Source organism: Microcebus murinus, chromosome 4 (genome assembly GCF_040939455.1).
Source record: "Microcebus murinus isolate Inina chromosome 4, M.murinus_Inina_mat1.0, whole genome shotgun sequence".
Taxonomy (NCBI): domain Eukaryota; kingdom Metazoa; phylum Chordata; class Mammalia; order Primates; family Cheirogaleidae; genus Microcebus; species Microcebus murinus.
This window is the reverse complement of record NC_134107.1, coordinates 1518650-1579597: the sequence shown is the minus strand read 5'-3', so window position 1 is coordinate 1579597 and position 60948 is coordinate 1518650. Positions and strand designations below refer to the sequence as shown.

The window sequence follows — 60948 nt, the reverse complement described above, 5'->3', positions numbered from 1 at the left end:
AGATCGACTTAAAAAATTTTTAATATACAACCAACATGTCACATGATTATCATCATTTACCTAAAAGCTGAAAAATTAATGAATATTGATTAGGCCTACAAAAATAGGTCCAGTCATCCATTGAAAGTTCAAAATACGGCAATAAAGAAGAAGGAAGAATAGGATATCCAAAAGCAGCCAAAACTCTTAGAAAGGCGTTGGGTATTAAACAACCTGGCCGGAGGCTGAGAAGCCGGAAGTGAGCGCCCAAACAGGAAGTGTGGCAGGAGACATGATACAAAGCACGCAGCCTGCCGGACTCTTCGCCCCCGCCCTTGGCTTCGCAACCCGGAAGTGTGGCTCAGGCTTAGCGGGCCAACGGCGCATGCGCGCCACTCAGCTTGGCCAATCAAGAACGGAGGCGGGCGTTCGGACGGAAATAGTGTTCGCAAACAGGAAGTGTGGCAGTCTACGGCCTGTCTGTGGGCGAGTAGCATGGCGGCCTACGAGCAGGTCCAAAAGGGAGCCCTGAAGCTGAAAGGCGTCGCAGAGCTCGGCGTGACCAAGCGGTGAGACCCGAGGGCCCGCGGAACCCCGTCCTTCATTGCCCTTAGACCGTTTCCCCGGCCGCTCTGACCCTCCGCCCCTTGTCTGTGGCCGCTTTCCCAGGAAGAAGAAAAAGAAGGACAAAGATAAGGCGAAACTCCTGGAAGCGATGGGGACGAGCAAGAAGAACGAGGAGGAGAAGCGGCGCGGCCTGGACAAGCGGACCCCGGCCCAGGTGGCCTTCGAGAAGATGCAGGAGAAGCGGGTGAGGCGCGGGGTCGGGGGAGCTGGGGAAGTTCGGCGCTGGTTGACTGGAAGAAGTCGGCGTCAGCGCTGGGACGCTCGGAGGAGGGCGGGCGGCCCGAGGGGACCTTAATTTCGGGGAGAAAGTGTTGCGTGAGTGGGAAAGAGGGAGTTCGCGGTAAACCTTCAGCAGACGGTGGTAGCTGTTGACACTAGATGGCCATGCTCACTGCTCTGAGTCTCCGTAGAGTCTGTTTCCATGACGACTCTGGCAGATTCGACCGTGTTGTATTTTAAGGCTCCGGTATATTATTATTTTTTTTCCACAAAAAGCCCCAATCTGTAAGTTATTCTTGATATTAAGCACGTAATAAATGCGGGTGGTATGGGGCAGAAGAGGTCAGGCAGGGGCAGATAGATAAGCTTGGCCCATTATGTTGGGGAAAGGGATAATCCATTTAGGTCAGTGGTTCTCAACCGAGGGCAAGCCTCTCACCACCACTACTGCCACACACACACACACACACACGTGTGGCAATGTCTGGGACACGTTGAGGTCACAGCTGGGCAAGGGAGTGCTACTGGCATCCAGTGGGTGGAGGTCAGGGGTGCTGCTGCACATCCTGCAATGCACAAAACAGCCCCCAGCAAAGAGTTATTTGGCCCCAAATGTCAATAGTGCCAAGGCTGAGAAATCCTAACCACATTCTTGGTGTACAGTGACATTGTGGAAAGTTGCCTCTTTATTTCCGAATCTGGTTCAGGCATAGGGAAACACATGGACCCAGTAGCTCTGACAAGACAGACCTGGGTTAGACTCTACCACTTGTTAGTGGTGTGCCTCTGGATGAGTCAGTTACTTTCCCCTTAAAGTAGGGCTAAAGTCTGCCTCTTAAGAGCCAGGCGTGGTGGCTGGCACCTGTAATCCCAGCTACTGGGGAGGCTGAGGCAGGAGGGTTGCTTGACCCCAGGAGTTTAGGGTTACAGTGAGTTATGATCACACCACTGCACTCCAGCTGGGGTGACAGAGTGACACTTTAAAAAAAAGAAAAAGAAAAAAAAAAACAAATGTAGAGGAAGAAAGGCTGATGAGAATGGGTCTAAGAGAGTGTGGGTAAAGACAGGTAGAGAAAAGGAGTAGAAATAACTCTTTGGAGGAGATTATTATCCATCAAGTGGACAGAGAAATGGACCTGTAGCTGGAAAGGAGTGGAGAGTGAAGGGGAAATGTTTGTCGTTGTTATTTAAAATGGGAGGTATTGCAGTGTGTTTTGTTTGGCCTAGAAGAGAGAGAGTTATGAGAGATGCAGCAGGTGAGAGAGGAGAGAGGGATGTGGACAGGGCCAGGGACAGCCGGGAAATGCAGATTCTCCTGTGGGCACGAAGGCTGTTCAGCTCCCAGGCTCCCGGGAGAAGGGCCCATGGGGACAGGGTGGGCCTGGCGTCAACAGCGCCATCTCCAGCTGTGCAGGCTGCTCCTCATTCTGTCCATCTGTGAAGGGGGGTTGGTGACAGCACCGGGACACCCTGTGAACTTGGTGCCTGGAGAATCTGGAGTTGGGGAAGGGAGAGCAGAGCCCGGCCAGGTGCCTGGTATCACGTGACAGTCGGACAGGTCAGTGTGGTGTCTTGTGAGGAGACCCAGGCCTCACAGCAGCAAGAAGAGAGGCAAGGATGGAGAGAAGGTGAGGGGGGAGCGAAGGAGAAGAGGAGGGACAAGGAAGAGCAGCCAGGCGGCAACTACCAATATTTTCTCTCATGATTCTTTGGGTTGACTGTGTTCAGTGGGGTGGTTTTCTTGCTGACCTCATTTGGAGTCTGGAGCAGTCAGACGGGAGCTGGACCCAGCATCCTCTGGAGGCACAACTGAGCTGCAAGAGCAAAGATGGCTCTGCCATCACTTGCCTGGTGACTTCGATGCTGCTTTTGTGGCCTCTTCACCTGGGTCATCTCATCCTCTAGGTCCTATCTTTCCAGCAGGGCCAGCAAACTTCCTGCACGGGACCTGGCTTCCATGGGCACGAAGCCAGAGTGCCAGGCTGTCCTACGGCTTCGGCCCAGAACTGGCACTACGTTCTGTTGAGTTAACTGAGTCCAAAGCCAGCTCAGAGTGTGTGGCCTGGGGGCTGCATAAGGGATGAACAGGGGGCAGCACAGCTCCTGGGGGCCATGAAGGAGTCACCTGCAGTCACCCTACCAGTAAGTGGAGAGCCAGGTGCAGCCCCAGGTCTGTCTGGCTCTGCATCCCACTCTCGGCTCTCACCAGGCACCAGCCTCCCCAGGTGTCATCAGGTGTTTGGAGTGAGGGTTAGAGCAGGGCATGGTGCGGATGCACGCTGCACAGTCACACTGGGGAGGGGGTGTGCATCTCGGAGCCCTCCTGGGCACTGTGACTGGCCATCAAGATGGGTGCTGTCACTCGAACCTCCACTCTGTGTCCCCTTTACCTCCCTCATTCTTCATCCTTCCTCAAACCCCATCTCGGCTTTGTTTTCCTGCAAACTGGTTGTGCTGTCAGTTGAGTAAGGATGCAGGACACCCACACACAGCTGCCAGCGGAGTGTGCTCACGGACACGTGCTCAGTCCACGCTTGTGCTGTTTCCTGCTACTCATGAGGCTGGGACCAAAGGGCAACTTGACCCAGGTGCCCTGTTGGGCCACCCTGAGTGGAGTTGAGGGAGGGGGCAAGGTGTACAGCCTGAAGTCTCCAGCCATTCTGCATGTGAGCCAGGCTGGCTGGGGCTCCCACCTTCCATCCCATGCCAGCCCGGCTGCCTTGAGCTTGGGAACTCACCTCCATGTCTCTTCTCTCCCCAGCAAATGGAAAGAATCCTGAAGAAAGCATCCAAAACCCATAAGCAGAGAGTGGAGGTGAGTCACCGTGCCTGGTGTGAAAGACTGAGTCTCTTAGGGTCCCCTTTGGGCCCAGAGGCTGGGAGCCATTGGAGTGGGAGGGGAGTTGACCCAACAGAAGTGACACCTCCCTGAGGTCATTCAGAGGAGAGCCCAGGGTTCAGGCGTCTAAAAGACCTGGCAGAGTGGGTTTGAGAGGAGGGGGCTCGCTCAGGAGAGACAGGGTATGGAAGAGGTGGGGCTGGGCAGCATCCCATATCCATAGCGCCCTCCTTGGGTCCGAGCCGACACAGGCTGTCTCCTCCCCTTTCCCAGGACTTCAACAGACACCTGGACACTCTCACGGAGCATTACGACATCCCCAAAGTCAGCTGGACGAAGTAGCCTCCTGGCCCTGGGTACCCAGCAGCATCGAGGCTAAGCAGAAGGCCAGGTCAGGGTTATGTTTGGTCCCTCTGGTATTTTCTAGAAACTTTGCTTTACACACACCCTCGCATCTTCCTTGACCGTGCTTTTCGAAGCTGTGTAACCCCATCCTGGAACTTGATTAAAGACAGACTGTCCTTTTACTCAGGTGAGGTTTCTTGGTAGCGCACAGAAGATACACCTTTTTGGTTTGGATGGAAAGTTTTGAAGGTTCGTGTGGAGGCAAAGGCCATTTGTGCCCTGCAAAAGTGATTTTACTCCCCAGTCACAGCCAACCCTGTGAGACCAGCCTTCCGTCTTCACCAGGATGAGACAACCCCAGAGGATAAGGAGCTAATGCAAGCGTGGGCTGCAGTGCGCAGCCTCCCGCGGGGCCCTGCGTGGGCTGCCCTTCCAAGCTCCCTCTAGCCTGGGGCTTGTGCTGTTCTCCCCAGGCCCCAGGAGGCCACTGGAAGCTTCGTGGCCTTCACACTGCCTCCTCAGCCACCTGGCCAGTGAGGCAACACAGCCTGGGTGGCAGAACCACGACCTGAGACGAGGATGGGCTATTGCCGTGGCAGGCATTGCTAATCGATCACAGCACTCTTTGTAATGGAACCCAGACACAGTCTGCCTCACAAACCTCAGCCCAGGCTCCGAGCAGCCCCTCGTGTTTACTCAGAATGGGCACGTCACACGGGAGCCAGGTGTTGAGTTTGGGGCTGTCCTGTGTAAACCGGAATAAAGCAAAAACCAGTTATTAAATACAAGTCTGATTGTCTTACTATTGCTATAGGCTAATTGTTACTGAAGTGCTCCCTTTTGGATCTATGGCATGTGAAGAAAGTACATGCTACAAAACAACTCAGTCTGGAAAAACTTAGGTGGCACATCTGTTTCCACCTGTGGTTCACACCTAAGAGAGACGACGTGCGCTCATTAGTGGTGGCTCTTTTCGGCAGTGATTCTCCCATTGCCTGGTGGAAAGACAGTTTACCAGTATGGTGGAAAGATAGTTCTTTTTTTTTTGAGACAGAGTCTCGCTTTGTTGCCTAGGCTAGAATGAGTGCCATGGCATCAGCCTAGCTCACAGCAACCTCAAACTCCTGGGCTCAAGCAATCCTCCTGCCTCAGCCTCCCAAGTAGCTGGGACTACAGGCATTCGCCACCATGCCCGGCTAATTTTTTGTATATATATATTAGTTGGCCAATTAATTTCTTTCTATTTATAGTAGAGACGGGGTCTCGCTCTTGCTCAGGCTGGTTTCAAACTCCTGACCTCGAGCAATCCGCCCGCCTCGGTCTCCCAGAGAGCTAGGATTACAGGCGTGAGCCACCTCGCCCGGCCTGATACTGATTTTTAAACATCTAAAACAAAATGCCAAGCCGGGCGCTGTGGCTCACGCCTGTAATCCTAGCTCTTGGGAGGCCGAGGCGGGCGGATTGCTCAAGGTCAGGAGTTCAAAACCAGCCTGAGCAAGAGCAAGACCCCGTCTCTACTATAAACAGAAAGAAATTAATTGGCCAACTGATATATATATAAAAAAAATTAGCCGGGCATAGTGGCGCATGCCTGTAGTCCCAGCTACTGGGGAGGCTGAGGCAGAAGGATCACTCGAGCCCAGGAGTTTGAGGTTGCTGTGAGCTAGGCTGACGCCACGGCACTCACTCTAGCCTGGACAACAAAGTAAGACTCTGTCTCAAAAATAAAAAATAAAATAAATAAATAAATAAATAAAACAAAATGCCTAGAGCAAACCTGGAAGGAAATGCTCTATAATGATGGGCCACCTCTCTTAGGTGGTTTTTCTTTCTGCCTTATACTTTTTGGCATTTTCTCAGTCTTCCTTCAGTGAATGTGTACAGTTTTTTTGTTTTTTTTTGAGACAGAGTCTCACTTTGTTACCCAGCCTAGAGTGAGTGCCGTGGCGTCAGCCTCGCTCACAGCAACCTCAATCTCTGGGGCTCAGCAATCCTACTGCCTCAGCCTCCCGAGTAGCTGGGACTACAGGCATGCGCCACCATGCCCGGATAATTTTTTGTATATATATTTTTAGTTGGTCAATTAATTTATTTCTATTTTTGGTAGAGACGGGGTCTCGCTCAGGCTGGTTTCGAACTCCTGACCTTGAGCAATCCACCCACCTCGGCCTCCCAAAGTGCTAGGATTACAGGCGTGAGCCACCACGCCCGGCCTGTACAGTTTTGTGCTTAAAAGAAGATAAGTTTTTCTAAAACACTGCAATAAATTGGGCAAAGTATGAAACTAGATACAATAGGGTTCCTTACACATCGAATCTGTCACTGTTAACGCTTGCTGAAGGGTCCCTGATGTTCTTTCTTAGGCAGTAATCGGTCACAGCCGTGACATCTGATCAGATTCCTTGCAGAGCTTATTCACTGGACAGTCAGTATCAAAAAGCCCCTCCAGGGTTTTGTTTTTTTTTTTTTTTTTTTTTTTGTTTTTTTTTTTGCCACAGGGTCTTGCTCTATTGTCCAAGCTAGAGTGCAACCCCAAACTCCTGGGGTCAAGTGATCCTCCTGCCTCAGCCTCTGGAGTAGCTGGGACTACAGGTGTGCACCAGCACACCAGGCTAATTTTTCTATTTTTTTTAGAGATGGGGGGGGAGGGGGTCTCGCTCTTGCTCAGGCTGGTCTTGAACCCCTGGCCTCAAGCAATCCTCCTGCCTCAGCCACCCAAAGTGCTAGAATTACAGGCATGAGCCACCACCCCCAGCCCCACCTTTCTTCTCTGGATTTTCTCCCAATTACATTTCCATCCTAAGCAAAGGACATATAATTACAGAGTTGCAAAAAACGTTTTTCCAAACCCTGACAGAGGTAGGAGGGAAGATAAAAGATATGCAAGAGGCGGGCAGCCTGGGTAAATGGCTCTGATACTGCAGGATTAGGATCCCCAGGGTACCGTGGTGGTTTATTGGAACAGAAGGCAAGCATTGCTCCACAGCCCAAGGGTTCATAAAAGCAAACCAGATATAATTCAACTGACTAATCCGGGGCCACCGTTTGCGTTTCCCTCGTGGCCACTAACAGCAGAAATAAAACGCGGTGGTTTTGGTCTTGGATCAGGGGGCGTGGTTCTCACGAAAACATTCCGGGCCATAAACAGGATTTTATCACATTCACTGACAAGTGTTGACACTGACAGGCTTCCCTGACATTCCCAGAGTGTTTGATCTCTTTCCAAGTCACCACCGCCTAGCCCTTCCCCTTTTGACTGCATGCTTATTTGTTTCCCAGGTTCCCCACCAGACTGTGCGCTTCACAGGGCTGGGCCCCAGGTGGGTGCCCCCACCAGGCGCCCTCGCCCAGCCTGGCCCACAGGAGGTGCTTTCCCGCTGCCCCGGCTTCCTCGCCCGGCCCGGCAGCCACAGGGCGCCTGGTTCGTCGGCCCCGCCCCTCAGGGCCTCACTGCCGGGCGCTGGGCGAGAAATACGGCCCCGCGGGGCACACTGCGCCTGCGCACGCTGCGGCCCGCGCCTGCGCATTGCCGGCAGCTCCTCCCCGACCGGACATAACGGTCCGCGCGCGGCTCCTCGAACCGGAAGTGGAGGCGAAGTGTCGCGGGGCGCGCCCGGCCTTGCTCAACGCCCGGCAGTCTCTGCCGTCGCCGCCACCGCCCCCGGCAGCTGCCGAGGCCTCCCGCAGCCGCCATGTCCGCCAGCGCCGTCTACGTGCTGGACCTGAAGGGCAAGGTACCGACGGCTCCCCACCCTCCCCGTTGCCGGGCAACCGGCAGGGGCCTCCCCGCACACACGGGGGACCCACCCTGTTGCTAGGTAACCGGCCAGTGGGCCCCACCCTGGTGTTAGGCAAGAAGGCCGGCCGTCGGGCCCTGCGGGCCCCACCCTGTTGCTAGGTAACCGGGCGGGGGGGTCTTCAGTCCGGAAGCCCCGCCGCGTTGCTAGGTAACGCGGTGGGCCGCAGCGCGGGGTTGCCTCGTGCCGGGGACCGGGGCCCAGGCCAGGGCGGGGGACCCGGGGGACCGGCCGCCGGCGGCCCCGGAGCCAGGCTGGGCACCCGGAGGCCGCGCGACCCTTGGCCGGGCGCGGCGAGGCGTGGCGGGCGCGGCGCGCCCTCGAGGGCCCGCCCCGCCTCCTCCGCGTGCGGCAGCTTCCGTTTGCCGTTTTGCACTCTCTGTCCCCAGTAGGAATTTCTTGAGGCGCTTTGTGACTTTGAGTTAGTTTACGGGACTTCGGTGAGGTGGGTGGTGGAAGCGCCATTTTACGGAGGGAGAAACTGAGGCACGGAGCGGCGGAGCAGCCCGCCCAAGGTCACGCTGGTCACAGAGAAGCGGCCGCTCCGGGAGCCCGACCCAGCGTCGCCTGCCCGTTCCGTCGCTGCCCGCTAAGGGCCAGGCAGGGTGCCCAGCCCGGGGCCGCCCGTCTGAGCAAAGCACCGTCCTGCCCTTGGGGAGCTCCCGGGCTGGCCCAGGGGGCGACGGCCACTAGGCTCCAGGGGCGCAGATAAACGTAAATTTGCAGCGGCGGACCAGTGAGCGCGTCACGTCACCCAGGGGATGAGAGCCGGCTTCCCCAGAGGCGGGTGACAGGTGGCACCGAGACCTGAGAGAGTGGGACGTGAACTGGGACCCAGACATCCTCCCCCAGGGGTACCTGCGAACACTTAAAAGGAGGGATCCTTTCCAAAGCCTTTCGGGAATGGGCTGCTTCCTCCCCCCCGGGCCGTCCCAGGTGGAAGGCCAGGCACTGTCCGCCTCTCACGGGTGGGAGCCGCAAGCACCCGCCCAAGGCGTTAAGCCCCACCTTGCTCAGCGGGAGAAACAGATGGGTGCCGGGTCCCAGGCCAGGCGGGCGGGAGGTCGCTCGGAAGCAGCTGAGGGTGAGGGGGCCAAGTGGCTGCCCCGTCCTGCCCTGCCCTGAGCAGCACTGTCCCCAAGTCCCCTGGGTGGGTGCCTGCCCTGGATGCCACCCAGAGTCAGCCACGGGTGAGCGCCCGTGCTGGGCTGCCTTCCCTGGCCGCCTTGGCAGCAGGGAAGACGCCCGCCCTAGAGCGTGCCAGGAGCTGGCAGGGTGCAGCGTTCCCCACGTCCTCGTAGCGTGATTCTTCCACCCTGGCCACCGCCTCCCCAGAGGCGCCCGCAGGCTGCCTGTCCCAGCTCGCCTGCTCCTTCAGCGAACACCTGAACACCTCTCGGGTGCCCAGCACGAACCCAGTCCTGGGCCGGGCGCAGGGCTTCCACCGGCGCCAGCCGTGCCCATGGAGTCAGACGCTGCTGCCCAGCTGTGTGACCTTGGGCAAGTGCCTTCTCCTCTCTGAGCCTCGCTTTCCTCTCTGGTGAAAAGAGGCTTTTGTGGAGTTTTTGCTCGGACTCGCTGAGCGGGCGCGTGCAGCAGGCCCCATGTTGCCCACGGCTCCCGGTACACGTTAGCCTCCGTGGGACTCTGGGCCTGGCAGGGGAGTCACACGGAGGCAGAGACGTTACTCCGCGGCCGGATCCAGGCGGCCGCAGGGGCAGGGGCAAAGCCCACGGGACACAGTTGCCCACCCTCGTCTTGGGCCAGCGGAAGCGGGGGCGGTTACGAAAGGCCCCCTGGCAGACGGGACGCCGGGGCTGGGTTTGGAAGGGGACCGGGTGACGGTCCGTCCAGTGGAAAAGAGGCGTCCCAGTGGGCACGGGGGTGAGGGGCAGCCCCTGGGCCGGCGAGCTGGGGGTCCTGGGCGATGCTGGCGCCCAGACAGTAGGTGTTGAGAATGTCCATGTGGGAGAGGGGACCGGGGGACCACTTCAATTCCAGGAAGGAGGACAGCCTGGGAGAAGCGTGACCAGACCTGCCTCTCGGGAAGCTCCCCAGGGCAGCCGTGGGCTCCCCTCCCGGCAGCGACCACGATGCCCTTTGTCATTCATTCATTCCTCCCCGGCCTCCTGTTCCGGAAGTTTGCCTCCCCGAGCACACTGCATTTGATCGCAAATGGGCAACGGCGCATCAAGAGACTCGTGTCTGCCAGGCAGCGCCTCGATCACCGAGGAACCCGGCGTGGCCCCGTGGAGCTGGTAGAGAGCCCTCCGCGGGCGCGTCCCCGCCTCATCCCCCTCGAGTCTCGGCTGCTTCTGATGCCACGAGACCGCTGTCCCCTCGGCACCTCCCTCCTGGGAAGCAGCGGCTCCTCTCCCCCCCACTCCTCTGCTGCCCTCCCCGTGGCTGCCGAGCTGCTCGGGCCCAGGCATGCGTGCCCCTGCCGTCCCTGCCCTTGGCGGGCTTTGGTTCCCGGCAGTGGACCAGCCCCCTCACGTTTGCCCAGAGCACTTGCCTGGAGACTCGCCGGCCCTGGGACACCAGGGAGGTCCCTCAGCCTCCGCACATTCAGCATCCCCCAGACGAGCTCCTTTACCTGCCTTCTCCATCTCAGTGACGCCGCCGTCCATGCAGGGGGCTGCACTGGCCACCTGGGCGGTGCCCTCCCAGCCTCCTCCTCCTCCTCCTGGCCCCGCGTTGCCTGCGTAGACACTTACCGAGCACCTGCTGTGGGCCGGGCTCTGTCCTGGGCGTTGGGACGCTGCTGTGAACGAGACAGAAGCAGTCGCTGTTCTCGGGGAACGTCAGACTGCAAACGAGGGTCCGCATGTGTGGAGCAGCGGTGACAGGGACAGCGAAGCTAAAGCAGGGTCAGGGTCGACAGGTGGGGTGTGACCTCAGCCAGCGAGGCAGGAAGACTTCCTGGAGAACGTACTGCTGACAGGCTGACGCTTGAGAAATGAGAAGAGCCGGCCCGGCGGTCCCGGCGGTCCCTGGGCACAGCCGTGGGCGGCCCAGGCCCCGGCTAAGGGGCCCGGCGGCGGGAGTGGAGTGAGCCAGCGCGGTGTGGACAGGGGCGTCGGAGCGGCTCTGGGCAGCCAGGCTCCACGGGGCCTTGCGAGCCACCCGGACAGACCTATGCCAGGGGAGGCCGGGGTCGGCGGCGGCTTCAGCACGGCGGAGGGACCTGATCCGGCTCCTGTGCAGGAAGCTCCAGGCAGAGCCTCTGACTCACCACCTGCCCCTCAGACCTGTCCCACGGGCCACGAGGAAGGTGCTTCTCCCGTTTGTCCCCGGCTTGAAAGAATAAAGACAACGTGTGTAATGAGACAACGGGTCCTCAGGCAGACGGTTCCCAGGACAGTCAGCTCGGCGGTGACGCCTGCCGCTGGCTGTCCTCGTGGGCCCCGAGAGCGTCGGTCGCTGTAGCAGCGTCTCCAGCCATAGCCGTGCCCAGGCTGCCAGAGCTTCCAGCCGCCTTTCAGTGCCCTCGTTGTAATCTACGTGTAATAAACCGCGCTTACTTAAAACGTACAGCACAGTTGGCTGAGATGGGCCCGCGTGTGCCCGGGAGGCCGTGACCGCGTTTCCCAGAGCCTCTCCCGGCCCCTCTGCTGTCCAGCCCCGCGCCCCGGCAGCCCCTGGGCTGCTCCTCGTCGCCATTTCTAGGGTTTCCGTCAGTGCAGAAACGCAGGACGAGCTCTGTTTTGTGTGATTTCTTTCACTCGGCACGGTGACCGAGACGCGTCCGAGTGGCGCTAGCCGAGGAGTGGCGCTGATGGCGCGCGAGGGCCTTGTTAGCACGCTCGCCTGCTGAAGGGCGTTGGCAGTGTAAACTACACGTAAACTACACGTAGCCCGTGTAAACTAAAGCTCCTGCGCACATCTGCGCGCCAGTCTCCCTGCAGACGCGGGTTTCCCTTCTCTTGCGTCACCGCCTGAGAGAGGAGTGGCCGCGTCTCACAGCAACTCTGGATTAGCTTTCGGGGAGACTGCTGGACTTCACGAAGCCGTGCTCCCGTTTCACGTTCCCGTCGGCCGCGGACGGGGTCCGGGTGCTGTGCGTCCTCACGAACCCGCGGGCTCTGAGGGAGAGGCCAGGAGGAGGGCTCCCCCTCCTCAGACCGCAGGCGGGTTCCAGCAAACGAGACCCCTCAGCAGGGAGTAGGTGCCCCGACACAGGCAGGAGAGCAGGCTGCGTTAGCACAGGCAAGGCTCTGACAAGGTCTGCGCCGAGAGCCTGTGGGGCACTGCTCAACCTGGCCTCGCTGAGCGATTGGGTCCCGGACTCTTGCCCCAGGGCCCCCTCCCACCCGACCCCTGCAGCGGCCCCCGTGGAAGGTCACTTTGGGAGATGCCCTCCTCCAGGTGGCCCCTGGGAGACGGGTCACGATAGCGTCCGCAGAGGGAGGCGGGCTGGCGCGTCTCACTCCCGGGCGTAGAACTCGAAACGAAAGCGCCTTCCCTCTCCCTGCCCCACGCCAGGTGCTCATCTGCCGGAACTACCGCGGCGACGTGGACATGTCGGAGGTGGAGCACTTCATGCCCATCCTGGTGGAGAAGGAGGAGGAGGGGATGCTGTCGCCCATCCTGGCCCACGGGGGCGTCCGCTTCATGTGGATCAAGCACAACAACCTGTACCGTATCCCTTTGCGGGGCGGCTCCCGGGGACTCCGCGTGTGCACCCTCGCGCTGACGGGCACGGGCGCCTGGCGCGGCCCAGGGCTGGCTGGGGCACAGCGGAGCCACCGGACGCGGCCCTGTCCCCCGGGAGCTCCCTGCTGCCTGAGGAGACGGGCGGAGAACAGGGGGCGTGGGTGGCAGGTACGAGGAGAGGAGAGGTGTGGCGGTACCCCATCTGGCCCGGGGACCCAGGAAGGGGGGAGGAGGGTCCCCCATCCTGGAGGAGACCCTCAGGAAGGCCAGCTGGAGGAGCCGGCGGGCACTAGGCCCAGGGGAAGCATCTGCAGGGAGCGAGGCTTGTTCCAGCAGCTTCAGTGGGGGCAGCTGGAGCCCAGGAGGGGGCTGCGAGGCGGGGTCCTGGGCCTCGAAGGACATCATCCTCAGTGTGATGGGAAGGCTTTGGAGGGTTTTAGGCAAATTTGCATTTTCTGGAAGTTTCTGGCTGCTGAGTAGGGGCCAGACTGTTGGGGACAGGGGTGGACGTGGGGAGGTGGCGGGCGGGCTGGGGCCAGCGTCCAGGTGGGAGGGCACCGGCCTGCCCCCTCCCCCCCACTCGCCTACAAAGAAGGGGTGAGACCGCTCTCCACCCCGCCTGCCCGTGGGCCCGTGGGGAGCCCTGGCCACGCCAGTTCCCATCCACGAGTCTGACTGGCCGCCCACAGCTTTGCTCAGACCTCCAGGCACGCAGCTGCACCACACTACTGCGTACAGGGCCTGGCCTTGCAGCGGACAGCCCCATTCGAGCCCAGCTCCAGCAGCCACGGGACCGGGGGCGCGCCCCTCGCCTTGCCACGGCCCGGCGGGAGCACCGCTGCCCGCTGCAGGCCCGTCCGGCTCAGTCAAGCTCACGCGTGTGCATTGCATGCTGCAGACGTGGGGCCCGCGCCCCTCCCGGGCTCGTGGCGACACTCGGCCTTGCTAGCACAGCACGGCCCGGCCCACCCCACGGGCAGGAGCGGCCCCGCCCGGAGCCTTTTGGAGATGCAGGATCCCAGGTCCCCAGCCCTGCCCCGTCAGCGTCCGCACTGCAGGGGGGTCATTCCTGGTGACTTCTGTGTGCGTCCACTGTGGGCTGTCTGGCTCCCTGTGGTGCGCCCTGTTTAGACTTCGCTTTCCTCTGGAAGGCCCTGAGGACAGCTCCGAAGGGCGGCACAGGCAGCCTGTGACCCCCAGCCTGGCCCTTCGTCCTAATGCTGGGTGACAATTTCCAGCAAGGCCCTGGCCACGAGGTGGGAGGTGCCCACTACCCTCCTTGTAGAGCACGTGGGGAGGGCACCTGCCCGGTGGGGACGGGAGGCCAGCGCTCCTGGGACCGGGCTGTCGTCATTTCCTGGGCCCCAGTGCTGTGCCAGGGCGAGGCAGGCAGTGAGGCGGAGTGGCCCTGGAGCTTGCTGCTGGGCACACGAGCCAGGTGGCACAGGCGTGACCCTGCAGAGGAGGAGCCGGCCTGCCCCGGTGGCTCGGGGCCTGTTAGGGGGAGAGGGACAGGAGCGCCCGGCACACGCTGACCCGGGAGGCGGGGACTGGCTCCGCTGGCGAGGGGAGGGCCTGAGCCAGGCACCTTGTGTGCGTGACCTTGGTGCGTCCGCCCACAGCAGAGACAAGGGAGGGTTCCCTGAAATGTTTGTGTCAGGGGCCAAGACTCGTGGTACCAAAGCCGGGAGGGGCTAGAGCCGGAATCGGCCCCGACTGGGGAGTGCCGGACCTCAGCAGGGCCACAGGGCGGTTGGCGGTGGAGGGGCAGGGTGGACTGTGCCTGCCGTCCACACCTGGAAGGAGCCCCGCCCCTCCCCCGACTCGGAAGCCCCCCAACCCAGCAGCCAGGACAGGTGCCCGGTGTCACGTGGGATTCTGTGCGATAACACGCACTCCCTGGGGGTGAGTCCACCTCTGGCTGCTGACCGCCGTGTTCCAGGCCTGGCTCCGACTAGGAGCTTGGCGACCCACGGCAGGCCAAGCAAATGGCTGGGAGTGGTACCGGGGAGGCTCGGAGCCGGGCGTGGGGGTGGGGGTTCCTCCGGGGACCGGGGCCTGCCCAGCGGCAGCCCAGGCGTCTCAAGGCTCCTTAACTGCGGCCGCTGTGCAGTGGTCGCCACGTCCAAGAAGAACGCGTGCGTGTCGCTGGTGTTCTCCTTCCTCTATAAGGTGGTGCAGGTGAGTCCTGTGCGAGGGCCAAGGGGGTGGGCGGGCGGGCGGCAGCTGTCTCGGCTCCGCGTTGGCAGCGCCCTCCCGTGCGTGGCCACCCGAGCCGGAGCCGCGGCATCCTGGGGAGTGCTGGGCCCTCAGCCCCGGGAAGTGGGATGGGCCCCCAGCCCCACCCCCAGCGGTGGGATTCTGTGGCCTTCGTGCTCCCCCACCCTGGTGAGGAGGGAGGCGCACAGGAGAAGGCGGGGCTCAGAGCAGCGTGTGCCCTGAGCGCACGAGGGGCGGGCAGGCCCCCCGCCAGCCGTGGAGGGATTTTGGTGAAAGCCGGGCTTGGAGAGGTGGAATGCCGGCAGGGACGCAGAGCCCAGCTCGGCTCAGCGTCTCCCTGGGGGCTCTCAAGGCACACACACCCCGGCCTGCCGTGGAGAAGATTGGCACATGCCAGCCCAGGCTGACGGTGAGGTGGGGTGCCAGCAGCAGGCGCAAAGGCCCTGGGGCAGGAGTGTGCGTGGGGCAGTCAGGGAACACAGGGAGGCCAGTGTGGTGGCTCACGGGGCTGTGGGCGTTGGATTTCATCCCACGTCTGGGGAGGGTCGCAGAGGGCTGTGCGCAGGGCACTGAAAAGCCCAGGTTTGACTTAAAGTGACCTTCCTGGCTGCTGAGTAGAGGAAGAGCCTGCAGGCAGCGAGGAGGCTGCTGCAGGCTTCCAGCAGCGCCGGTGGGGGCCTGGCCAGGTGGGGCCAGGGCTGAAGAAAGCTGGGAGTGGGGTCCCGGGGGGCGGGGGGACGAGGAGAGCTTCCATCCCTCAGGTGGCGCTGTCCGCACAGAATGTCGGGCGCAGGGTCTGGAGAGCCGCGCATCTGCCGTGCGGCCCGCGGGCTGGCCATCACTCTGGGCAGTGGTGCCATCCCAGGCCGGCCGCGCCTGGCTCTGCTGCCCGTGATTTCCAAGCAGAGCCCCGGGCGACTGCAGCCCTGGCGTGCCCAGGGCGCCAGCAGAGCAGGGCGCACGTGGACGTGGGCAGGGGCAGGTTCTCCGCCCCCAGTGCTGGGCGTTTCTTTTCTGCTTTACGACCTTCCTCCCGTCGGCGTTAGTGCTGACCAAAGAGCTTCTGCTGGGCGGGCACGGTGGCCCACACTGTGATCCTAGCTACTCGGGACACCAAGACCAACCTGAGCAGCCAAGCATGATGCTCACACCTGTAATGCTAGCACTTTGGGAGGCTGAGGTGGGAGGATCGCTTGAGGTCAGGAGTTTGAGAGCAGCCTCAGCAAGAGCCAGACCAGCCTGAGCAAAAGCGAGACCTCGTCTCTACTAAAAATAGAAAGAAATCAGCTGGGCAATTGAAAAATATTAGCCAATCATGGTAGCTCCAGCTACTCAGGAGGCTGAGGCAGGAGGATCGCTTGAGCCCTGAGCTAGGCTAACACCATGGCACTTCTAGCCCAGGTGACAGAGCAAGACTGTCTCAAAAAAAAAAAAAAAAAAAAAAAAAGACCAACTGGAACAACATAGTAAGACCCCATCTCTAAAAAATTATTTAAACTAACCAGGTGTGGTGGTGCACACCTGCAGTCCCAGCTACTCAGGAGGCTGAGGCAGGAGGATCGCTTGAACCTAGGAGTTCAAGGCTGCAGTGAGCTATGATCATGCCATTGCACTCCAGCCTGGGTGACAGAGTGAGACCCATCTCTAAAAAGTAGAGGAAAAAAATTAACAACAACAAAAAAGAGAGCATCTAACAAGCCCCTCTCCTTTGGCGTCTCTGCTTTAACCCTCTGAGCTTCACGTTGAGACGGGGCAGGCGAGTCGCTGTGCAGCCCGGCGGCTCACCGAGGCCCAGGTGGCTCTCGGCGCTCACCCGCGTCCCTGCTGACCCAGAGGCAGGGCTGACTGTTACAGCCAGGATGGGAGGGAGGCTGGGGGGCCGCAGCCCTGGCAGGAGGAGAAGAGAGCTGGGCCGGGACTTCTGAGCAGGCTGTGGCCGCCACCACCGGCGCAGCCCGCCACCGCCCTCCTCCCGCCCGCACTCCCGGCCCTGTAGCACGCCGTCCGTTCTCTTCTCCATCCCAACGACCCCCGCCTCCAACTCCGCAGGTGTTTTCCGAGTACTTCAAGGAGCTGGAGGAAGAGAGCATCCGGGACAACTTTGTCATCATCTACGAGCTGCTGGACGAGCTCATGGACTTCGGCTACCCCCAGACCACCGACAGCAAGATCCTGCAGGAGTGAGTGGGCAGCGCGGGGCCCCGGGCCGGGCCTGGGCGGTGGCAGGTTGCTGACGCCATCGGGTTTGGGGAACGGGAGAGGCCGGTGTTGTCTCCCGTCCGCCCTCCCGTCTCCCGCCCTGCACGGGCTTTCACCGAGTTGCCCTCAGTGGTTCGGGGGCCCGTTCTCACCCGACGTCCCTTTACAGCAGGTGTGCTTCCCGGTTGCGGGTCCTTATTTCCCACCCACGGAGATGCGCCAAATCCCTTGCTGTTAGGGAGTCGCCTGCCCGGGTTTTTATTGTCGCACATGAGTCCGCAAGGAAAATCTTCCTCCATTGGAGTCACGGGACCGAGTGCGTCCTGGCGCCAGGCCCTGCACGGCGCACTTGGTGGCTCGCAGCCTCCCCACGCGGCCTGTTCCCACGCGGCCAGTCCCCACCGTGCACGGGGAGCCAGCGGGCGCGCGGAGAAGCCCGTGTTCCCAGCCACGGCGCCCCCAAGTGGGATCGGGGTCGCCAGGTTGCCCTCGCAGGGCTCAGTCCCACCTGCACGTCCAGCAGGCACGGGGACAGCTGGCCCCCGCCTGTTTTCCTCCCCAGCACTATCTCCTTGACCCCCCCAAAACGAATGCTCCAGGGCCATTGTAACCTGAGTCTGCTGGGTTTCGGAGATTGTTAGGGTTTTCTGGTATTAAGCAGCCCCGGGGGACCACGGGCTGCCCTTTCCGGGCGTGGTGAAACCGAGGGCCCGTTTGCGAGTCAGCCGGCCCTGGCCCCGCTGCAGCCCTGCCGCGCTGTCGGGGCCCGAAGCCGGGGTGTTGGTGCAGGGGCCCCTCCCTGACGCTGGCTGTGTGGCCCCAAAGGTACATCACGCAGGAAGGCCACAAGCTGGAAACGGGGGCCCCGCGGCCCCCGGCCACCGTCACCAACGCAGTGTCTTGGCGGTCCGAAGGCATCAAGTACCGGAAGAATGAGGTGTTCTTGGACGTCATCGAGTCTGTCAACCTCTTGGTAGGCTTCCTTCCTTTCCTTCTGTCTACACCGTGTCTCCTCCATGGCAGAAACAAACACAAGTTATATTTTAAAGCCAGCAAAGCCCCGAGAACCGTGCAGGGTCCGTGTGGCAGCAGATCAGGGTTCAGTCTAGGCCACACGGCGAACCCTGAACTTGTTTTATCTTCATTAGCTTTGGTTCCGATTTAGAATTGATACATGAAGTTTGTTTTGTGTTTTTTGTTGGTTTTTTTTGAGACAGAGTCTCGCTTCGTTGCCCAGGCTAGAGTGAGTGCCGTGGCGTCAGCCTAGCTCACAGCAACCTCAAACTCCTGGGCTCAAGCGATCCTCCTGCCTCAGCCTCCCGAGTAGCTGGGACTACAGGCATGCGTCGCCATGCCCGGCTCATTTTTTTGTATATATATTTTTAGTTGGCCAATTAATTTCTTTCTATTTTTAGTAGAGACGGGGTCTTGCTTAGGCTGATTTCAAACTCCTGACCTCGAGCAATCCGCCCACCTTAACCTCCCATAGTGCTAGGATTACAGGCGTGAACCACCATGCCCGGCCATGAACGTTGTTTTTTTTTTCTTTTAAGAAGCAGTATGTCAAGCTAGGAAGCGAAGCGCTCCTGTAACGAGGAAGCCCGCCCTGTTGGGCCGGGGCAGCCTCAGCCCCGGCCTCCCTCACATACGCGACAGCTCCTGAGATGGGGCTCCCCTGCAGCCTGGCTCCGTTTTGTTTTGTTTTGTTTTGTTTTTTGGGTTTGGTTTCTTTGTTTTGTTTTACTGCTTTGTGTTATGTTTAGGGTTTTTCCTTAATTTTAGTTAAGCCATGAGTGAAGTTGGCCTTTTTGGAACGAATGGTGCTGCTTGTACACATCTGTGTACCCATCACTGCGGCCGGGACGCAGGACCCCAGAGCCGCCTCGTGCCGCCCTTTGTCGTCCTGCCCCCGCCCCGCCCCACACCCTGGCCTCCACCGGGCCGTCCGCCATCGCCGCAGTTCCCGTCTCTTTGGGGCTGTCGTGTGAGTGGCGAGGCGCGGCCCCGTCGCTGTCGCTTTGAGACTGCCATGCGAGCGGCATCGTACAGCCCGCGGCCTCTGGAGTCTGCCTCCTCTCACGAAGGCCACGCCTTGAGGTCCCGCCAGCGCTGGTTACGTGTGTCGGAGGTTTGTCTCCGTTTGTACTTACTTAGGTTTATTTGTATGTTCTGAGCCACCGGCTGTTCATCCGCTCACCCGTCCAGGGACATCCGGGTTGTGTTCCGACTTGTGGCCGTTGTGACTAGGGTTGCTGGAAACGTTCCGTGCACAGGTTTCTGTGTGGGCTAGGCTTTTATTTCTCTAGGGCAAATACCCAGGAGTGGGGTGGCTGGGTCACGCGGTAAGCGTGTGTTTGACTTCACGGGCAACTGCCGGACGGTCGCCACTTTGCACCCGCCCACAGCGGAGGGGAGTTCCCGCTGCCCCGCGTGCTTGGCCCGCGCTCCTGTGTCTGCCAGCCCCCGCGGGTGTGCTGCAGCGTCTCGGCGCCGTCCTCGTCGGCATCGCCCTGACGGCTGATGGCGTCGAACATCTTCTTATTAACATGTGTTTCTTCGTCATCTGTATATCTTCTTTGAAGAAGTGTCTCTTTGTGTCTTTTGAGCATTTTTAAATCGGGTTGTTTGTTTTCACACAGTTGAACTTTGAAAGTGCTTTCAAAGTTATACCCAGAAAGTGTGTCCTGGGTATAAGTCCTTTGTCAGATTTGTGATTTGCAAATATTTTCTCTCAGTCTGTGGCTTGTCTTTTTATTCTATTTAGCAGTGCCTTTCAAAGAGCAGGGGTTTTTAATTTTGATGAATTCCAATCATCAACTATTTTTTATCGGTTGTGCTTTTAGTGCTCCGTCCGAGAAGTCATTGCCAAACCGAAGGTCATACAGACCTAAGTTTTCTTCTAAAAGCTTTATATTGATAGTTTCACATTTTGATCTATGGTCAATTCTGAGTTAAATTTTATATACAGTGTGAGGTTTGTATCCAAGTTAATTGTTTTTTGTGCACAAAATAATTTTTTGCAATTGTTCCAACACCATTTTTAGAGAAGACTGCCCTTTCTCCATTGAATTGCTTCTGTACTTTGGTCAAAAGCAAATTGGCCGTATCTGTGTGGGTCTGTTTCAGGACTCTGTTCTGTTCCATGTCTGTGCCTTTGCCAATACCACACTGTCTTCATTGCTGTGACTTTGTAGTCAGTCTGAAAATCAGATCGTATGATTCTTCCAACATTCTTTCTTAAAATTGTTTTAGCTATTCTAGTTCCTTAGAATTTTAGAATCAGCTTGTCTAGATCTACAAAAATCCCGCTAGGACTTTTTCCTGGTATTGTGTTAAAACTCTATAGCTCAGCTTGGGGAGAATTGGTATTTTTACCATATTAAGTGTCCCAATCCATGAACACCATGAACGTGTGTGTGTGTCTATATATATATATAGACACACAGAGAGACATACACACTATATAGATATATATATATATGAATACATATGATATATAAGTATTTCTCCTTTTTTTGAAGCTGTTATAAATTGTATATTTTTAAATTTCAGTTTCCAATTGGACATCACTAGGGGATAGAAATAAGATTGATATTTGTGTGTTGACCTGGTATCCTGCAATCTTGCTAAACTCACTTCCTCTGGAAGTATTTTTTAAATTCGGTGTGACTTTGTACCATAGATGTATTGTCTGCAAATACAGACAGTTTATTTCTTCCCTTTCGATCTTTATGCCTTTTATCTCTTTTCCTTGACTTGTTGCCGCACTAAGACTTCCAGTACAATGTTGGATACAAGTGGTGAGAGTGGACATTCTTGCATTGTTCCTGATCTTCAAGTAGGATGTCAGCTGTAGGTGTATTGTAGATGTCCTTTTTCGCATTGAGGAAGTTCCCTTTTATTGCTAGTCTGATGAAAGGTTTTTTTATTATGAATGCTGTTGTACTTTGCTAAATGCTTTTTCATTTGTTAAATGCATCAGTTGAGGTGATCGCATGGGATTTCTTCTTGAGACTGTTAATGTGGTGGATTCCACTGACTGCTTTCTGATTATTGAACCAGCCTTGCATTCCTGGAATAAACTCCAGTGGGCCCCAGTGTATTACAGGTTGAATATCCCTTATACGAATGCTTGTGACCAAAAGTGTTTTAGAGTTTGGATTTTTTTAGACTTTGGAATATTTACATATACATAATGAGATATCTTGGGAATGGGACCCAAGTCTAAACACAAAATTCATTTATGTTTTTGTGTATACCTTACACAAATAGCCTGAAGGTAAATTAGAAGGTAATTTTATTTTTACCTTAGGGATGCTGAATGAACTGCGTGTTGTGCGCTTGCATTTTGACTGCGACCTGTCACATGAGGTCAGGTGTGGAATTTCCTACTTGTGGGGACAGGTCAGTGCTCAGAAAGTTTTGGTCAGACTTTGGATTAGGGATGCTTAATCTACATTCTTTTTATGTATCGTTGGGTTTCATTTGCTAATATTTTGTTGGAGATTTTTGGATCTATGTTCATATTGGTCTGCTATTTCTCTCTTTTTCGTTATATTTTTGTCTGGTTTTGGCATCAAGGTAATGGAGTCCTCATAAAATGAATTAGGAAGTACTCACTTCCTCTTCTGTTTTCTGGAAGGCATTATATAGAATTGACGTTAATGCTTTAAACATTTGTTAGAATTCACCAATGAAACTATCTGAGCCTGGAGATTTATTTTTTCAGAATGTTTGTAACTCCGGATTTCAATTTTTTGAATTACTTAGGTTTTCTGTTTCATCTTGGGTGAGTTTTGGTAGTTTGTTGTTTTGAAGAAATTGGTCCATTTCATGTAAGTTGTTGAGTTTGTATGCATAGTGTTGCTTATAGTATTTCCTTACTATCTTTTTAATGTCTATAGTGATATATCTTCTCTTTCATTCCTCATATGAGTAACTGGTGTCTTGTCTCTTTTTCTTTGTCATTCTTTTTGGTTTATTTACTTTATTGATTTTTACAAAGAATTGATTTTTTTATTTCATTGATTTTTCTTTGTTATTTTTTGGTTTTCAATTTCATTCATTGATTTCTGCTCTTATCTCTAGTATTTCCTTCCCTTTGACTTGGATTTATTTTGCTCTTCTCTTTCCAGTTTTCTGAGATAAAGCTGAAGATAACTGATTTGAAACCTTTCTTCTTTTCTGATGTAAACCCTTCATGCTATAAAGGGTCTCGGTCTATGTACTGGAAGCTAACGCATCCCACAACTGGCCTGTTGGGTTTTCATTTTCATTCAGACTATCTTTGTCAGATAATCCCAGCATCTGTTAAATTGTTCTCCTTTGCAAGTCGACGTTTTCTTGGTCCTTCATATGCTGAGTGATTTTGGATTACATCCTAGCATACTGGAGTACCGTGTGATAAGATTCTAGGTCCTATTTAAGGTGCATGGAAAATACTGACATTTTTGCTTTAACCAGCAGTGCGTCTGGTGAGGTTCAGGCCGCAGGTTCCAGCGCTCAAGCTGCGGGCCGTGCGGGCGGTTCTCAAAGCGTGTGTGCCACCTGCGGCTCAAGTCTGTCCGGGCGCGCGCCGCCCGGGGGTCAGTCTGGGAGCCGAGCCGGGCGGAGAGTGCAGTTCTCGGAGTCCTGGGCAAGTCAGGGTGCGGCGTGAGGGCCAGATTCGCACCCGCACGATTCTGGAGCTCTGGAGACACAGCGACTTCGTGGGGCGGCGTTCCTGGGCTCCCCCCTCGTTGTTCACTGGCTAGACTGTCCTGTCCCCTGGGCCTCCCTGGGTCCTGTGGCCACAGACCTGGGGCTCTGGGTCCCCACTCTGCCGGGCCGCCTGCCCTGGGCGCGTTCCCACCAGTGCAGGGAGGACAGAGAGGAGAGAGCAACAGGTTGCCCCGCCCTGTCGGGACAGAGCCAGCACCACGGGGCGGGGGTGTGATGGAACAGAGAGGGGTGCTGTGGGGCACTCTGTTCCTTCTGAGTTCCCCTTCCTACCCTCCAGCCCAGCGAGGGTCTCCCTGAGCTCCGTCTGCTCCACGGCGCCCACTCCACTCCAGGCTCCCGCTGCGCTGTCCTGTCTGCGGGGCCAGTGGGGTCAGGGAGGGCCGTGTCCCGGGCGTGGGACCTCGAGAGAGTGGTCCCCACGGAGTCTCGCGTGCGCCAGTGCGAGCCTGCGCTGTCTTCCCTTGTGAGCCGCGGGCGAGGCGGTGCCCTTGCTACCACGTCCCTCCCGCCTGGGGCCTCCGGCCTGTGCGCCGGGCCCAGGGCACGCTCTGCCTGGCTCCAGGGTGCTGGGCAGGGGCAAACCGCAGGGAGCTCGCCAAGCCCCGGGAACGTGGGTGCCCACCACCGCCCGCGCGGCTCGCGGCCCTGCCCAGGGGGCCCCGCTCCTCCACAGGGCTCAGCGCGAGGCGGTGCTAGAACCCAGCCCTCCCTCCCTGAGATGGTGGCCGAGTCGGCATCTGCCCCCAGGGTCGGCAGTCTGGACGGACGACGTGCTCGCGCAGCCCATCCTCCCCAGACATCCCTTCGCACCCGCCCGGGGAGGGCGCGCCCTCGGGTGGCCCGGGCAGGCCTCAGCTGCGAAGGCCCCTTGTCCTGGTCGCTGCCTGCCAGGCTGAGACCAGCCTCGTGGGCTGGCGGCCTTCCGCTCCGCTGCCTGGCCCTCCTGCGCGGCGTCTGTGACCTCACGTGTCAGGCGCAGAGTGCCACCGGGCAGTCCCCCCCCAGAAAAGGGGAGCTGGGGGCGACACGGCCGGGGTGCGCTGAGGGCCCTGGAGCAAGACAGCGACATCCGGCACTCAGGAGCCCGGGCTGGCAAGGGCCCAACGCTGCGCGCAGACGCCGCTCGGCGCGGACGCGGCAGTGCCAGCCCCACGGCCCCGCCGGGGCAGGCGCAGGGACAGACGGACACACGGGGGTGGCTGCGAACGCTGTGCCCGTGCGGGGCCGCCTGCTGGTGGAGTGGGCGAGGGGCAGGGACAGGGCGGGAGGACGGGGGGACAGCATAGCCAGACCCCACAGCGCCTCGCCCGGTTCCGTGTCTGTCTCAGGGCTGTCACTCGCTTGGCACCTCAGTTTCCCCTCAGGCAGCAAACTGGCGAAGGGCTTCTGTCTGTCCACGTGGTGATTCCGGACACTGGCGTGAAAGACCGGACAGATCTGCCTAATTCTCGGCATGCAGGAAACGCGGGCCCTCCACCGCGGTGGCCCGGCTGGAGCCGGCGTCTGGCCCCCCGCCGGCGTCCGAGTTGGGGAGCCTTGGCTCGCTTGCCGGCGTGGACGTGGCCTCCCCTCTGTGCCTGTTTCCTCATCTCTAAAATGGGCACGAGGAGAGGGGCTGCAGCATCTTGGCTCACCCAGGGCGGGCTGGGAGGAGCGGGCCCATGGTCCTGGTGTGACTTGCTGAGTTGCACTTCCTGGTGCGCTCCGGTTTGCGCAGTGGGTCGTAGTCCCCGAGGTCATCCGCAGCCCCACAGGTTGTCAAAGCAGGGGTGTGGCAGCGCCTGGCACAGAGGAAATGCTCCCTGCGCTCAGCCCTGTGGCTGATTTGTTCTGGTTTATTGCTAGTTTGGGTGGAGGGTTCTCAGGCTTCAGGGCAGGGAGGAAGCAGGGAGGGCCGGGCCCAGGAAGCTCCACCTTTGACAGTCCCTGGGGGAGGGGAGACCAGTGGCCTCCCCTAGAGGCCAAGAGGAGAAACAGAGTTCAAGAAAAGTAAGTGTAGGCCGGGCGCTGTGGCTCACGCCTGTAATCCTAGCTCTTGGGAGGCCGAGGCGGGCGGATTGCTCAAGGTCAGGAGTTCAAAACCAGCCTGAGCAAGAGCGAGACCCCGTCTCTACTATAAATAGAAAGAAATTAATTGGCCAACTGATATATATATGAAAAATTAGCCGGGCATGGTGGCGCATGCCTGTAGTCCCAGCTACTCGGGAGGCTGAGGCAGAAGGATCACTCAAGCCCAGGAGTTTGAGGTTGCTGTGAGCTAGGCTGACGCCACGGCACTCACTCTAGCCTGGACAACAAAGTGAGACTCTGTCTCAAAAAAAAAAAAAAAAAAAAAAAAAAAAAAAGAAAAGTAAGTGTGGCCTGGTCCGAGAGAGCCGGGGTCAGCCCATCAGGTGAGCAGGGACTGGCCGAGGGCCACGAGCACAGGGACCGGCGCCAGGTGTCCCGGCGGGAGGGCGCCGTGCACGAGACGCTCTCAGAGGGACTCCGGGCACTGCTGCCTTGCCCGGCCCCAGTGTGGGCTGCGGCCCGGAGGGCGGACCTGCAGCGTCCACCGCGGTGTCCAGGGCCCCTGGTGCGCAGGCCGGATGGGGCAGGTGGGCCTGGGCCCCTCCGCCAGGTGTGTGCTGGGGGAGAGCGGGGCTCCCGCAGCTGGGGCTGCTCAGGACGGGCAGGTGCTTGGAGGCGAGAAGGGCAGTGAGATCGGGCGGCCGCGGGGCACGGCGGGCGGTGGCTGGGAGTCGGGGCCTCCCTCACGCCGCTGCTGCTGCTCCCAGGTCAGCGCCAACGGCAACGTCCTGCGCAGCGAGATCGTGGGCTCCATCAAGATGCGCGTCTTCCTCTCGGGCATGCCCGAGCTGCGCCTGGGCCTCAACGACAAGGTGCTCTTCGACAACACGGGCCGTGAGTACCCCCGGCCGCGGCCGGGCCCCGCGAGGACGGCTCCACCGGGCACACGGATCAGAGCCCAGGGGCTTGCTGGCCATGGGCACTCGGGTGGGAACATCTCGCGTGGCCTTGCAGACGGCTGCGACAGCTGACCCCGGGTGCAGGAGGCCCAGGAGCGAGAAACCCAGTCAGGCCCCGGGGTGCCCCCAGTCGAGAACCTCACAGAGCGGTCCTCCACCCGCCCTGTGCTGCCTTCCGGGTCTCAGGGCTGGACTCGTTCTCTGGCCCCTCCAGGGCCAAGTTCCCCCCTCCCCTCGGCCCTGCGTACTCGCAGTCTGATTCCCAACACGGCCGTCTGGGCTGGCGCCGCTCGGCTGGCAGCACTTCTCGCGGCAGGGTGGGGGCAGCGTGGGCTCGGGGCCCTGGCCCAGGGCTCAGTGGCCCGGGGGTGCCCACACGCCTGGCCCAGCGAGGGCTTCTCGGGACGAGCCCGTCGGGGCAGCTCCCCGCCCAGAGACCCAACCTCACAGCCCCTCGGTGGGGTGGGAAGCAAAGACAGGACCCAGGACCCGAGGGGTGCCAGGGCTGGGCCCTCGGGGAGCCCCAAGCCACCCCCCACTAAGTCCTGCTCTTGAGCAGCACCCAGCCGGGCCCGGGGCTCCCAGCTGGGACTCCGCGTGAGCCCTGCAGACCAGCTCTGCTTCCGGGGGGCGGGGGGGCGAGGGGTGACCAGCCATTGTCAGGAGCCCAGCCCCCTTGGCGTTTGCGGCCCAGGTCGCCCTCACAGTGGGGCCGGGGGCCGTGCCCTGCTGGGCAGGGGAGAGGGTGACCTGGAGGGCACAGGGTCTGTCCTGCCCTCACCAGGTGGTAAGAGCAAGTCCGTGGAGCTGGAGGATGTGAAATTCCACCAGTGTGTGCGGCTGTCGCGCTTCGAGAATGACCGCACCATCTCCTTCATCCCCCCCGACGGCGAGTTCGAGCTCATGTCCTACCGGCTCAACACCCACGTGCGTGCGCAGACCCCGGCGGGCACGGGGGGGGGCAGCCTGTCCCCAGCCCCAGACTCCACGGGGGACGGGACCCTCCAGCCACCGCCACCCTTTTCCCAGGCGGGATCTCCAGCTGGGCCCAGTGTGTTCCCGTCTGCACGGACACGGAGGCTCTCGGCAGCTCCCTGCGGCTCCCGTCTCTGCGCCCCGCCCGTCCTCGCGCCGGCTGCGAGCCCCTCTGGGCCAGGCAGCAGTGTGCCGGGCCGCACCTGGGCAGAGGGCACCTGGGCAGAGGGCCCTTGCCCTGGGCCTCGGGGTCCCCTCTGGGAAACGGCTCTGTGAAACGCAGCCGGCTGCAGGCGCCATCCTCAACCCCCTCCCCCGCAGGTCAAGCCCTTGATCTGGATCGAGTCGGTGATCGAGAAGCACTCGCACAGCCGCATCGAGTACATGATCAAGGTGCGTGGCCGGGGGCCGGGCAGCGTGGGGGTGTGGACGGCCCGCCCCCGCCAAGGGCATCCCGGTGTCTCGGGCCCTTTCTCGGCCTTTGGCAGGGGGTCCAGACCGGGGCTGGGGTGCCGTGGGCCGGGCACTGAGAGGAGACCCCCCCAGGGCCTGCCCTGCGATGGTGCTGCCTCCCCCGGCCAGGAGGGCTTCCCAGAAGTGCCGCCCACCAGTCTGGCCCAGGCTGGCCTTGGGGACACAGATGCCGTTCTGGGCTGCGGCTGGGCCTCAGGGAGGGATGGGGAGCCTGGGGCGGAGGGACGGGTGGGGGCGAGACTGAACTTCCGGGATCAGGAGCTGGGAGAGTCTTGGGGACTGAGGGGCCGTGTCTGGAGAAGCCGGGGGTCAGGCGGCGGGGCTGGGGGCGCGTGGGCCAGGCTGAGGGTCGCGTGGCCCAGGCGGGGAGTGTCTCACCCTCGCCCTCCAAACCCGCCTGCAGGCCAAGAGCCAGTTCAAGCGGCGGTCGACGGCCAACAACGTGGAGATCCACATCCCAGTGCCCAACGACGCCGACTCGCCCAAGTTCAAGACGACGGTGGGCAGCGTCAAGTGGGTCCCCGAGAACAGCGAGATCGTGTGGTCCATCAAGTCCTTCCCGGTGAGCACCGTGCTCGGCGGGGCACCCCTCCAGGCAGCCACCCGCCCCACGCGCCCCTGTCCCTGCCCATGTGGGCAAGGTGGTCCCCTGCGCCCCTAGATGGGGTGACGGTCCGCATCGTGTTCCACGCCTGGGCTTCTGGGCGGGTGGGCGGAGGGCCCAGGGCCAGGCTGGGCTGGAGGGGAAGGGGGGGGCAGAGTCTGGTGGCCCCTCTGCACCCTCCTCTTGTCGGGACCTGCCTCCCACGCTTCCCAGCACTGCCTGCTGTCCCCCCAACCCACAGTGAGGGACCCCACCCCGCCCCAACACCGGCAGGCGCACACCGTCCCCCGACTGAGGGCTCATCCGGTCCTGCCCACGGCGGGCTCGGGCTCGAGGGGCGCAGGCTGCCTTGAGGGGAGCGCAGCGCCGCTCCCGGGACCTGGCACCAGCCCCAGGAAAGCAGTCTCGCTTCCCCTGCCGGCACTGGGTGCAGGCGTGGCTGCGGCGTGGCCTCGGGCAGTGCGGGAAGGGTCTGAGGACTGGAGTCCGCGTGTGCGACCCAGGGTGCCCAGAGAGGCGGGGCCTGGCGCTGGCGTTCTGTCTCACAGAGCTGGAACCGAGGCGCAGCGCCACTCTGGTGTCCTCGTCACTCAGCGTCTCCGCACGAGAAGCGTCCCCTCTGGCCGCTGTCTCAGCTGCCAGCTCTGGCGGCACGGAGGGCGGCAGTGTCCCGGATCGTCAGACTGTCCTCTTCCCTCTAGAGGCCACTGGTTAAAATAGCGTTCGTATTTCGAAACACAGTGGAGAGCAAGCCGCAGAGTAAACGGCGTGGCCAGCGGTGTGCGGGGAGGGGGGACAGGGCCACGCCAGCCAGCGTGGCTGCAGCTTGCTGTAGGGTTGAGTCGGAACCCTGCTGGCGCGCCTTGTCTTTCCGGGCCTCACGGGCGCTGCGTGTCCGCAAACCGAAGGTCTGTGCGACCCTGCGACTGGCGGTTCCGTCAGAGCCGTGTCGCCGACCCTGCGACTGGCGGTTCCATCAGAGCCGTGTCGCCGACCCTGCGACTGGCGGTTCCATCAGAGCCGTGTCGCCGACCCTGCGACTGGCGGTTCCGTCAGAGCCGTGTCGCCGACCCTGCGACTAGCGGTTCCATCAGAGCCGTGTCGCCCACAGCACGGGCCGCGTCCTGCCTCCGCGTCAGCGCTGACTGTTGTAGCAGTGAAGTGTTTTTGATCAGGCACGCGCACTGGTTTTCCAGACGTGGCGCTCTTGCGCGCTTCGCGGACGGCAGTGCTGTGTGCCTGGGAGACCAGAACGTGCGTGTGACTCGCTTCAGTGCGCGCTGGCTCTGTCGCTGGCTCTGTCGGGGCCAGACCTGCAGCGTCTCCGAGGGATGCCCGCACGTGCTTTCCGCGAACAGAAAACAGAGTTAGGGGAAAAAGGCAATTCTTAAGAATCAAAGCGGGATGGACTGGCCGGGGCGGCCCGGTGGTGGCGACCGCGCAGGGCGGAGCCGCCGCCTCTGTCCTGTGTGTCTGCACCTCTGCCGCGCCGTCTCCAGCACTGCGGCTTCCTCGTGAAGCTTGAGATCAGGAAGCGTGGGTCCTCCAGCTTCGCCCTTCTTTTTCAAGATCGCTTGGCCGTTCGACTCCTCGCCCTCCTTGCGGCTGCATGCTGTTCCGCCGTGGGGCCGTTTATGCAGCCTGCGGTCAGCCACGCCCACGGCAGGGCGCCAGGCTGTTGGTGACCTCGAGCTCTGGAGAGGACAGCCAGTGACTGGCCCTGGGCCGGGCATGCTCGGTGGCCTTGGTCGTGTAGGTTCCGGGAGTGGGATTGTTGGGTCAGAGGTTGCACGGAGCTGAGATTGTCCTGGATCGTGCCAAATCCCTCTTTCCGCAGCCCCCTGGCGCCACCTCCGGAACTTCCCCGGCCGGGTCGCAGGGGAGCTTTCAGACGGCTCGGACCGGAGAGCAGAGGCCGGTACCTCCGTGCCGCTCTGCCCTGCTGTTCTCCTGTTAGAAACCAGACGGAGCCGCTTTTCTTGTCTCTCAGGGCTATGCACCTTTCTTTTCCTGGGAACCGTAGCTTGTCTCTTGCTCATCTTTTCTGTCGGGTTTGGTCACTTCCTTCTCAGTTTCCAAGAGCCCCTCGTATACGGGCAAGATCGAAGATGGGCACTTTGTCTTCCGTGTAGGTTCCGAGTCGTTTTCCCCAGTTTGGTGTTTGTCTTTTGACTTGACTTCCGGTGTTTGGGGCTGCGTAACCTCTCTGCGATTGCTGCTTTGTTTTGTTGTGGATGTCGTTTGCTGTAGTCAGATTTCCCAGCCTTTTCCTCACGTTGTGCCTGGATCTGAAGTGAGACTTTGAAAGGCTTCCCCACCCCCAGTGATAAAGGGGTTCACCATGGGCAAATTTGCTTCTAGAACCTGGGCAGTGGCATTTTGCTCCTTAGATTTCAGGTCCTTTTTGAGTGTGGTCTGGTAGCTGGGAGGAGGTACAGATCGTTTTTTCTTTCTCCAAATGACCATCCAGTCACCTAGTATTTACCAAAAGGTCCATCTCTTCCCCAGTGGTTTGAGAAGCTGCGTTTATCAAGCATCACATTTTCACTGGCATTAGGTCCATTTCCGAACTTCCTCTTGTCTGTCTGTCTGTCCACGCAGCAAGACCACGTTGTAACTAGAGGCTTTGTTCTGGTTTTGTATCTGCCGGGCCCCACGCCCCACCCTCACTGCCCCCACACCCATGGCTCTTCTCTCTCCTGGTTTTCCTGGTGATTCTGGTTTGTTTCATTTCCCTTACGAACTTTTCTGTTTGAGACAAGAGTCTCACGGTGTCGCCCTGCATAGAGTACAGTAGCGTCATTGTAGCTCACAGCAACCTCAGACTCCTGGGCTCAAGCGATCCTCCTGCCTCAGCCTCCCGAGTAGCTGGGACTACAGGTGCGCACCGCCATGGGTCAGAGGTTGCACAGAGCTGAGATTGTCCTGGATCGTGCCAAATCCTCTCTTTCCGCAGCCCCCTGGTGCCACCTCCCGAGCTTCCCCGGCCGGGTCGCAGGGGAGCTCTCAGCCGTCTCGGACCGGAGAGCAGAGGCCGGTAGCAGAGGCGCACCACCGGCTAATTTTCTATTTTTCGGCTTCCCAGAGTACTAGGATTACAGGAGTAAGCCACCATGCCCTGCCTCCTTTTGAACTTTAGACTTCATATGTCTGCACAGAATTTATAAGTTAATTGGGAAAAAGTAATACCTTTACGGGCCAAGCACAGAGGCTCACAGTGATAATCATAGCAATTTGGGAGGCAGAGGCAGGAGGATCACTTGAGGCCAGGAGTTGGAGACCAGCCTGGGCAACGTAGCAAGATGCTGTCTCTACGAAAATAGAAAAATTAGCAGCATGGTGGTGCGCACCTGTAGTCCCAGCTACTGAGGAGGCTGAGGCAGGAGGATCGCTTGAGCCCAGGAGTTTGAGGCTGCAGTGAGCTGTGATGATACCACTGCACTCCAGCCTGGGCGACAGAGCGAGACCTTGTCTCAAAAAAATAAAATTAAAAAAAAAAAAATACCTTTATGATGCTGAATTGTCCTATCCACTAGCCTGTCGTAGCTCACGCTTGTGCCTTTTGGGGATGTTTTAATGTTTGCCTTATTTATATACCGCGTATGGGGCTTCCCACAGTTGTGAAAAGCACTTTTCCGGAAGGGTGAGCTGCCTGCGTACACGCGGCGCGGCACGCAGATGAGATGCGCACAGCTCGGTGGGTCTCCTCAGAGAAAGCCACAGGACACTCCCCGCCCCAGGAGCTCCTGGGACTCACCCCCGGCTTGGGGCATTTGTCACCGAGATGACTTCCAGCTCCGTGTTTTTAGTGAATGGAGCCTCTCCTCCGTGCTGCCTTCCACTGGTGGCTGGTGTCTGTGCAGTGGTGGTAGGTCCCCGTGCCGTCCTGACTGTCCTCGCTGCTGGTGGCCTTCCTCTCCGTCCTCCTGGGTTTCAGACGCTCTCTTGTCGCGTGCGGCCAGCTGCGGTCCCCCTTCCTCTGCTATTCTCGGACACCCAATGACGGCTTGTGGCACCGCCTTGCTCTGGCAGCTGCCTCAGGGCCTGGCGGTGGGGGCGGGGAGGGCGGCCTCCTGGCCCCAGCCCTGACCGGAGCCCAGGCTTCCTTCTCCCGGCGCTGCGGCTCAACGCCGCCCGCTCCGCTGTGTGTCCCGCTCGCGCGGTGGTGCGCGTGGTCGCGTGCCGCCTCGGGGTGTCTGTCAGCAGTCGTGGTTCCTCTGCTCTGACCTGTCTATCAGTGAGATGGAGCTGGAGCCATCCGCGCATTCCGGCAGGCTCCCCCTGATCGCGGTATATTTTCTCTTTAATGCACATTGAATTCTGTTGGCCAGCATTGTATTTTGGATTTTTGTGTTGATATTTACAACTGGGACTGATTTTTCTCTTTTTTTTTTGAGACAGAGTCTTACTCTGTCATCCAAGGTAGAGTGCAGTGGTGTTATCACAGCCCATAGCAACCTCAAACTCCTGAGCTCAAGTGATCCTTCCGCCTCAGCCTCCCAGAGTGCTGGGACTACAGGCATGCACCACCATGCCCGGCTAATTTTTTCTATATATTTTAGTTGGCTAATTAATTTCTTTCTATTTTTAGTAGAGACGAGATGGGGTCTCCCTGTTGCTCAGGCTGGTCTCAAACTCCTGAGCTCCTGAGCTCCTGAGCCATCCTCCCGCCTCGGCCTCCCAGAGTGCTGGGATGACAGGCGTGAGCCACCGCACCCGGCCCTGGGATTTATTTATTTTTATTGTTGGTAGAGTCTCCATCAAGTTTTGGTATTGATGTTATATCTGATTTGTAATGTTTTTGTCTTTTCCCATGCTGCAGAACAATTTAAGTAGCCTTGAGATTGGTCTTGAGCAAGTTGATGATTTTGGCTGTGCAGCCATCTACGTCTTTGCTACTCTTTTTTCTGTGGAAATCAGGTCATTTAAAGTTTCTATTCTGTGGACTTAGTTGGGGTAAATTATATTTTCCTAGAAAATATGATTTTCTACAACTATGTGTTAAAAGAGTATTTTCTACAACTATGTGTTAAAAAATCTGGCCAGGCATTTATATAATATAAATTCTTTTTATCTAAATTATATTTTAATTTATATTATATAAATGCCTGGCCAGATTTTTTAACACATAGTTGTAGAAAATGCTCTTTTTTTCCCCCCTTCTCTTATGACAGTTATTTTTCGCTGGTTATTTCTTGTTTTGCCTATTTGTGTCTTTCCTTTTTTCTCGATCAGATTATCTAGTGGCTTGTCTATTCTTTTCCAGATTTGCTTTTTAATTAGTTGTACTATTTTCCTGTTTTCCAAGTCTTTAATGTTAATCTCTTCATCTTTTCTTTGTTCTGATTCTTACTTTTTGAGTTGGATGTTTAATTCCTTTATTTTTATTTTTAAATCTGTACTGATGTAAGTATTTGAGCCACAGATGCTTCCCCGAGCCCCGCCTTGGCCAGATAACCCGTAGATTCTGACATGTTTGATAGCATTATTTTCTAGAACTTCTGTAATTGATCAGAGGGGTTTTAACTTCCTGGTGGAAGGGCCTTTTTGCGTTCACGTTTTCTCCTCGCTCTGTGGATTTGGTGCCCCGAGGTCAGAGAACGTTCTTTGTACTGTTTCTACCTTTTAGAATTGGCCGAGGTGTCCTCGTGCACTCGTAAAAGGTCAGTGTTTGTAAACACCCCATATGTACTCGAGAACACGGCAAGGCCCGTGTCACCAGGGTGGAGAACGCGACATGCGTGTCCACGCGGTGGGCTGCGTGTCAGCCGGGGCAGAGCCCAGGCCGGGCCTCTCCTCCAGCCTCTTCCCAGCGCTCGAGGCACCTGCCGCGCCGCAGCTGCTGCCGTGTCTCTTGGTGCAGGGATAGCTGCAACTGTGTGTTCCCTGAGGCTCACAGGACCTCGGCCTGTCCTCCTCCGCGCCTGTGACCCTCCCGCGTGACAGCAGCCCCGTCCTGTTTTCTTTGCGGTTGCCGGGCACCGCTCTGCCCATCCTCCCCACTGTTTCGATTTTGTTTTTGTTTTTGTTTTGCTTGCATTTTCCCTTCGAAGGGTCTTGGGAAAGGCTCAGATTTTGGGTGTGCTTCGGTGTTCCTTGCCTGGGCTCACAGAGCGTGTCTATCCCTCTGCAGCCTGCTTTGCCGGTGGCCGATGCCGCGTCACTCTTCCCTCGCTTTCCCAGAGCCCGTCCTCCTCCTCGGTACCTGGGACCAGGTCGAGCAGGGTCCTCGCTCTCGCTGCAGCCCCGGGGAGGGAGCCGCGGCTTGGAGGCTGGCCTCCTTTGGGCAGATGTGGCCGTGGTCGGAGCAGCTGCCGCTGAGGCGTGGCTGGAGCCCAGATCATGCCTCCCCTGCGCAGGGCACCACCAGGGAGAGGGCAAAGGTCACAGCCAGGATGTGGGTTCCGGTCCCTGCGGGGCCTGGTCTGGCCCGTGTCTCTAGTCCCTGCTGAGTCCTGAGGGGCCAGAGCCACCCCCCCACCCCCCGCGCGCCTTCAGCAGCGGTTAACCTGGTCCGCCCCGAGGCGTGGCCCGGCCGTCCGTGGCATCTCACTCTTGCTCACGTTCCTCCTGTTGACACTTCTGCTTTCTTTCCCAGGCTCTCCTGAGACTGGGCGCGGGGGCTGTTTGCCAGGACGTCTGGCTAGGGTGCGGGCCCCTTGTCCCTCCTAGCCCTGTAGCCCTCGCCTGCCACTGTCATTACGCAGCCCCCTCCCCCACTTCCTCCCCAAGGCCAGTCTGTCTGGTCCACCAGGCTCGGGGACGGTGTGTTGAGGGGATGGGGTGCGGGGCGGCCAGAGGCCTCGCCTCACAGGGGCTTGGGGACCGGGGCTGGCAGGCAGCCTGGCGAGCTCAGCTCCGACCGCCCGGCGTCCTCCAGGGCCAGCTGCTGGCCGAGCTGGGGCAGGGCTGAATCTGACGGGCCCCTCACCTGCCCCCCAGGGCGGCAAAGAGTACCTGATGCGGGCCCACTTCGGCCTGCCCAGCGTGGAGGCCGAGGACAAGGAGGGCAAGCCCCCGATCAGCGTCAAGTTCGAGATCCCCTACTTCACCACCTCCGGCATCCAGGTATGTGTGGCGCTGGGCCCGGAGCAGAGGCAGGCCGGCCCGGGCTGGCAGGGGACAGACTGCGGCACGCCAGGCTCAGAGACGGTGCGAGTCTGCTCGTCCCGGGACCTTCCCCACCCCCCCCCCCAGTGCCACCAGGCTCTGCTTCTCCTCACGGGCCGCCTGACCCTAATTCGAGCCACGTCTGCTCAGACCTGCCCCGTGCTCGGCCCGAAGCCCAGAGACTCCTTCTGCCCTGAAACTGGCGTGCGAGGCTCTGCCGCCCGCACGCTGGGCCCACGTGGGGCCTGTTTTCCTGGCGCCTCCTGGAGAGCCCAGGCGGGAGAGACCCACAGAGAGCTGGAGCCCTCTGGGGCCAGGCCTGCCCCAGGCCTGCCTCGGGCGTGTCCGCGAGCAGGCCCGGCTCCTCGCCCTCTTCCCTCCCCACCTGCCCCGGGAGGAGTGCTGAGGGTGTCCGGGGGAGGCCCGAGCGTGCTCAGGGCGCTGGTGCCCGTGCCCAGGTGCGCTACCTGAAGATCATCGAGAAGAGCGGCTACCAGGCGCTGCCCTGGGTGCGTTACATCACGCAGAACGGAGGTGAGTGCGGCGCGCCTGTGGGAGGGGTGCCCTCGGGCGCAGGTGCCGCCCCAAGCCCCACAGCCTTGCGGGCCCCTCCCCCACGGCACGGCCGAGCACGGACGCCTCCCGTCTCCTAGATTACCAGCTCCGGACCCAGTGACGCCGCCGCAGCCAGCGCCCGGCCCGGCCCGGCCCGGCTCCCGGCGGACACACCTGCCAAGCCCCTACGCGGGCGCTCCTGGCCTCTGGCTACCTCTGGCCTCCGCCCGGGACCCCTCCAGGCCGCCCGCCCTGCGTTGACGCTCGCCTCACAAGCCCCTCGCCCACAAGAGGCCTGTCCTGAGAAGTCTCGTCCGCCGCCCCCGTCGGTTTCGGGGAAGGAGATGAAATCTTCCCTCCGGACTCAACCGCAGCCTCCGCGCTGCCGCGTGCACGGTACCAAAAAGCCCGGCCGGCGCGTGCCGGGCTCCCGCCAAGGTGGCCTCCTGCCGCCCGGGGACGCGCCCGCCCGCCCGCCTGCCAGCCGGCAGGGCCGTCTTCATTGCCATGTTGTCGCCCGTGACAGGCCGTGGGTGTCTCCAGAACTCTCTGTTCACCTGTTGTTGTTTGCGTTTCCCCTCGTCCCGCGGCACTTAGCGAGGACACGCCCTCGCCCCCACGCCTGCTCAGCCGTTTACACGCCCGGCCGGGGCCTGGCGCGGCCCTGGCCGGCTCTCGGGCTCACTGCGGCGCCCTCCCGGCCGGCCTGGGCGCGGCGCTGTCCGGTGCCACTGCCCCGCCGCCAGATCAGTGTTTGTCCCGGGAGGTGGAGCCCCGAGAGGGTGCCGCCAGGTCCAGAGGGCGGGGGACTCGCGTCCCTCCCTGCCCGCCCCGTGCGTGTTCGGGTTGCAGTTACATTAAATTCCATTCCTGAAACACGCCTCCTGCCTCCCCTCTGTCGCAGCGGGGCCGGCTCCTCCCGCCCACACGCAGGTGCGGGCTCCGCTCGCCTGGCTCTGCCCCGGCCCCGCGTGGCCCCGTCACGCGGCATCACCAGCTCTCCCCCACGCCGCCTCGCTGGCAAATAGGAACCAGCAGCCACGGGACGGTGGCCCCGCTGCAGGGGCCCGCCAGGGCCGCACGGAGGAGGGCGCACAGGCAGGGTGATTGTTGTCATCTGCTCGAGCCTCGTGCCATCAGCAGCTCGTCCCATCACTGGGCGCTCGCTAGGGACGCAGGTGCCCGGGCCCACCCTGACCCGCCAGAGCAGAGGCCCTGGGGCGAGTCTGGACCCACGTCACCGGCTCCCAGCCGCGCCCTCGCCCTTGTCGTCTGACGGCCCTGCCTGGTCCGCGGTGGGGATGGAAGTGCCATCTGCCTGCTCCATCCCTGCCCCTCCAGCACTGGCGTCCCGCCTGCCAGCCCCCCCTCGCCTTTGAGAGCTTCCTTCCCCCTCTGTCCCCTGGGTCACCGAGCCCCCCATGGCTGTCTGGCGGCTCCCTGTGTAACAGCCGGGCTGGAGTCCGGCCTTCACCGAGTGCAGTCTTCCCTGTCGTGGCAGCGACTGCAGCCCGGCTCCCGCCCAAGCCCTCGGGCCTGCGCGCCCACATCTACCGCCGGCCCTCGGCCCCTCCAGAAGACCCAGCCCAAGCCCACTTGCCATCCTCACCGTCACCCCTAGGGACCTCGGGGGCCTCCTGGCACGGCAGGGCAGCGGGGACAGTGGGCGGCAGGGCGGGGGCTCTGTTTGCGGCAGTGCGTAAGCGTGACCCGAGACCCTCCTGCCGCAGACGTGCCTAACAGTGTGCGTGGCCTCACCCGTGAGAAAGCGGGGCCCCAGCGCCCAGTGGGGGGGCGGGACGCCCGAGGAGCAGCAAGAGCCCTCGCCGGACGGGCCCACAGCAGCTGGCGGGCGAGACTGAAGGGCCGGGATGGCGGCGCGCAGTGGGGATCCTGCGTGAGGCTGGAGCCTGGGGGAGCGGGTCACAGTCGCACCTACAGTGTGACAGGTAGACTAGATGAGACATTTGCCCTCAGTCCTGGGGGAGTGGGTCACAGTCGCACCTACAGTGTGACAGGTAGACTAGACGAGACATTTGCCCTCCAGCCCCAGGGGAGCGGGTCACAGTCGCACCTACAGTGTGACAGGTAGACTAGACGAGACATTTGCCCTCCAGCCCCAGGGGAGCGCGTCACAGTCGCACCTACAGTGTGACAGGTAGACTAGACGAGACATTTGCCCTCCAGCCCCAGGGGAGCGGGTCACAGTCGCACTTACAGTGTGACAGGTAGACTAGACGAGACATTTGCCCTCAGTCCTGGGGGAGCGGATCACAGTCGCACCTACAGTGTGACAGGTAGACTAGACGAGACATTTGCCCTCCAGCCCCAGGGGAGCGGGTCACAGTCGCACCTACAGTGGGACAGGTAGACTAGATGAGACATTTGCCCTCCAGCCCTGGGGGAGCGGATCACAGTCGCACCTACAGTGTGACAGGTAGACTAGACGAGACATTTGCCCTCCAGCCCCAGGGGAGCGGGTCACAGTCGCACTTACAGTGTGACAGGTAGACTAGACGAGACATTTGCCCTCAGTCCTGGGGGAGCGGATCACAGTCGCACCTACAGTGTGACAGGTAGACTAGACGAGACATTTGCCCTCCAGCCCCAGGGGAGCGGGTCACAGTCGCACCTACAGTGGGACAGGTAGACTAGATGAGACATTTGCCCTCAGTCCTGGGGGAGCGGATCACAGTCGCACCTACAGTGTGACAGGTAGACTAGACGAGACATTTGCCCTCCAGCCCTGGGGGACCAGGTCACAGTCGCACCTACAGTGTGACAGGTAGACTAGACGAGACATTTGCCCTCCAGCCCTGGGGGAGCGGGTCACAGTCGTACCTACAGTGGGACAGGTAGACTAGACGAGACATTTGCCCTCCAGCCCTGGGGGACCAGGTCACAGTCGCACCTACAGTGTGACAGGTAGACTAGACGAGACATTTGCCCTCCAGCCCTGGGGGAGAGGGTCACAGTCGCACCTACAGTGTGACAGGTAGACTAGACGAGACATTTGCCCTCAGTCCTGGGGGAGTGGGTCACAGTCGCACCTACAGTGTGACAGGTAGACTAGACGAGACATTTGCCCTCAGTCCTGGGGGAGTGGGTCACAGTCGCACCTACAGTGTGACAGGTAGACTAGACGAGACATTTGCCCTCCAGCCCCAGGGGAGCGGGTCACAGTCGCACCTACAGTGTGACAGGTAGACTAGACGAGACATTTGCCCTCCAGCCCCAGGGGAGCGGGTCACAGTCGCACTTACAGTGTGACAGGTAGACTAGACGAGACATTTGCCCTCAGTCCTGGGGGAGCGGATCACAGTCGCACCTACAGTGTGACAGGTAGACTAGACGAGACATTTGCCCTCCAGCCCCAGGGGAGCGGGTCACAGTCGCACCTACAGTGTGACAGGTAGACTAGACGAGACATTTGCCCTCCAGCCCTGGGGGAGCGGGTCACAGTCGTACCTACAGTGGGACAGGTAGACTAGACGAGACATTTGCCCTCCAGCCCTGGGGGACCAGGTCACAGTCGCACCTACAGTGGGACAGGTAGACTAGACGAGACATTTGCCCTCAGTCCTGGGGGAGCGGATCACAGTCGCACCTACAGTGTGACAGGTAGACTAGACGAGACATTTGCCCTCCAGCCCTGGGGGAGAGGGTCACAGTCGCACCTACAGTGTGACAGGTAGACTAGACGAGACATTTGTCCTCCAGCCCTGGGGGAGCGGATCACAGTCGTACCTACAGTGTGACAGGTAGACTAGACGAGACGTTTGCCCTCCAGCCCCGGGGGAGCGGGTCACAGTCGCACCTACAGTGTGACAGGTAGACTAGACGAGACGTTTGCCCTCCAGCCCTGGGGTAGCAGGTCACAGTCGTACCTACAGTGTGACAGGTAGACTAGACGAGACATTTGCCCTCCAGCCCCAGGGGAGCGGGTCACAGTCGCACCTACAGTGTGACAGGTAGACTAGACGAGACATTTGCCCTCCAGCCCTGGGGGACCAGGTCACAGTGGCACCTACAGTGTGACAGGTAGACTAGACGAGACATTTGCCCTCAGTCCTGGGGGAGCGGATCACAGTCGCACCTACAGTGTGACAGGTAGACTAGACGAGACATTTGCCCTCCAGCCCCAGGGGAGCGGGTCACAGTCGCACCTACAGTGTGACAGGTAGACTAGACGAGACATTTGCCCTCAGTCCTGGGGGAGCGGATCACAGTCGCACCTACAGTGTGACAGGTAGACTAGACGAGACATTTGCCCTCAGTCCTGGGGGAGCGGGTCACAGTCGCACTTACAGTGTGACAGGTAGACTAGACGAGACATTTGCCCTCCAGCCCTGGGGGAGCAGGTCACAGTCGCACCTACAGTGTGACAGGTAGACTAGACGAGACATTTGCCCTCAGTCCTGGGGGAGCGGGTCACAGTCGCACCTACAGTGTGACAGGTAGACTAGACGAGACATTTGTCCTCCAGCCCTGGGGGACCAGGTCACAGTCGCACCTACAGTGTGACAGGTAGACTAGACGAGACATTTGCCCTCAGTCCTGGGGGAGCGGATCACAGTCGCACCTACAGTGTGACAGGTAGACTAGACGAGACATTTGCCCTCAGTCCTGGGGGAGCGGGTCACAGTCGCACCTACAGTGTGACAGGTAGACTAGACGAGACATTTGCCCTCCAGCCCCAGGGGAGCGGGTCACAGTCGCACCTACAGTGTGACAGGTAGACTAGACGAGACATTTGCCCTCAGTCCTGGGGGAGCGGATCACAGTCGCACCTACAGTGTGACAGGTAGACTAGACGAGACATTTGTCCTCCAGCCCTGGGGGAGCGGGTCACAGTCGCACCTACAGTGTGACAGGTAGACTAGACAAGACTTTTGCCCTCCAGCCCTGGGGGAGCGGGTCACAGTCGCAGTTACAGTGTGACAGGTAGACTAGATGAGACATTTGTCCTCCAGCCCCGGGGGAGCGGGTCACAGTCGCACCTACAGTGTGACAGGTAGACTAGACGAGACATTTGCCCTCAGTCCTGGGGGAGCGGATCACAGTCGCACCTACAGTGTGACAGGTAGACTAGACGAGACATTTGCCCTCAGTCCTGGGGGAGCGGATCACAGTCGCACCTACAGTGTGACAGGTAGACTAGACGAGACATTTGCCCTCCAGCCCCGGGGGAGCGGGTCACAGTCGCACCTACAGTGTGACAGGTAGACTAGACGAGACATTTGCCCTCAGTCCTGGGGGAGCGGATCACAGTCGCACCTACAGTGTGACAGGTAGACTAGACGAGACATTTGCCCTCCAGCCCCAGGGGAGCGGATCACAGTCGCACCTACAGTGTGACAGGTAGACTAGACGAGACGTTTGCCCTCAGTCCTGGGGGAGCGGGTCACAGTCGCACCTACAGTGTGACAGGTAGACTAGACGAGACATTTGCCCTCCAGCCCCGGGGGAGCGGGTCACAGTCGCACCTACAGTGTGACAGGTAGACTAGACGAGACATTTGCCCTCAGTCCTGGGGGAGCGGGTCACAGTCACACCTACAGTGTGACAGGTAGACTAGACGAGACATTTGCCCTCAGTCCTGGGGGAGCGGATCACAGTCGCACCTACAGTGTGACAGGTAGACTAGACGAGACGTTTGCCCTCCAGCCCTGGGGGAGCGGGTCACAGTCGCACCTACAGTGTGACAGGTAGACTAGACGAGACATTTGTCCTCCAGCCCTGGGGGAGCGGGTCACAGTCGCACTTACAGTGTGACAGGTAGACTAGACGAGACATTTGCCCTCAGTCCTGGGGGAGCGGGTCACAGTCACACCTACAGTGTGACAGGTAGACTAGACGAGACATTTGCCCTCCAGTCCTGGGGGAGCGGGTCACAGTCGCACCTACAGTGTGACAGGTAGACTAGACAAGACTTTTGCCCTCCAGTCCTGGGGGAGCGGGTCACAGTCGCACCTACAGTGTGACAGGTAGACTAGACGAGACATTTGCCCTCCAGCCCCAGGGGAGCGGGTCACAGTCGCACCTACAGTGTGACAGGTAGACTAGACGAGACATTTGCCCTCAGTCCTGGGGGAGCGGGTCACAGTCGCACCTACAGTGTGACAGGTAGACTGGACGAGACATTTGTCCTCCAGCCCCGGGGGAGCGGGTCACAGTCGCACCTACAGTGTGACAGGTAGACTAGACGAGACATTTGCCCTCAGTCCTGGGGGAGCGGGTCACAGTCGCACCTACAGTGTGACAGGTAGACTAGACGAGACATTTGCCCTTTAGCCCTGGGGGAGCGGGTCACAGTCGCAGTTACAGTGTGACAGGTAGACTAGACGAGACATTTGTCCTCCAGCCCTGGGGGAGCGGGTCACAGTCGCACCTACAGTGTGACAGGTAGACTAGACGAGACATTTGCCCTCCAGTCCTGGGGGACCAGGTCACAGTCGCACCTACAGTGTGACAGGTAGACTAGACGAGACATTTGCCCTCCAGCCCCGGGGGAGCAGGTCACAGTCGCACCTACAGTGTGACAGGTAGACTAGACGAGACATTTGCCCTCCAGCCCTGGGGGAGCGGGTCACAGTCGCACTTACAGTGTGACAGGTAGACTAGACGAGACATTTGCCCTCCAGTCCTGGGGGAGCGGATCACAGTCGCACCTACAGTGTGACAGGTAGACTAGACGAGACGTTTGCCCTCAGTCCTGGGGGAGCGGGTCACAGTCGCACCTACAGTGTGACAGGTAGACTAGACGAGACATTTGCCCTCCAGCCCCAGGGGAGCGGGTCACAGTCGCACTTACAGTGTGACAGGTAGACTAGACGAGACATTTGCCCTCAGTCCTGGGGGAGCGGATCACAGTCGCACCTACAGTGTGACAGGTAGACTAGACGAGACATTTGCCCTCCAGCCCCAGGGGAGCGGGTCACAGTCGCACCTACAGTGGGACAGGTAGACTAGATGAGACATTTGCCCTCAGTCCTGGGGGAGCGGGTCACAGTCGCACCTACAGTGTGACAGGTAGACTAGACGAGACATTTGCCCTCCAGTCCTGGGGGAGCGGGTCACAGTCGCACCTACAGTGTGACAGGTAGACTAGACGAGACGTTTGCCCTCCAGCCCTGGGGGAGCGGGTCACAGTCGCAGTTACAGTGTGACAGGTAGACTAGACGAGACATTTGTCCTCCAGCCCTGGGGGAGCGGGTCACAGTCGCACCTACAGTGTGACAGGTAGACTAGACGAGACATTTGCCCTCCAGTCCTGGGGGAGCGGGTCACAGTCGCACCTACAGTGTGACAGGTAGACTAGACAAGACTTTTGCCCTCCAGTCCTGGGGGAGCGGGTCACAGTCGCAGTTACAGTGTGACAGGTAGACTAGACGAGACATTTGCCCTCAGTCCTGGGGGATGGCCCGTTCTCTCTCTTGGCCTGAGACATGGCGAAGAAAAAGGCTCCCCTGAATCTCACCGCCACCAGCTTGGAGCAGAAACGCCTGCCCTCCCTCCGGCCTGGGACACCCGAGCTCCGCCGTCGCTGACGGGGAAGCGCCCTGGAGGGGCATGACCGCAGCCCGGGCCGCCCACGGTCCTGGGTGCAGTGTGCCCTGACCACGAGGGCAGGTCCCCAAAACTGAAAACCTGGTGCGTGAGAGCGGACTGTGAAGATCCGATCCTCGGGAACTTTGTGTGAGACCATTGGATAGCTGAGGAGACCAGGCGGCTCCAGGCCAAAGAATGACTCCAGTGACACAAGGACAAAAGCCATCAAGACTTGACTTGGGCCAGGTGCGGAGGCTCATGCCTGTCATCCTGGCACTCTAGGAGGCTGAGGCAGGAGGATCGCTCAAGGTCAGGAGTTTGAGACCAGCCTGAGCAAGAACGAGACCCCATCTCTACTATAAATAGAAGGAAATTAATTGACCAACTAACATATATAGAAAAAATTAGCCGGGCATGGTGGCCCATGCCTGTAGTCCCAGCTACTCGGGAGGCTGAGGCAGGAGGATCGCTTGAGCCCAGGAATCGGAGGTTGCTGTGAGCGAGGCTGACGCCACGGCACTCACTCTAGCCTGGGCAACAGAGTGAGACTCTGTCTCAAAAAAAAAAAAAAAAAAAATATTTTCCAATACAAGAGAGTTTGAAGCACACTTCTCAATCATCATGTGTCAAAGAAGAAAACATAATGAAATTTAGAAGATACTAGAGCATGTTGTCTTCTGATCTGGATGCAGGTCACATGGGTGTGCTCGCTTTGCAAATCCATCAAGTGCTGATGATTTGCTCACTCTTCTGTATATATGTTACTAAACTTCAGTGAAACGTTCACAACGGGAAAAAAAAAAAAAAACAGGCAAAAAAAAATCTTTAAAGCAGCCAGAGACAGACACACAAGACTTGCAGACATACGACAACTAGACAGACAGATGTGTTTTCAAAGGAAGCCAGAGAACAGTCGAGTGACATTTTCAACATGCTGAAAGAAAACCACCAACCCAAATTATATACCCAACGAAATTATTTCAAGAATGAGGTTGACATAAAAACATTTTTTTCAAAAACAAAAGAGTTTGCCAGCTGTACACTCAACACTAAAGAAAATTCTAAACAAAGTACTGAATTTGGGCAAATGGAAAGTGATCCCAGATGGGAGGTCAAGATGGAAGAAGAAATAAAAAGCAAAGGAAGAGTAAATATATGGGAAAATCTTGACAATTATAGGTTGCAGAAATAATGTTTTCTGGAGGTTTTTTTTTTTTTAGTGTTAAAATTAAAACATACGCCAGAAAAGACAAGTCTTACAAGTCTACAAGAGTAAATGAATGGAGTTAGAGTGTTCCGAGTCCATGATTGTGTGGGAGGGGAGTAAATAACATTGATTAAATCTGCATTTTGATAAGTATGCATTTTAATCTCTAAGGGAGCTACTAAAATAATAAAAGTAGAACTGTAACTTCCGAACGTTTGGAGGAAAATAATGACTTGTTTTAAAAACCCGCAAACGATCTAAAAGGAGACCAGAGAGGAGCCAAAAAGGGAACGTAGGGCAAAAATAGAAAACAAAGATTATAGACTTAAATCTAGATTTATTTATTTATTTTTTAGTGTATATTTGTTTATTTTTATTTTTTATTTCAGCATATTATGGGGGTACAAATGTTAAGGTTACATATATTGCCCTTGCCTCCCTCCCCCCTCGAGTCAGAGCTTCAAGCGTGTCCATCCCCCAGACGGTGCACATCGCACTCATTGTGTTTGTATACAGCCCTCCCCTCCTCCCCCTCCCACCTGCCCGACACCTCATAAATGTTACTCCTATATGTCCATTTAGGTGTTGATCCCTTAATACCAGTTTGCTGGTGAGTCCATGTGGTGCTGGTTTTTCCATTCTTGAGATGCTTCACTTAGTAGCATGGGTTCCAGCTCTAGCCAGGAAAATACAAGAGGTGCTAGATCACCATTGTTTCTTAAAGCTGAGTAGTACTGCATGGTATACATATACCACATTTTATTAATCCACTCATGGTTGATGGGCATTTGGGTTGTTTCCACACCTCTGCGATTGTGAATTGTGCTGCTATAAACATTCGAGTGCAGGTGTCTTTTTTGTAGAGTGTCATTTGATCTTCTGGGTAGGTGCCCAGTAGTGGAATTGCTGGATCAAATGGTAGATCTACTTGTATCGCTTTCAGGTATTTCCATATTGCTTTCCACAGAGGCTGAAAAAAATATGGAATGCTTCACGAATTTGCGTGTCATCCTTGCGCAGGGGCCATGCGAATCTTCTCTGTATCGTTCCAATTTTAGCATATGTGCTGCCGAAGCTAGCACTTAAATCTAGATTTAAATGTAATATCAGTTATTACATTAAATGTAAATGGGCTGAATACTCCAGCTAAAAGTCAGTCTGTCAAACGGGATTTTAAAAATTCCAACTCTATGCTATTTATAAGTGACACATCAGAAAATATAAAAGTGGGCTCGGTGCAGTCAGTGGCTCACGCCTGTGATCCTGGCGCTCTGGGAGGCCCAAGTGGGAGGATTGCTTGAGGCCAGGAGTTCCAGAGCAGCCTGAGCAAGAGCGAGAACCTCGTCTCTACAAAAAATAGAAAACTTAGCCGGGCATGGTGGCGCACGCCTGTGGTCCCAGCTACTCCAGAGGCCGAGGCAGGAGGATCCCTGGAGCCCAGGAGTCCGAGGCCACAGTGAGCTACGATCGAGCCTGTGAACAGCTGCTGCGCTCCAGCCCGGGCGACATAGGGAAGCCCTGTCTCTTAAAAAAGAAAAAAGAAAAAAATCAGATGACTGCAATGTCATTTAACAATTCCAGGCAATAAAGACGTGGAGCGCTCCCCCGGTTCATTCTCTGGGGCAGCCTGCGCTTTAGCACCAAAGCCAGCTAGGGATGCGGGAGGAAGGGAACCGTCGCTGAAGCTCACGTACAAAGAAGCAAAACGTCTTTTTTATTTATTTATTTATTTATTTAGAGACAGAGTCTCGCTTTGTTGCCTAGGCTAGAGTGAGTGCCGTGGCGTCAGCCTCGCTCACAGCAACCTCAGACTGCTGGGCTCAAATGATCCTCCTGCCTCAGCCTCCAGAGTAGCTGGGACTACAGGCATGCGCCACCATGCCCGGCTAATTTTTTCTATATATATTAGTTGGCCAATTAGTTTCTTTCTATTTATAGTAGAGACGGGGTCTCGCTCTTGCTCAGGCTGGTTTCGAACTCCCGACCTCGAGCAATCCGCCCGCCTCGGCCTCCCAGAGAGCTAGGATTACAGGCGTGAGCCACCGCGCCCGGCCTTTTTTATTTATTGATTGATTTTTTTGAGATAGTCTCACTTTGTTGCCCAGGCTAGAGTGAGTGCCGTGGCGACAGCCTCGCTCACAGCAACCTCAGACTCCTGGGCTCAAGCGATCCTCCTGCCTCAGCCTCCCGAGTAGCTGGGACTACAGGCATGCACCACCATGCCCGGCTCATTTTTTCTATATATATTAGTTATATATAGAAATTAATTTCTTTCTATTTATAGTAGAGACGGGTCTCGCTCTTGCTCAGGCTGGTCTCGAACTCCTGACCTCGAGCGATCCTCCCGCCCGGGCCTCCCCGAGTGCTGGGATGACAGGCATGAGCAGAACATCTTGAACAGACCACCAGCGACCAGGGCGGAGCCGCGGTGGAGGGCGGGGCCGCGGTGGAAGGCGGGGCCACGGCGGAGGCGGGGCCGCGGTGGAGGGCGGGGCCGCGGCGGAGGGCGGAGCCGCGGCAGAGGCGGGGCCGCGGTGGAGGCGGGGCGGAGGCGGGGCCGTGGTGGAGGCGGGGCGGCGGCGGAGGGTGGAGCCGCGGTGGAGGGTGGAGCCGCGGCGGAGGGCGGGGCCGCGGTGGAGGGCGGGGCCGCGGTGGAGGGCGGGGCGGCGGCGGAGGGCGGAGCCGCGGTGGAGGGCGGGGCGGCGGCGGAGGGCGGAGCCGCGGTGGAGGGCGGGGCCGCGGCGGAGGCGGGGCCGCGGTGGAGGCAGGGCAGAGGCGGGGCCGCGGTGGAGGCGGGGCGGAGGCGGGGCCGTGGTGGAGGCGGGGCGGAGGCGGGGCGGTGGCGGAGGGCGGGGCCGCGGCGGAGGCGGGGCCGCGGCGGAGGCGGGGCCGCGGCGGAGGGCGGGGCCGCGGCGGAGGCGGGGCCGGGCAGAGCTGCGCGCGCGGTGCCCGGGCCGGCTCACTCCGCGGGCGGCGTGCAGAGTCCACAGGGGCTCCGCGCGTGTCGCCGGCCCGTCGCCAGGCCGACTGTGCCAAGAAGTGCGACAGCAGGAACGGCGGGGAGGCGGCAGGCGGCCTCGGGGGCGTGGGCGGAGGGACGCGGGCCACTCGTGCGCCCCAGGCGGCCCCACTCCCCACGAGCGGCTCGGAGGGTCCCGCGGGCGAGCTCGGCACCGCCCGGCGACGCCTTCTCAGGAGTGGCCGCCAGGGGGCGCCCACGGGTCGGAAACCGCCAGGGGCACGGGCCAGGCCGGCACCCCACCCTGAGCACAGGAGCCCCCAGACCCCGCTGCCCCTCCTGGGGTCCTCGTTGCAGCCTGCAGGGGTCAGACGTGGAGACGGGGGCTCATGAAGGTCACAGGCTGCAAACACCCTCCCGTCACCCCTTGGGCAGGTAGGCGCTGGGGACGCTGACCCGGGGTGGTGCCATAAGCGACCCCCCCTGCCCCGGTGTCCCCCACCTCCGCCCCCCACCCCACCCCCACCCCGCCATCCAGGCCTGGCTGCCAGGACCGAGTCGGGGACAGCCGGGATCTGCCCGAGTTCAGCAGCCCCACTACACACGCAGGGAAACTGAGGCCAGGACACCGGCCGGAGCGGGCCTCAGTGCGCCAGGACCCCAGAGGCCCCCCCAGGCCCTGCTGCTTCCCCTCCAGCCGCCCTCGGGGTGGGGCCGCAGGCAGGTGTCCTCACCCGCCGCCTTCCAGCTCCCCGACCAGCCCGGGAACTGCACCTGCACCTGCCCGGCTCACCGGGAGCCCCAAACTGAGACCAGACCATCTTAACCATTTTTTTGTTTGTTTGGTTGGGTTTTTAGAAGCGGGGTCTCACTCTGCCACCCAGGCCGGGGCGCGATGGCACAATCGCAGCTCACTGAGCCTCCGACTCCTGGGCTCAAGTGATCCTCCTGCCTCAGCCTCCCCAGTAGCTGGGACTACAGGTGGGCCACCATGCCCGGCTCATTTTTTATCTTTTCGTAGATATGGGTCTCACCATGTTGCCCAGGCTGGTCTTGGACTCCTGGCCTCAAGCTGTCCTCCCTCCTCAGCCTCCCAGAGTGCAGGCTTATGGGCGTGAGCCACCTCGCCTGACCCATCTTAACCATATTTTTTTGAGACAGGGTCTCACTCTGTTGCCTGGGCTGGAGTGCGGTGACATCATCACAGCTCACAGCAACCTCAGCCTCCTGGGGGATCCTCCTGCCTCAGCCTCCCAAGTAGCTGGGACTACAGACATGCACCACCATGCCCGGCTAATTTTTTCTACATTTAGTAAATATAGAGTCTCACTATTGCTCAGGCTGCTCTTGGACTTCCGACCTCAAGCAATCCTCCCTCCTCGGCCTCCCAGAGTGCCAGGATGACAGGCGTGAGCCACCGCCCCGGCCCATCTTAACCATTTTTAAGTGCACAGCTCAGTGGCATGAAGCACATTCAGATTCTTGTGCAGCCCTCGCCACCCTCCCTCCAGCACGTTCTCACCTTCCCCACCGAAAACTCTGTCCCCGTGGAACACGAAGTCCCCACCCCCTCCCCAGCCCCGGCACCGCCCTCCTGCTTTCTGTCTCTGTGAACGTGGCGATCCACGTACTCCATAGAGAGGGATCACACCGTGTTCTGGCTTCCGTCACTCAGCATCACGGCTCTGGGGGCCACCCCGTTGCCGGGGGTGTCGGGGCGTCATTGCTTCCGAAGGCTGAGTGATGTCCCGCTGTGCAGCTGGACCACTTCTGCGGCCCCACTCACGCGGGGATGGCCGCAGCCGCTGCCTGCAGTGTTGGTGTGAACCCGTGGGTCCAAATGCCTCTTCTTCGAGGCCGGGCGCGGCAGCTCACGCCTGTCATCCCGGCACTCTGGGAGGCTGAGGCGGGAGGATTGCTCGAGGTCAGGAGTTTGAAACCAGCCTGAGCAAGAGCGAGACCCCATCTCTACCATAGATAGAAAGAAATTAATTGGCCAACTAATATATATATATGAAATTAGCCAGGCATGGTGGCGCATGCTTGTAGTCCCAGCTACTCGGGAGGCTGAGGCAGAAGGATCGCTTGAGCCCAGGAGTTGGAGGTTGCTGTGAGCGAGGCTGACGCCACGGCACTCACTCTAGCCTGGGCAACAAAGCGAGACTCTGTCTCAAAAAAATAAATAAATAAAAGAAAAAAATTTTTTATAAAAAGAGCACAGGCCGGGGCCTCCCCTGCAGCCTAGAAGGTTCCAGCCCCCTCTGCTCGCAGGGCCCGCCCCCGCCCCACCCACCCGGTGACGCCGAGGCCACTTCCTCTCCGCCCGCCCAGTCCCTTCCAAGAGAAACAGGGTGCGCCTGGCCCAGCCCCCCAGCAGGCCGCGGGGGGCAGGAGCCCGGCGGGCCACGTGAGCGGGTGTGCATGGAGGCTCGGGTCACGTGCAGCCCCTGCCGGGCCGGGAAGGGGGCAGGCGCGGGTTCCAGACCCACCCGGGGGCTGGGAGGCGCTGGAGCCAGCCGGACCTGAATGCAGCCCGGCCGCCCAGCGACCAAGGCCGTCCTCCGCAACGCGGGCTCACAGATAACCCCTCCCGCTCCGGAAAGTTCTGTGAGGGAGCTGGGCAGGGCTGTGCGCACCGGGACGCACAGCGCCCTGGGCACCCGCACCCCAAAGCCACCGAGGCAGCTCAGACCTGGGGGCTGCAGAGACCCCGACCCTGTGAGGCGCTGCTGCGCGCGCGGCCACCGCGGCGGGGCCACGGAGCACGGGAACCCCGGGCGCCCACTCGGGATGCGCGCCCGCCGCGGCCGCACAGGGCTCTCTCCCCGCGGGCGACATCCACGGGGGTGCACGGAGCCCCCTTGACGCCCGCAACTGCACGGCATTCCGTCCGTTCACGGTGCTGTGCGGCCTCCACCTCTGCCTAGTTCCAGAACGTTCTATCGTCCCCAAGAGGACACCCTGACCCCATCGGCAGTCACTCCCCACCCACCTCCCCCAGCGCCTGGCAGACGCTGATCCGCCTGTAGTCTCTGTGGCTTTGCTCACGTCGGCGGGGTCCCACGCCACCTGGGATCCGGGTGTGGCTTCTGTCACTCAGCACCACGCTCCCAGATGCATCACGTGGCAGCGGGGGTCGGAGCTCCACGCCTTCAGGTGTGTGAGTGACGTCATTCTGCATGCACGGCTGTGGACAGCCAAGCACCTGTTCCCATTGATTAGCAGACATGACCAGGGTTGTGGTGAGAACCTGCCTCTGAGGATTACTTCCTGTCTGTCAGCACATTTCAGTGATAACCCTAACCCTAACCAACCCAAACCCAAACCCTAACCCTAACACCAACCCTAACCCTAACCCTACCCTAACCCTAACCCTAACCCTAACACCAACCCTAACCCTAACCCTAACCCTAACCCTAACCCTAACCCTAACCCTAACACCAACCCTAACCCTAACCCTGACCCTGACCCTGACCCTGACCCTGACCCTGACCCTGACCCTGACCCTAACCCTAACCCTAACCCTAACCCTAACCCTGACCCTGACCCTAACCCTAACCCTAACCCTAACCCTAACCCAACCCAAACCCTAACCCTAACCCCAACCCAAACCCTAACCCTAACCCTAACCCTGACCCTAACCCTAACCCTAACCCAACCCAAACCTTAACCCTAACCCTAACCCTAACCCTAACCCTAACCCTAACCCTAACCCTAACCCACGCCACCTGGGATCCGGGTGTGGCTTCTGTCACTCAGCACCACGCTCCCAGATGCATCACGTGGCAGCGGGGGTCAGAACTCCACGCCTTCAGGTGTGTGAGTGACGTCATTCTGCATGCACGGCTGTGGACAGCCAAGCACCTGTTCCCATTGATTAGCAGACATGACCAGGGTTGTGGTGAGAACCTGCCTCTGAGGATTACTTCCTGTCTGTCAGCACATTTCAGTGATAACCCTAACCCTGACCCTAACCCTAACCCTAACCCTAACCCTGACCCTGACCCTGACCCTACCCTAACCCTGACCCTGACCCTAAGCCTAACCCTAACCCTAACCCTGACCCTGACCCTAACCCAAACCCTAACCCTAACCCTAACCCAACCCAAACCCTAACCCTAACCCCAACCCAAACCCTAACCCTAACCCTAACCCTGACCCTAACCCTAACCCAACCCAAACCTTAACCCTAACCCTAACCCTAACCCAACCCAAACCCTAACCGTAACCCTGACCCTGACCCTAACCCTAACCCTAACCCTGACCCTAACCCTAACCCTAACCCTAACCCAACCCAAACCCTAACCCTAACCCTAACCCTAACCCTAACCCTAACCCTAACCCTAACCCTAACCCAACCCAAACCCTAACCCTAACCCTAACCCTAACCCTAACACAAACGATAACCCAACCCTAAATCTAACACTGACACTAATTCCAACACCAAGGCTAACCCAACCCTATCCTACCCAAACCATGACAATAAACCTAACCAACAAGTACCCTAACCCTAACCCTAACCCAACCCAAACCCAAACCCTAACCCTAGCCCCAACTCTAACCCTAACCCAAACCATAACCCAACCCTAACCCTAACACTGACACTAATTCCAACACCAAGGCTAACCCAACGCTATCCTACCCAAACCATGACAATAAACCTAACCAACAAGTACCCTAACCCTACTGAAACCCAACATTAACCCTGACCCCAAAGGCCAAACCTAACCGAAACCTACCTTAAAAATAACCATAAACCTACCTAACCTTAACTCAACCAGACCTTAACCTTAAACCAAACCCTAACAAAAACCCCAAACCAACCCAGAACCACCCTACTCTACCCAAACCCTAACCCAAAGCCAACCCTACTCTAACCCTAACTCAACATTACACTAACGCAAACCCAGTCCAAACCTACCAAACCGATGCCAACCTAACCCTAACCACGACTCCAAAGCCAACACTAAACCTAACCCTAATCCCAGCCAATACGGTAACCCAACCCTATCCTAACCAACCATGACCCTAAACCTAACCGACAACTAACCTAACCCTAACCCTACCTTAACCATAACCCCCAAGCCCAAACCTGACCCAACCCTACCCTAACCCTACCCTAACCCTAACCCCGAACCCTAACCCTAAGCCCAAACCTAACCCTACCTTAACCCTACCCTAACCCCCACCCCCACCCCCAAGGCCCCGAGGGGGCGGCCCTGATTCAGGGAACAAAGTCCCGCGTTCTGCCCAGTCTGTGGGGGGACCCGAGCCCGCGGTCCCCGCGCCTGTCGCCCCTGCCCGTCCCTCCCGGGCTGCGGGGCGGGAGACGTCGGGACGTGGCGTCGCGGTGCCCGAGCGCAGCTCCGATTTGGCTCCGCGCCGGTCGCCGAAAGAAAGTGCGTTTCCTGGGGCGTCAGGTGCGTTAGTGCAGACGCGCGCACGTCTGCGGACACAGGGTCTCACTCTGTTGCCCAGGCTAGAGTGAGTGCCGTGGCCTCAGCCTCGCTCACAGCACCCTCCAACTCCTGGGCTCAAGTGATCCTCCTGCCTCAGCCTCCCCAGTAGCTGGGACTACAGGCATGCGCCACCATGCCCGGCTAATTTTTTCTATATATGTTAGTTGGCCAATTAATTTCTGTCTATTTACAGTAGAGATGGGGTCTCGCTCTTGCTCAGGCTGGTTTCGAACTCCTGACCTCGAGTGATCCTCCCGCCTCGGCCTCTCGGAGTGCTGGGATGACAGGCGTGAGCCACCACGCCCGGCCATAAAATCATTTTTGAAATGAAAAGAATTCTCGGGGTCCGGGGTCCGTCGGAGGCCCCGTGTCCCTCCCCAGCAGGTGCAGAGGAAAGAGGCAGGTGTCACAGCTGCAGCATCACCTCCTCTTGGAACCTCAGTTTCCGTCTCTGTGAAATGGGGGCAGTGACACCGTGACTCCAAACACTCGCACGTGCTGCTCCCTTCCACGCCACCTGCCCAGTGAACTCCTATATAATCTGCTAAGCCCCAGCTGTGAGGTCCCTCCTGCGGGTCGCTGCCCCAGGCAGACACCCTGGACTCCCCCAGCCTTCACCCTCCCTCAAGCCGAGCCCCGATGCCGCAGGTCACAGGCCCATCCCCCCAGACCGGAGGCTCCTCGAGGGTTGGGCGACAGGTGAAAACAGAGACACCAGCACCCGCGGTCGATGGATGAGGGAGCCGAGGCCTCTAAAGGAATCCGAGCCCCTCGGGGCCACGGCCATTCAAGCCCAGAGCCGATACTCAGCTCCAGGGCAGCCGGACTCCGAGCACAGTGCTCCTTCCCCAAACCCGTGTGCACACTGAACAGCCCCACGACCCTGCCCCGCCTCCGGGTTCCCTGCAGCTCCGGCACGGGCCGGGACAGCCTGTCCCCGGGCTGTCCCCGGGTCACAGATGCGGCCGGGCCGGGCTATCGGCAGGAAACATCTTGGCAGGGCAGGAAGCGGGGCCTGGCCGGCCGGCCAATCACGGGCGGGATATTTTGGGAGCCGCTATATAAGCCCGCGAGCCCGGGGCTGCTCGCAGCTCCCGCTGCCCGGGCCTCGGACCTGGGGGCCGGCCGGAGCGGGGCGCGGGGCTCGAGCCCCGTTTAATCGGTCCCAGCGACCCTGGGCAAGTGGCTCCCCCTCTCCGTGCCTCAGTTTCCCCCCTCCCCGATCCTGTCCCAGGAAAAGACACACCCGCGGGGCCGGGAGCTCTGTCTGACGTTTGGGGGCTGACACTTGGGGGGTCACTCGCCCCTGCCTCGCAGGGCCCGGCGAGATCCTCGCAGCAACGCACGGTCCCCGCGGTCAGGAGCGAGCGGCTGGCCCAGCCCTTCAACCCGCCAGTCACCGCGCCAGGGCCAGATGGGCGCCACAGCGTTCTGGGTTTTTTCTTTTTGAGACAGAGTCTCGCTCTGTTGCCCAGGCTAGAGTGAGTGCCGTGGCGTCAGCCTCGCTCACAGCAACCTCAGACTCCTGGGCTCCAGCGATCCTCCTGCCTCAGCCTCCCGAGTAGCTGGGACTACAGGCATGTGCCACCATGCCCGGCTAATTTTTTCTATGTATATTAGCTGGCCAATTAATTTCTTTCTATTTATAGTAGAGACGGGTTCTCGCTCTTGCTCAGGCTGGTTTCGAACCCCTGGCCTCAAGCAATCCTCCCGCCTCGGCCTCCCAGAGTGCCGGGATGACAGGCAGGCGCGAGCCACCGCGCCCGGCCCAACAACATTCTGAGGGTGGGGGCGTGCCTACCCCCACTTTGCAGAAGCAGGGATGGGTGCCCAGAGAGGGCAAGGAACCTGCCTGAGGTCACACAGCGGCCAGAGGCAGCGCCCCCGGCAGAACCCCGGCCCCGTGCACCTCAGCCGCGGGGCTGGGATTCAAACCCAGGTCCACCTGCGCCCCGGTGGCCCGGAACAGAGCGGCCCGGGCCGGGTGACGACTGCCCGGGTCCTGATGAACATGCGTGTTTCTCCCGGGAGCAGTAAAAGTGAAACGCAGAAGTGAAATAAAAATACTCGAGGGCGCCGGGCCTCAACGCCTCTGCCGGTGAGAGGCCGGGGACGGGCGGCCAAGCGAGGCCACGCACAGGCCCGGCGGCACCTGCGCCCGCCCACCAGCTGCGGCGGAGGGAACCCGTGCCCGCGCCTGGAAAGCCGGCTCTGGCTAAACGACCTCGCGCAGGTCGCCTTCCCTGCCCTGGCCTCAGGCTCCCCGCCGCCCCCCAGAAAGGTCTCGGCAGGGTTGCGCGTGCCCGGACACCCTCTTCCCCCACGCCGGGCGCTCCCCAAGGCCTGCTGGGACTCGGGGCCCACGACTTGTCTCTGGCCACCTGGCTTGGCGTTGGACTTGCATGCCTTTCCTGACGGGAGTCTCACCACCACCACCACGCAAGGCAGCCGGGTGTAGTGCAGACACTCTGACTAGGGAAAGTTGGCGCCTCCTTCAGAGTGGATCCCACCCCCGCCCCTGGCCCCGGCCCTGCTCTGCCAACCGGCCACCAGGAGCTGGTGACGGGGACCCGGGTCTGTCCTCCAGGTTGAATGCCCTGGAGCCTCCAGTGCCCTCCCCGCGGTGACCCTGGCGTACACACTCATCACGTCGCCGTGGGGTCCTCCCTGACCCTGCTGCCATCAGTCTACCCCGTGTCAAAGCGGCGGCAGGGGCAGCGGCCTGCCTACTCTGACCAGGCCGGAATGGAGACGGGAAACGCCTCCCCCATTCTGGAGCCTATACCTCTCGTGATGCGACCCGTGGACCCAGCAGCTTGCTGGGCAGCCGTGTCCCAGCCAGAGGACCCCTCCTGTGACCACTCAGGATCCATCCAAAACATGGAAGCCCACGAGGGGACCTTTGGCGGGGCGGGGGCGGGGCTGGAAACATCCCGCGTCCCGGGTGTTGGCGGCGGCGTCCACCTTGCGGAACTTCGCGGGGGGCCGCGGCTCCCGCCTGTTTTATGTCCGAGTGAAACGTTCAGAAACAAGGAAAGGGAGGAGAAGGCGGGTCACGCGCTCAGGTGGATCGAGGGCGTGGTGGGCGTGGAGGCCTTCCTAGGCGGGAGTGAAGGCCCGGCGGGGAGGCTGGTGTGGGAGGCCGGGGCAGAGGCCCGCCGGGCAGGGCGGGGCGGGGCGGGACGGAGCGCCCACCCCCGAGGCCGCGGCAGGTGCGCGGGCGTCACCCCAGCCCTGCCGACGGACGGGAGCACTGATGACTGAGCAGGGGCGGGGCGCCCAGCCCAGCTGCCAGAGGGGGAAACCGAGGCACGGACTGCTTGGTGACCTATAAGAGGCGGAGATGCCACGTGAGCCTGGCCCGGGTCTCCCCGGGGGGTGGGGGAGTGTGGGGGGCCTATTTCTTCCGGGTCCCGTGTACCCCGAGAGCGCGCCGTGGCCAAGAAGCAGCCCGGTGTCCTGGGTTCGAGTCCCGCTCTGAGCCCGCTGGCCTCAGTGTCCCCATCTGTCAAATGGGGACGGGGGAAGCCTCCCGGGCTCACCTCCAGCCCCGACGCCGGCGGCGCCCGATGCCCAGCGAGTCCCCACCGGGGCCCCCGCGGAGACTCCAGCCCTCCCCCGCCCCCTCGCCCCCACCAGCGGAGGGGCGTCGTCCCCCGGGCAGGGCGCGGGCGGCGGGGGAGGGGCTCTCGGGCCTTCCAGGGGGTGGGGGCTGGGGCGGCGCCCCGGAGGGGGAGCCGGGAGTTTAAAAAGAGCCATCTCCGCAATGCAAATTTAGGCCCACGGCGGGGGAAACTGAGGCAGGGGAAAGAGAGCGACAGGACTCGGGGCGGGGCTCGGAGCTGCGGGCCCCACCCTGGGGGGGACCACCGCCCCTCTCGGCAGCGCTGTTCCCGGGCCTGGCGCCCCTACACCTCCCACGGGGCCCCTTCTCTCCCTTCACCCCAAAAGGCCACCCTGCACCCCGTCCCGCCCGGCCGCCTTCTGTCCCGGTGCGGGCCGTCGCAGGGCCGTCGCTGTCCCTTGCCGCCTGTCACCCGGGCGCCCCTGTCTCCGCGGGAGTCTGCAGAGCCACTTTGCTGTCACTCTGTCTGTCCGTGCCGCCACCCACCCCGCGGGGTTGGGACCCGCCTCGCCCCACCGGCGCCCTTGTGGTCCGCGCTCCCCGGGAGCACCAGGAGGTGCAGCGCGAGGTCTGCGGCCGGAGTGGGGGGGGGGGGGAGCGGCCTGGGCGCGCCCAGCACGGAGGCTCGATCCCAGCCCCACGGCACCCGGCTGCGCCACGAGCCTCAGTTTCCTCAGCTGGGCAACAGGTCTGGGGGCGACCCTTCTTACGGGGGTCCCCAAAGGTAACCTGGAGAAAGAAAGCCAGGCGCGTGGAAAAGGCTCAGTGAAGGGTCACCTCTCCCGGGCCTAGCACCCCTGTGGTTCCCCCGGTGGGGCTCGGTCCTCTAGGGATCCCCACTAGGGAGCCCCACTAGGGATCCCTCCCCACTAGGGGACCCCACTAAGGAGCCCCTCTAGGGATCCCCACTAGGGGACCCCTCTAGGGATCCCCACTAGGGAGCCCCACTAGGGGACCCCACTAGGGAGCCCCTCTAGGGATCCCCTCTAGAGAGCCCCTCTAGGGAACCCCACTAGGGAGCCCCACTAGGGAGCCCCACTAGGGAGCCCCTCTAGGGAGCCCCACTAGGGAGCCCCACTAGGGAGCCCCTCTAGAGAGCCCCTCTAGGGAACCCCACTAGGGAGCCCCACTAGGGAGCCCCTCTAGGGAGTCCCTCTAGAGAGCCCCTCTAGGGAACCCCTCTAGAGAGCCCCACTAGGGAGCCCCACTAGGGAGCCCCTCTAGAGAGCCCCTCTAGGGAACCCCTCTAGAGAGCCCCACTAGGGAGCCCCTCTAGGGAGCCCCTCTAGAGAGCCCCTCTAGGGAACCCCACTAGGGAGCCCCACTAGGGAGCCCCACTAGGGAACCCCACTAGGGAGTCCCTCTAGAGAGCCCCTCTAGGGATCTCCTCTAGGGAGCCCCTCTAGGGAGCCCCACTAGGGAGCCCCACTAGGGGAAGACAGGGCGTGACCCCCAGGTCTCTCGCGGTGCTGCCTGGCTCCCTCACCTCCAGCTCTTTTATTTTTTTGAGACAGAGTCTCGCTCTGTTGCCCAGGCTGGAGTGAGTGCCGTGGCGTCAGCTTCGCTCACAGCAACCTCAGACTCCTGGGCTCAAGCGATCCTCCTGCCTCAGCCTCCCGAGTAGCTGGGACTACAGGCGTGCGCCACCACGCCCAGCTCATTTTTTGTATACATTTTTAGCTGGCCAATTAATTTATTTCTATTTTTTTTTTTTTTTAGTAGAGACGGGGTCGCGCTCTTGCTCAGGCTGGTCTGCAGCTCTTTCTAAGAAGCCGGAGCTGATAACGTTCCCCCAAAACAGGAACCAGCGGCTGGGGCCGCGAATGCAGAAGTCTCCGGCAAAAGCCGCCCAGCCCCCTCCTCGCGGCCGCGGGTGTCAGGGCCCGCTGGGCCCAGCGTGGAAAGATTTTTATGTAAAAGTGGCCGATGCAAATCCAGGGGCCCGGGGGGTGCGAGAGGCTCCACTTCCCCCTTTCACCTCGCTGGCCGGGTGGCAGCCACCGGGGCGTGGCGGGGGGTGGCAGCTGCTGGACATAGGTCACCACTCTTCTCAGGACCCTCTGAGCGTCAGGGGCCCCCAATCCGCCTGGTGGCTCGGCCTCCCTCCTCAGCCTCCCCGGTAGCTGGGACTACAGGCATGCGCCACCACGCCCGGCTAATTTTTTTTCTACATATTTTTAGCTGGCCAATTAATGTCTTTCTATTTTTGGTAGAGATGGAGTCTCGCTCTTGCTCAGGCTGGTTTCGAACTCCTGTGAATATACGAACACCCACGGATTTTTTTTCTTTGAGACAGAGTCTCACTGTGTCGCCCAGGCTAGAGTGAGTGCCGTGGCGTCAGCCTCGCTCACAGCAACCTCACACTCCTGGGCTCAAGCGATCCTCCTGCCTCAGCCTCTCCAGTAGCTGGGACTACAGGCATGCGCCACCATGCCCGGCTAATTTTTTCTATATATATTAGTTGGCCAATTAATTTCTTTCTATTTATAGTAGAGACGGGGTCTCGCTCTTGCTCAGGCTGGTCTCAAACTCCTGACCTTGAGCGATCCTCCTGCCTCGGCCTCCCAGAGTGCTAGGGTGACAGGCATGAGCCACCGCACCCGGCCTGAATTTTTTTTTTTTTCTATTTTAAAAGTCACGGTCTCACTCTGCCACCCAGGCTGGAGTGCATTGTCCCGACCACAGATCACTCCAGCCTCAAACCCTTGAGCTCAAGCAATCCTCCTGCCTCGGCCTCCCAGCGTGCTGGGACTACAGGCGTGAGCCGACGCGCCTGGTGCTTTAAATGACTGAATGAAGGAATTGTCTGGCAGGTGCATTCCATCTCGATCAAACTGTTAAAAAAAAAAAAGCAAAGCACAAAAGACCAAGGAGGCCTTTTCCTCCTTGGAGGGGGGAAGCGAACCTCCTGGCAGGAAGCCCTGGTGGGGGCGGGGGCCGAAGGAGGGAGGTAGTGAGCTCCCCGTCACCCGGGCCAGGACCAGGGGAGCTCCTGCCCGGAGCCCCGAGCGCCGTGGCTGCTCCTCCCGGTCTCCCTGCGGGAAGGGGGCCCAGGGCCGCCCCTCAGATGTGGCGTTGGGGACTGGGGCCCCTGCACGCCCACGCTGGGGTCTCTGCTACCTGTCCACCTGCTAGGCCACTTCCTCCGCCGGTCTGCCCGCCCGGCGCCCGGCCTCCCCTGACGGCCCTGCCCGGCCAGCCTCCTCCACGGAGGCCGGACCCGGAGGAGGCCTTCCCCCTGGAAAGCCGGGCCCCAGAGCCAGGGCCGGGGCCTGCCGAGGGCTCCTTCAGGACCGCCGGGCCTCAGTTTGTTCACCCGAGCAACGGGGCTAAAGATGCCAGCCTTGCAGGACCGCCGTGGCCTTGGCTCTGGCCGGTCCCTCTGCCGGGGCCACCATTCTAGAATATTCCCGCAGGGCCCCCTCGGCCCCGCGCACCTGCAGGGAGAAGCCGTCCCCGCCCCCCCCCCCACCCGGGCACGAGTGGGCCTCCCTTCCCTCGTCTTGCTTTTTCTTCTCCCTCGAGCCCGGGGTGGGGGGCCTCGCCGGGTGCGGCCGGTCTCCTGCCGGCCCGAGCTCCGCGAGGACAGGGAAGACCCCGCGTGGCCCCACGGCCCAGGCGACGAGGAAAGGTCCAGGATGTGAAGGGAGAGTCCAGGCGAGCCACCAACATAAACCTTGCAGCCTCAAACACGCGCGTTCTGGGCTGGGGAGGGGCAGAGTGTGAGCAGCGGGCCGCGGCGCGGACCCCACCCCGGCCGTGACCGCCCGCCCGGACGGGCCCCGTGCTGGAGGAGAAAGGAGAGGAGGCGCGGGTCTCCGTGGCCTTGCGTGAGGACTGCCGCCGGGAGGTCCAGCTTCCTGGAGGTCCAGCCACCGCCCACCCGCACATAGGTTGGGGACACGGTGTGGGGCCCACGGCGTTCCAGGGAGGGGCCCGGGACCCGAGCGGTCAGCGAGTGCCGGCCCCGTCCGGCTGCTTGGGCACGGGGCTAAGTCTTGACACCTCCTCCGGGAAGGCCTCTGGGTTTCCCCTGCCCGCCCTGGCCGGGCTGGGGGCTCCTGGGGCTCTCCCGGGGTTCTGGCACCCCAACCCACAGGGCCGCGTGGCGCGAGGCTCGTTCCGGGCCCTCGTTCCCAGCTCTGAGAATTTGCAGCCGGCTCCCAGTGCAGCGGGGCGATTCCGTTTCCCCGGCACCCAGCTCCGAGGTGGGGGAGCCGGCGAGGGGGGGGACGTTTGCTCCTGCCTCAGCCCAGAGAACGCCGGAGCCCGGATCCAGGGTCCCCCAGAGCCAGGCTCTGCGCGTGTTTCCGGCCCGCGCCGGCCTCAGTTTGCACATCTGCTAAATGGGAGGCTCTGGGACGGCCCGAAGCCAGTGCTGTCAAAGAGTTGGCTTGGATCCGTGTCATTGTCGCCCGTTACTGTTACTGTTGATATTTGTTCCACGCTGTCTCTTCCCAGGGAGGAAGCCACTTCGGCTGCTTTTCCCCCTCTGGGCTGGCCTGCCAGTTCTCGGAAGGTTCCGGCAAAGCCCCACCCCCGGGCCCCACCCCCGCCTCCCCCTACCACCCGCCTCAGCCGCAAACAGCTCCGCGGCCTCCTGGCTGCTCGGAAGCCCAGCAGCGTGTCCCTGCCCCAGGGCCTTTGCACACGCCATTCCTGCTGCCTGCGGCTCCCTTCCCCTGAAACGCCCGCAGAGCGCCCTCCCTCGCCCCTGCAGGTCTCCGCTCAGAAGTCCCCTCCTCGGACAGGGCCCCCACTCAGATGTCCCCTCCTCGGACAGGGCCCCCAGGCCTCCCTGGGTGACGGAAATCTCCCACGTCTGCAGCAGCTGTCTGCGTCACAATCCGAAGCCAGC

General features: G+C 60.1%; 2 protein-coding genes and 1 non-coding gene across 4 annotated transcripts; 2 read left to right on the top strand and 1 right to left on the bottom strand.

The window, feature by feature from the left end:
• Positions 1 to 412: 412 nt before the first annotated feature.
• On the top strand, positions 413 to 4289 carry FAM32A (family with sequence similarity 32 member A). 2 transcript variants are annotated; one of them, XM_076001475.1, is made up of 5 exons: positions 413 to 548; positions 649 to 790; positions 3587 to 3640; positions 3938 to 4055; positions 4197 to 4289. In XM_076001475.1, exons 1-4 carry the CDS (start codon positions 475 to 477, stop codon positions 4004 to 4006), a joined length of 339 nt encoding a protein of 112 aa, XP_075857590.1. In that variant the 5' UTR covers positions 413 to 474; the 3' UTR covers positions 4007 to 4055; positions 4197 to 4289. The 2 variants fall into 2 exon arrangements, with proteins under 2 accessions (XP_075857590.1, XP_012613891.1); XM_012758437.2 differs by having other exon boundaries at positions 3938 to 4289.
• A 3273-nt stretch (positions 4290 to 7562) lies between these two features.
• AP1M1 (adaptor related protein complex 1 subunit mu 1) lies at positions 7563 to 36165 on the top strand. The gene is made up of 12 exons (XM_012758399.3): positions 7563 to 7743; positions 12292 to 12448; positions 14576 to 14643; positions 16732 to 16862; positions 17707 to 17854; positions 25380 to 25506; positions 26356 to 26498; positions 26868 to 26939; positions 27424 to 27582; positions 34567 to 34692; positions 35193 to 35268; positions 35388 to 36165. The coding sequence occupies exons 1-12, from the start codon at positions 7702 to 7704 to the stop codon at positions 35408 to 35410; spliced, it is 1272 nt and encodes a 423-aa protein (XP_012613853.1). The 5' UTR covers positions 7563 to 7701; the 3' UTR covers positions 35411 to 36165.
• Positions 36166 to 45022: 8857 nt separating this feature from the next.
• On the bottom strand, positions 45023 to 45129 carry LOC142870721 (U6 spliceosomal RNA). Its single transcript, XR_012919066.1, has one exon. It is a non-coding gene; the product is annotated as a U6 spliceosomal RNA (small nuclear RNA).
• Positions 45130 to 60948: the final 15819 nt, after the last annotated feature.

Excerpts from the sequence above, each read along its gene's own strand:
- FAM32A (XM_076001475.1), top strand. The coding sequence starts at position 475 with ATGGCGGCCTACGAGCAGGTCCAAAAGGGAGCCCTGAAGCTGAAAGGC. Across the intron at positions 549-648 it reads GAGCTCGGCGTGACCAAGCG|GAAGAAGAAAAAGAAGGACA; the intron begins GTGAGACCCGAG and ends CCGCTTTCCCAG. Across the intron at positions 3,641-3,937 it reads CCCATAAGCAGAGAGTGGAG|GACTTCAACAGACACCTGGA; the intron begins GTGAGTCACCGT and ends CCCCTTTCCCAG.
- AP1M1 (XM_012758399.3), top strand. The coding sequence starts at position 7,702 with ATGTCCGCCAGCGCCGTCTACGTGCTGGACCTGAAGGGCAAG. Across the intron at positions 7,744-12,291 it reads TGCTGGACCTGAAGGGCAAG|GTGCTCATCTGCCGGAACTA; the intron begins GTACCGACGGCT and ends GCCCCACGCCAG. Across the intron at positions 26,940-27,423 it reads GCATCGAGTACATGATCAAG|GCCAAGAGCCAGTTCAAGCG; the intron begins GTGCGTGGCCGG and ends ACCCGCCTGCAG.